This window comes from Hemiscyllium ocellatum, chromosome 16 (assembly GCF_020745735.1).
Source record: "Hemiscyllium ocellatum isolate sHemOce1 chromosome 16, sHemOce1.pat.X.cur, whole genome shotgun sequence".
In the NCBI taxonomy this organism is placed as follows: Eukaryota; Metazoa; Chordata; class Chondrichthyes; order Orectolobiformes; family Hemiscylliidae; genus Hemiscyllium; species Hemiscyllium ocellatum.
The window spans coordinates 74,022,707-74,083,654 of NC_083416.1; the positions used below are offsets into that span (position 1 = coordinate 74,022,707).

The following is a 60,948-nucleotide window of genomic DNA, read 5'->3' on the forward strand; positions in this document are numbered from 1 at the left end:
GAGTTATTACCTTGAAGCCAACATTAGACAATGAATTATTCACGATTATTTATTTATTATTTATCCACTGAGGAATTTGCTAACCTGGAGAAAATGTAATACATCTCTTTGATAGTATCTGCAAAGAAATTCTATTAAAAAAGCAATACTCTAAAGAATTTCTGACAAGAATTTTAATAATATCCACTGATAAATGAAAAGAACATTTTGAGGAACAGTCAATCCTAATGTGATTCTGTTTTTAATTTATTCCCTAATACCAGATTTCAGTTTGCATTTCAAATTCTTAATTTAAGATGTCCATCTAGTCTAGTCCATTGAATTACAAATGATAAAATCCTGGACAGGTTCCACAGTGACTGCCACTGAGGGCAGAATATTCCTTTTGAGGAGACAACGGTGACTCCATTGGCCTGGAATCCAGCAACTCAGGGTGAATGCTCTGGGAATATGAGCTTGAATCCCACAGTAGCAAATGATGAAACTTTAATTCAATGAAAAGAAGAAAGTCGGGAATTAAAAGTTGATCCAATGTCGTCATAAAACCCCATTTCTCAAAGGAAGGAAATCTGCCATCCTTACTTGGCATGGCCTAAGTGTGACTCCGTAGTCATCATTGAAGAACTACATTGTGGAAGCAGAACATTCTGTGTGGCCTATCACATCCATACCAACCTTCCAAAGAGCATCCCCTCTACCCTAGTCCTGTAACCCTGCATTTCCGATGACCAATCCACCTAACCTTGGACTGTAGGAGGGAACCGGAGCACCTGGGGGAAATCAACACAGACACGGGGAGAATGTGCAAACTCCACACAGAGAGTCACCCGAGGTTAGAATCGAACCCAGGTGCCTGGTGCTGTGAAGTGGCAATGCTAACCACTGAGCCACCGTGCCACCTCCAGTGTGACTTACTCAGAAATGAGAACAAATCAGTTCAAGGCCAACTAGGGATGGCCTACAAATGCTGGGTTTTTTTTATGCTCCCAGTTATGATAAAAATAGAAACTGTGGGTCTCCTTACTGGCTGGGAGCTGCTGAGGGATCTACCAACATCGTGGAGGTTACCATCGACCAGAAACTGAACTGGACAGACACACACATGCTGCTACTTCCACAGTAGGCCAGAGCTCAGAATGCTGCTTCTGGGAATGCCACACAATGACAGGTTTACTTGCTGGATTATCCCAGGCATTAAATGGTGATTCAAGGGCCTCAAATGGTGGCAGAGGAGGAACATTGACCACAGGCCTTATGCCCTAAACCTAATTCTAGTGGCACTGGGAGGGCGGTGGGAAATGATCCACATCAGGACTCAATGACTGCATCTCGGGGCTCCAGGGGACAACTATTCTCTGGCTGAGGGCAGGGCTCAGGCCAGGACCAGCATCAGGCTCCATGATTTCTGTCCCTGCCCTGTGCCACACACAGACATGCACACATACACACACATATGCACACAGACATGCATATAGAGATGCGCACACACGCAGACACGTGCACATATACACAGAGACACATGCTTCTTCAGAAGGTAGTGGTGAGCCTGCTTGAGCTGCAGCAGTCCATGTGCTGTAGGTAGACCTACAATGTCCTTAGGGAGGGAATTCCAGGTTTTTGACCCAGTGACACTGGACAAACAGCGATACATTTCCAAGTCAGGATGGTGACTGACTTGCAGATGGTGGTGTTCCCATGTATCCGCTGCCTTTGTCCTTCTAGATGGAAGTGGTTGTAGATTTGGAAGGCGCTGTCTGAGGATCTTTGGTGAATTTCTGCAGTTGGGAAAGAACTCCCAAACCTCCAATATCTGCAGACTGCCCGAAACACAGCTTTCTTAAAGGTACCTTTATCAGTCCACAACCTGTGAAACAGAAATCCCTAAGAAGAAGACAATCTACAGAGGAAGATACAAAGGGAAGATTCGACAGCTGCCTGGGTTTGAAATCTGAATTTTTGGTAAATCTTAACCAGGGGTTTTATCGGACTAGAAGGGAAAGTAAAAGACAGGTTAGAGGAAGGAGTTGTAAATAGTTGTAAATAATTATTCTCTGCTAAACTTTAAAAAATAAAGCTGTTAATTATTACTTAAACTAGTTCCAGGCACTTGAATTTTCACAGATGATCGCAGAGGATAAATCTTTTCCATGTCGCTGGTTTAAAATTAACAGAGGGGGTTTACCCTGTATTGTAACAACATCAAGGGGCAGTGGTTAGATTGTCTCTTATCTGAGATGGCCCTTTGCCCAGCACTTGTGTGGTACAAATGTTATTTTATACTTTTCAGCCCAAGCCTGGATATTATGTCTGCATTTGAACTTGGTCTGCTTCAGTAACTGAGAATTTGCAAACGATGCTGAACTTTGTACAAGCTTTGGTGAACATCCCCACTCTATAATAATGTATGGGACATTGCCTACACAGTAATGGTGCTGTGAGTTTGACTATGTTAAACTGTCCATTGACTAGTCTGTCAGACAGCTCTCCCAAGTGTGACATAGCCCCCACCTCTTCGTAAGGAGAGTTGATGGGCCTGTGTTTGCAGCTGTCCTTTCTAGTGCCTACGTTGATGCCAGGCAATCTGTCTGGTTTCACTTATTTGCTGAGACTTTGTAACAATTGACACAACTCAGTGGCTTTCAGAGGGCAATTGAGACTCAACTACATTGCTATGGGATGTAGTGCCAATTCAGCAGGCTGCTTTGTCCTGGACGGTGTCAAGATTTGAGTGAGTCACATATAGGCCAGACCAGGCCTCTCATGGTCAATCTTACTGATACTGAGAGCCAAGAATGATAGCAGGTTCCCTTCCCTGAGGACACTAATGAACCAGTTGGGTGTGTCCAACAATGGTTTCATTATTAGATTCTTAATTCCAGATATTTTTCAATTATGAAATTCAAATTCCAGCATCTGGCATGATGGGATTCGAACCTGGGTCCCCGGAACATTGGCTGAGCATCTTTTTGCTTTTGAATTGTCTAGTGATAAAACCACGAGGCCATTACCTGCCCTTTTGCAGCACAAATAAACACAATCAATTGTGGGAGATAAAGGGAGTGATTTTCAAAGGAGCAGATTTCCAAAGTAATCCAGTGCCAGGATCACTCACCATTTGTGATTCCAAACCCTTCAACATGAGCTTCATTCAGCTGCTCTCTCCCTTCACAAGGCAACACACTGGCAGGATTTAACACGAACCTTAAACTAGCAATTACCTCAGTTACTCACATAGAGTCATAGAGATGTACAGCATGGAAACAGACCCTTCGGTCCAACCCGTCCGTGCCGACCAGATATCCCAACCCAATCTAGTCCCACCTGCCAGCACCCGGCCCATATCCCTCCAAACCCTTCCTATTCATACACCCATCCAAATGCCTCTTAAATGTTGCAATTGTACCAGCCTCCACCATTTCCTCTAGCAGCTTATTCCATACACGTACCACCCTCTGCGTGAAAAAGTTGCCCCTTAGGTCTCTTTTATATCTTCCCCCTCTCACCCTAAACCTATGCCTTCTAGTTCTGGACTCCCCTACCCCAGGGAAAAGACTTTGCCTATTTATCCTATCCATGCCCCTCATAATTTTGTAAACCTCTATAAGGTCACCCCTCAGCCTCCGATGCTGCAGGGAAAACAACTCCAGCCTGTTCAGCCTCTCCCTATAGCTCAGATCCTCCAACCCTGGCAACATCCTTGTAAATCTTTTCTGAACCCTTTCAAGTTTCACAACATCTTTCCGATAGGAAGGAGACCAGAATTGCACACAATATTCCAACAGTGGCCTAACCAATATACAGCCACAACATGACCTCCCAACTCCTGTACTCAATACTCTGACCAATAAAGGAAAGCATACCAAACGCCTTCTTCACTATACTATCTACCTGCGACTCCACTTTCAAGGAGCTATGAACCTGCACTCCAAGGTCTCTTTGTTCAGCAACGCTCCCTAGGACCTTACCATTAAGTGTATAAGTTCTGCTAAGGTTTGCTTTCCCAAAATGCAACATCTCGCATTTATCTGAATTAAACTCCATCTGCCACTTCTCAGCTCATTGGCCCATCTGGTCAAGATCCTGTTGTAATCTGAGGTAACCATCTTCGCTGTCCACTACACCTCCAATTTTGGTGTCATCTGCAAACTTACTAATTGTATCTCTTATGCTCGTATCCAAATCATTCAGGTAAATGACAAAAAGTAGGGGACCCAGCACCGATCCTTGTGGTACATCTATCTCGGATATCAGATTTGTTTCAAATCTTGGTTCACATTAAATTCAACTCTCAGCCCAGTGACTGGACAGTTAGCACCCACTAACTAGGACAGATGTAACAGTTATCATTCACTAACCAGGAAAGAATAGACAGTTATTACTCAATAACTCAGACAGAATGAAGAACTCTCATTCACAAAATAGAATAGGATGGACAGTAATCACTCACTCACTGGGACAGATGGGTCAGTAATCACTCATTAACCAGGGCGGGATGGACAGTAGTCACTCACTAACCAGGATGGGATGGATAGTAAAAAGTGAGGTCTGCAGATGCTGGAGATCAGAGCTGAAAATGTGTTGCTGGTTAAAGCACAGCAGGTCAGGCAGCATCCAAGGGACAGGAAATTCGACGTTTCGAGCCAGAACCCTTCATCAGGAATGAGGAGAATGTGCCAGGCAGGCTGAGATAAAAGGTAGGGAGGAGGGACTTGGGGGAGGGGCGATGGAGATGTGATAGGTGGAAGGAGGTCAAGGTGAGGGTGATAGGCCGGAGTGGGGTGGGGGTGGAGAGGTCAGGAAGGAGATTGCAGGTTAGGAGGGCGGTGCTGAGTTGAGGGAACCGACTGAGACAAGGTGGGGGGAGGGGAAATGAGGAAACTGGAGAAATCTGAGTTCATTCCTTGTGGTTGGAGGGTTCCCAGGCGGAAGATGAGGCGCTCCTCCTCCAGCCGTCGTGTTGTTATGTTCTGCCAGTGGAGGAGTCCAAGGACCTGCATGTCCTCGGTGGAATGGGAGGGGGAGTTGAAGTGTTGAGCCACGGGGTGGTTGGGTTGGTTGGTCCGGGCGTCCCAGAGGTGTTCTCTGAAGCGTTCCGCAAGTAGGCGGTCCGTCTCCCCAATATAGAGGAGGCCACATCGGGTGCAGCGGATGCAATAGATGATGTGTGTGGAGGTGCAGGTGAACTTGTGGCGGATATGGAAGGATCCCTTGGGGCCTTGGAGAGAAGTAAGGGAGGAGGTGTGGGCGCAAGTTTTAACACTCACTAACCAGGATAGATGGGACAGTAATCACTCACGAACCAGAACAGTAATCCCTCTAAATCGATTGCAGACAGATTATAAAGTGGGGAAGTTTGTGGTTACTTGTTTAAATAGGAACAGAAAAGCAGAATATTTTTTAAAGGGTGTGAATTTGTAAATGTTGGTGTTTACGGGACTTGGACTTTCATTGAAGGACACAAAGACTGTAGATCCAGAGAAGACATTCAGGTTGTAGGAGGGAGCAGAATTGGGGGCTATTAAATCTAGCCAATGAATGACAGAACAGGCTAGGAGGCAGAATGGTCTACTCCTGCTCCAAATTTATATATTTGCATAAATGTATATTCATCAGATTGTCACTGATACATCAAATAGAGAACTTAGAAGAAGCTGCCTTTGCACAGAGAACGATGGGCAGCACATAAGGATGAAAAGAATAGAGCCAGGAAGGGTAAGCAAAGTAAGGCAAGAGCTTGAATGAGTATAATCACCAACAGAGATCAGTCTGACTGAATGCTCAGCTCCAAGTGCTGTAAATGTTTTGTGAGGGGACAAGCAAGCCGGAAACCAGAGCCCAGCAGAATCAGGTCATCAGCTCAGTGTGTAAAAGCACTGAGGCTTGCAGTGCTGCTATAAACTGTAGCACACAGCCCTGAGAGGGAGTGTAACTGACCACAGGAGAACGAGGCTGTACACACATCACAAGGATGTATTCTACATCGATGTTAACCCTGTGCTCCCTGCCTGCCTTAGCTCTCAGCCTGATATTGCTGGAAAGGCCAATAGACTGTCAGCCAAAGTCTCTCCGCTCCTCCAGAATTCTCACTTCCTTGCCATTTTTTTTAAAATCCAGACCTACCTTTATAAAATTCTTTTTGGCTTTAGCCACACTGAACTCCAGCTGCTATAGGCTCACACATAATGTCCCTTTCTTTGTAACATCCCATTCACTTCTGCAGCACTTACTGCACCCCCGGACTCGGTGTTAGCTGCAAATCTGAATCTTTCCCCTCCAACTCACTAATAAGCACAGGGGAAAATTATCACTCCAACCTCACCAGCAATATATAGGAGCTCACATATACAGCAAGCCAGGGAAATGGTGTAAAGGAGGAGGGTGGGTGAACATGAAAACATGAGAACTCGAAGCATGAGTAAGGCCATTCAGCCCTTTCAATCAATACTGCCACTCCGTGAGGTCACAACGGAGACAGGGAATTCCAAAGATTCATCATTCTTTGAGTCAAGTAATTCCTCCTAATTTCAATGCCAAGTGTCATTTCCCTTGTTCTGAGATTCCTCCTCCTTATTCTAGTCACCCCCCTATCCCCTTCGTGAATCCATTCTGTTGAGTCTCTGAGTAAGGATTCTGAATGATTGACTGGAGGAGCTCACCTCAGCTTGAAGGCCCTGTGTTTGATTTAGAGGTTCTAATTTCACAATATGAATATGTGGTGTTGGCATTTACAGCTCGGACCGTGTATGCTGCAGTGGGATCCTCAGTGAATTTCTCAGTACACCTGACATACCCCGCCTGCCTCGAGGGGACCTGGCTCTGGAAACCGCAGTGGAATTGTTCAGGAAAGGGAACAGGATTTCAAATGGCACTGACGGCACAAAACTTCAGTGGGACGCCTCTCGATTCTAGTCTTTCCTTCTTCCAGAGCCGACTGCACTTCCTGTCTGGCTGCAGGCTGCATATTGATGGGGTCGAGTTTACTGACGCTGGGAATTTCACCTTTCAACAAGAGATAAATGAAAGCCTCGTGGAGACTGTGTTCCAGCTCATCACAGTAAAAGGTGAGTCATTCTCTCACCTCTACCGTGGGGGTGGCAACGGCCTTGTGCTAGTATCCAGAGACCACGGTCATGTTCTGGGGGACTTGGGTTCAAACCCCACCACAGCAGATTAGTGACAATAGCAGAATTGGAACTAAAAGTCTGATCATAGTCAAGGAAACATTGTGGAGAAAGTGGGGGCAGGAGATCAGAGTCGGAATGTGTGGCACTGGGAGAGCGCAGCCGGTCAGGCAGCATCTGAGGAGCAGGAGAGTTAATAATTCCAGCATAAGGCCTTCACCAAGAATGCTTATAGTTGAAACGTCGACTCTCCTTGGATGTTGCCTGTCCAGTTGCACTTTTTCCAGCACCTCACTATTCAACAAGAAACAATGTGTTTGCCTCTTACCCACCCTCTGGGCAATTAAGAATGGACAGTAGCAGCTCTCGAATCCTGTGAGTGAATTAACAAAAAAAAAATCAGTTGTGGTTTGGCCAGAGGTACAACCATCTCACAGTCCCACTCCAGGGCCTTAGCAGGTGGATCAAGGGTGATGTTCCACTGCAGCACTAGGGGAGTACTGTATGATGGAAGGAAGTTAGTATTGTCAGGAAATTAGCACTGAGAATATGCAGGGAGAGAGGAGCAGAGCTGAGGGTGTGCTGCATTGTCGGACAGCCAGTACTGAACAAATGGTTAGACCAGGTAAAAACAATGGCTGCAGATGCTGGAAACCAGATTCTGGATCAGTGGTGCTGGAAGAGCACAGCAGTTCAGGCAGCATCCACAGTGCAGCGAAATCCACGTTTCAGGCAAAAGCCCTTCATCAGGAATAAAGGCAGTGAGCCTGAAGCGTGGACAGTTAAGCTTATCTCTCCATGCTTCAGACTCACTGCCTTTATTCCTGATGAAGGGCTTTCTGCTCATTGGATGCTGCCTGAACTGCTGTGCTCTTCCAGCACCACTGATCCAGTATCTGGTTAGACCAGAGTGGTGCTGGAAAAGCACAGCAGGTCAGGCAGCATCCGAGGAGCAGGAAAGTCGACGTTTCGGGCAAAAGCCCTTCATCAGGAATAGAGGCAAAAAGCCTCCAATGTGGAGAGATAAATGGCGGAGTGGGACTGGGGAAAAGAGTACAATAGGTGAATGGGGATGGGGATGGTGGTGATAGGTCAGAGAGGAGGGTGGAGTGGATAGGTGGGAAGCGAGATTGGCAGGTAGGACAGGTCATGAGGATGGTGCTGAGCTGGAAGGTTGGAACTGGGGTAAGGTGGGGGGAGGGGAAATGAGGAAACTGGTGAAGTCCACATTGATGCCCTGGGGTTGAAGTGTTCCGAGGCGGAAGATGAGGCGTTCTTCCTCCAGGCGTCTGGTGGTGAGGGAGCGGCGGTGAAGGAGGCCCAGGATCTCCATGTCCTCGGCAGAGTGGGAGTGGGAGTTGAAATGTTGGGCCACAGGACGGTGTGGTTGATTGGTGCGGGTGTCCTGGAGATGTTCCCTAAAGTGCTCTGCAAGGAGGCGCCCAGTCTCCCCAATGTAGAGGAGACCACATCGGGAGCAACGGATACAATAAATGATATTGTTGGATGTGCAGGTGAAACTTTGATGGATGTGGAAGGGTCCTTTAGGGCCTTAGATGGAGGTGAGGGAGGAGGTGTGGGCGCAGGTTTTGCAATTCCTGCAGTGGCAGGGGCAAGTGCCAGGACGGGAGGGTGGATTGTTGGGGGGCATGGACCTGACCAGGTAGTCATGGAAGGAATGGTCTTTGCAGAAAGCAGAAAGGAGTGGGGAGGGAAATATATCCCTGGTGGTGGGGTCCGTTTGGAGGTGGCAGAAATGTCGGTGGATGATGCGGTTTATGTGAAGGTTGGTAGGGTGGAAGGTGAGCACTGGGGGTTCTGGTACTAAACAAGTAACTGGCAAACAAGGAAAATGTTGTAGAGTCTAGCAAGATCAGCAGTCATTCGGTTTGGAACAGTATTGGTGAGTAAAGATTTAAACAGCAGCAGATTTAAAACATCATCAAAAAGATACAGACCCTAATAAAATTGTTACAGCAATATGATTAATCAGCACATTGAAAAGAAATGGAAAATTATCTAATACTTTGTAGCCAATTCAAATTCGGAGAAGGAAAATCCAAAGCACAGGATTAGAATTCACATAGATAATATTTTTACAATTCAGCATCATTTAAATACAAGACTGAAGCTAAGTAAGTTAACACATTCTTATATTCAGTGGGTCCAATTTAAATGAGGTTATTAGCAGCTAATATATCGAAGAGTGTACTGACACTTTTAAAGATGTGCCAAAGACTTTTGAACAATATTGAGAACAAATAAACAACTTGAAAACGCAAGATTGAATGAGGAGAATCCGACAACCAGAAGAATCTCGTGATTCAGTTTCATTTCAGTGCTGTGGAGAATTGTAAACATGGAGTTTTGAAATCAGAATTCATTAAATCGTTGTTGGAATTCTTGACGAAATTTTGTCAAATTTCTTAGAGTAGAAGGAAGTTCTTGGAGTTTGCACATTCTCCCCGTGTCTGCGTGGATTTCCTTCGGGTGCATCCAAAGATGTGCCGGTCAGGTGAATTGGCCATGCTAAACTGCCCATAGTGATAGGTGCACTTGTCAGAGGGAAATGGGTCGGGGTGGGTTACTCTTCGGAGGGTCGGTGTGGATTTGTTAGGCCGAAGGTCCTGTTTCCACAATGTAGGGAATCTGATCTAATCTAAATTTGGAGAATGCTATTCAAACAGTGTTGGAAGCAGAAAGCAGAAAGACATTCCAACAGATCCTGAGGGGAAAAGACCAACACTAGCTCGAGGGCAACAGAGTCTACTAACTTTATACAGTAAAAATAACCCAGTAACAACTCAACACAGAAAACAAAGTAAACGCCTGAACATCAGCATTACAGGACAGCAAGGGCTCACAGACACAATCACATCATCACTTACAAACTGCACATTTTCAAAATGATAGGTCACTTCCAGATGATGTAAGACACAGTTTCAAAGCAGCAGAGGTACAGGTGGTGACAGAAATAAAATGGCCGACACAGTTGAACACCCAAGACCATTAGAAAAGGTACCGTCACGAGATACCTCCATTGGAAAAGAAAGCCAAGGCATTCCGATGGGAAATAACTAATCCAAACAAGTTAAGCGAGACAGAATTTATCTACATCAATAGGCAGCCTTATTTTTACATGATACAGGAGCGAGTGTTACTGTCCTCTCAGACCTGATCTCATGCCTGACCAGTTGACGTTCCCACCTACAGAGGCACGTCTACATATGTCTAACTGTCGGAAGCAACAGGGCTCCACAAGTTACACTACAGTGCAATACAAATAAGAGATTTGATGATCTGTATGTTGGTTGCAGTCAATCAACTTCACTTCTAAGCATGCCTGTATTTCTCAACCTTCACTTCAACAGAAGAGTTTCAGGAGATTGAGACCCTCCCAGAGAACAACAGGTCAGTCAACAAACAACAGCCTAGAAACAGATCATTACTGATTAATTGGGGAAGAGGTGAGCAGTAGAAGGCATTATCGAGTTTCCAAGATTCATGGCAGAATGCAAACAGAGGAAAGAATCTGCAGACATTAGCTGTGACAGAAAGTGTTTCACATGGTCAAAAAGAAACATGAGCCAGTAAGCCAAAATACAGCAGGAACAAAACAGTGACCAGGCTGGTCCAGAAGATTAAGTCACATGGGATCCATTGTGTCTTGGTATGTTGGATACAAAATTGGCTTGGTCATAGAAGACAGAGGGTAGTTGTGGAGGGGTGTTTCTGACTGGAGATCTGTGACCAGTGGTGTACCACAAGGGTCAATGCTGGGATTGCTGTTATTTGTAATTTATATAAATCATTTGGATGAAAATGCAGGTGGTGTGATTAGTAAGTTTGCAGACAGCATGAAAATTGGTGGAGTTGTGGATAGTGAAGAAAGTTATCAAAGGATAGAGTAGGGTACCGAAACGTTGGGCAGAGAAATGGCAGAAGGCATTTCATCCAGGGAAGTTTGAGGTGATGCATTCTGGGAAGTCAAATGCAAAAGGAGAGTAAATGGCAGGACCCTGAGGAAGATTGATGTAGAGAGGGATCTTGGGAACATGCCCATAGCTCCCTAAAAGAGGCAGGTAAAGAGGGCATACAGCATGCTGCCTTCATCGATCCAAACTCTGAGCACAGAATTTTGCAAATTCTGTTATAGCTGCATGAAACCGTAGTTCGGCCAAATGTGGAATATTGTACACAGTTCTGGTCACCACACTATTGGAAGGATGTGGACGCTTTGGGGTGGGTATAAAAGAAGGTTACGACAATGTTGCCTGGATTGGAGTGTATAAACCCAAAGGAGAGGTTGGAAAAACTTAGATTGTTTTTGCTAGAGCGTCAGAGGCTGAGGAGCCACCTCCTAGAAGTAGATAAAATAACGAGAGGCAGGGAGAGAGTGGAGAGTTGTAGTTTCCATCCTCAGGTGGAAATATCAAATGCCAGGGAGCAGAGCGTTACGGTGAGAGAAGAAAACTTTAAAGGAGGGGGTGTGAGGGAAGTTTTTATTACACAGGTGGCAGAAACAGATACGTTAGCAATGCTTAAGAGGCATTTTGACAGACACATGAATAGGCAGGGAGTAGAGGGATAAGGACCATGTGCAGGCAGATGGGATTGGTTTAGAATGGCACCATAGTTGGCACAGATCTGGTGGGCTGAAGGGCCTGTTCCTTTGCCGTACTGCTTTATGCTCCCCCACAACATTTAAGACGTATCTGGATGAGTACTCAAAATGCCAGGGCATCCCTAGACTCTGGACCATGTACAGGTAAATGGGATTAGCATAGTTTGGTGTTTGTTGGTCAGCATAGACATGGTGGGCCGAAGGGCCTGCTTCAATTCTCCAAAAACTGCATCACCGTTTGCCAGAATAGTGCTGAAGGACGGCCAACAATTCAGCAATCTGGCCAAAAGGGTCAACCACTAGCCACAATCGGGGACGAGTTACTTGTGTACGACAAAAGATTAATTATTCCAGAATTTGGAACATGGACTGAAAAGGGTCACATTGGGGACACTTATGCATTGCCAGGGCTCACTCAGCAAAGTGATGGCCAGATCTCAATAAAGATTCAAGATCTCATATCTCACCCTGACATCTGCAATTATACAGGATTGTCAAGTCAGACGGATCAGCAAGTAAAACTCCCAGCAAACGCTGTGAGGACAAACAAAAAAACTGTGAACAGGAATGAGCAAGGTCAACCCACCCACTCGGGAATCTTTCACTTCAGACAGCCGAACGGTAGTGGCAGTGAGAGAGAGTGAGACATTGCAGGATGAGCAGCAGTCCTTCTGTAACATGACTGAGAGTCTGAAGAAATATTTCACCAGTCAAACAACCAGAAAGGGAACTGAAGATTTCTAATCAGATCAACAACTTGTGGGAGTTATGTTGCATACAATTCTATGGGAGACAGACCAATGTCTACAGATCCAGGGCACAACTAAGAGGGAAAAACTGCCTGGTCATACTGGAAAGAAGCAAACTACCTCACATAGAAGGTGACGGGATAATCCAGAAATCCAGAGTAGTATAAGGAAGAAAATATAGAGCAAGTGCCTTGTAGGAAGGGATTTCAGGAGATTCAGAGTCCTTCAGATAAGGAAATGGGCCTAGAACATTAAAAACAAAAACAAAAGTTATTGGAGAAAATCAGCAGGTCAGGCAGTACCTGTGAAGAGAAATCAGTTATCGTTTCAGGTTTAGTGACCCTTTCACAGAACTATTCCTCACTGAACCCAAAATGTTAACTCTGATTTCTCTGCAGAGATGCTACCAGACCTGCTGAGCTTCTCCAGCAACTTTGCTTTGTTTTTGATTGACAGCATCTGCAGTTCTTTTGCTTTTTATCTCAAAGAACAATGTTGTTCTTGAAGGGTATTTGAGAGAGAAAACAGAGAAATGATCCCTAGATCAGAAGCAGGGCCATTGGTCCTCATGCAAGAGACTCACCATTCTTCCAAGTCAGGTGTTGAAGGTAATGGTTCTGAAGAGGTTAATGTTCATGTTACATTGGCTCCACCTCTTTTACTGCTGTCACACAGTCTGACAATGGTTCTGCTCTGGTTTTGCAGATGGAGCAGATATATCTTAGCCAACTCTCTGATAAAAATGTATTTATAATTATTGATACTATAATAAACCTTCTTGTGATCTGGGAACAGTGGAAATGTACAATGGTGGTCTGTCACTCATCACTGGAGAAAGCCACAACAAGGCAAAGAGGATTAGTGACAGCAAACTAAGCTAACGCTAACCCTAACCCTAACCCTAGCTCTAACCCAGTACCATACACTGGTAGAGGTGCGAAATGCCCCAAAATGTCAGCAATAGGTGCCTGGGGAAATATGAAAGCTAGTGTGCTTCCAATTAAACCTGTTGGACTATAACCTGGTATTGTGTGATTTTTAACCTGGGGAAATACAATAGTATTGACAGTAGCTTGGCTGTTTGCCAAGACTGAGAGTGGGTCATCGAATTGGTCATCACTGCAAAAACTTAGATCGAGTAAATGAGTCCAACACAAACCAGGTTGGAAATGGCAGGCGTTCCCATTGAAAATGATTGCCATGTTTTCCTTTGTGACAATTACTGCACACCAAAGTAACTATGCCTATTATACACACGCTGGAAGAAGGCAGCCCCATCCCCTGCACAGGTTGATCAGCTCCTAAATGTAACACACTGCGAGCTGTTCTCAAACTGTGATTAAAGCATCTGTCTGTTTCCTTCTAGTTGGAGTTGAACCTCCTGGTCCCACTCGGGAAGGCCGCACTGTGACTCTGTTCTGTCAAGTGTCTTTAACCCTTTCAGCACCATCTATAATGTTGGGAAACTCTGGGAATGTCAGCAGCACCATGAACACAAACCACAGCCAGACAACCACACGCCTGACAGTCAGGAACTTGAGGTCGGGTGAGGTAGCATGGAAATGTGTTATTGAGGATGGGAAGTACACTGTTGATTACCAGCTCATGGTTATTGGTAAGTGTTGAATATTCAAAGTTTGGGAGAAGATTTGTAGCTCGGGTGCTCTTTGTTGTGGTTCTGTTCTCCGAGCTGGGAGTTTGTGTTGCAGACGTTTCGTCCCCTGTCTAGGTGACATCCTCAGTGCTTGGGAGCCTCCTGTGAAATGCCAGAGGAAACATCACAGAAGCGCTTCCCAGGAGGCTCCCAAGCACTGAGGATGTCACCTAGGCAGGGGACGAAACATCTGCAACACAAATTCCCAGCTCGGCGAACAGAACCACAACAGTGTTGAATATATTGAACTGATAGTTTTTCCATTTAATATTATTGTGATCCTAATTGATGGTAATACTGGGAAAGCATTAAACCCGGCTTGATAGATCTTTTGTTTTTGTTCAGCATGATGTGGAGGTGCCGGTGTTGGACTCGGGTGGACAAGGTCAGAAGTCACATGACACCAGGTTACAGTCCAACAGGTTTTTTTCGAAATCACAAATTTTCGGAGCGTTGTTCAGGTCACTTGATGAAGGAGCTACACTCCGAAAGCTTGTGATTTCAAATAAACCTGTTGGACTGTAACCTGGTGTCGTGTTGAGGTGGTGATTAATGACTGAGACACACTCACATGAGGCTACATATATGTTCAGTCACCAGAAAATAAGCTTATATCACAAAAGAACAAATTTTAAAAACTAGCCAACTAAATATTTATCATTAGAATAATCTCAAAACGAACAGGAAAACATAGTTTCAATTCGTTTCCTGACACAATTTGTTTGAGTGAATCAAGTTCACAGGAAATACACCCTAAACCTCAACTATTTAACAGGCTCCTGGAATACTGACTTAATGAGTCTTTCCCAAATTTGCCAACGTGAACTTTACACAAATCTGAGAGCCAAAACGTTCTTAACTCTAATAGCATGCAGATTTCTCACAAAACTCTCCTGGTTTGGGAATTCCACTTTCCATTAGCACCTCAGGGATTTGCAGTCCCCTGCTATCTGGTGTATAATAGTTGAGGTCACAGGTTCCAAAGTGCTCTCTGATTATTTTTTTCTGTAAAGAAAACAGCCATATGCCACTACTTTGAAATCCAAACTCCAAAAATGATATTAAGATGCAAATAAACCACATGCCTTTCAACACAGTATAATTTTACATGCACCAGGCCCTTTAGCATGCCAATATGGGGTAAAGGAATTCAGCCCATCACTGTTCACAGTGGCATTGCCCACCTCGGTTGGTCTACCTCCAGTCCACATGTTCTATAAGCCAAAATATTGCAGCAACTCATTCCCCACCTGTTTATATTCCTATTTTGAATTGGCAAACCCCAGGTTGGGGGTGATTCAGCAGAGTTCTAGGAGAGTCCCAGCAATGTTCCCAGTATCTCAGCAGAGATGGAGCATGCTCCCAGCATGTTCCCAGCAGTTTCATGAGATTTTTAGTAGAGCCCTGCAAGTTTGCAACAGAGTTCCAGCAGGGTCCCAGCAGATTTCAATTCGTTCCAACACAGTCCCAACAGGATCTCAGAATAATCCAGTAGAGGTCCAGCAGAGTCTCAGCAGATTTCGATTAGTTTCAGCACAGTCCCAGCATACAGTACAGAGCCAGCAGAGACAGGTGGCAGCCAGCAGAATCTCAGTGAAGAATGCTAGAATGATGAAATGATTTTGGTTCCAGGTTGAGTAAACAAACTAAACAAATTTAATTAGCTTGTGCCAATTATTATCCAAATTTCTTTCAGCAATGAAAAGGTTAATCAAACACAGAAGCAGAGTGTGTCTGCTTTAATTAAGAAACAATTCAAATGTAAATGAAATCAAGTTTCTTGATATTCTTGGTGAGTTCACATCATGGTATCTTCTATAAATGCTTCTGAGAGACAATGAAAAAGATTGAAAAGAGAGTGAACCATCGCAGTATGAACCATCACAGGAAGAGGACATTCAACCCCTCTACATTGCATGTAGGAACCTCCCTCTCAAGCCAGGAATAAGAAAGAGAAGGAGGTCAATCAGTTCCACTGAAGCAGGAAGTGACCACTACACCCCCTTCAGTCTGTGGGACAAAACAGGACAAAGCCATGTGGTGCCCTGAGCTGATCCTGACATTCGTTGAGATCTATGACCCTACAGAACAATGGAAATGCTAAAAGGAATAAGTAATGCTATCCCATTAACACTGCAATCCTCCCTCAGGATGATAACAACTAATTACTATCCTCCAGTAGTGCGGCACTCCTTCAATACTGACCCTCTGACACTGCAGCATCCCTCATTACTGGCTCTGACAGTGCAGCACTCCGACAATACACAATATCTGACAGTGCAGCACTCCTTCAGTACAAACCCTCTGACAGTGCAGTATTCCCTCAGTACTGACCCTTGAAACATTGTGGCACTCCATCGGCACTGTCCCTCTGTCAGTGCAGCACTCCCTCAGTACTGACCCTCTGTCAGTGTAGCACTCCCTCAGTACTGACCCTCTGTCAGTGCAGCACTCCCTCAGTACTGATCCTCTGACAGTGCGGCACTCCCTCAGTACTGACCCTCTGACAGTGCGGCACTCCCTCAGTACTGACCCTCTGACAGTGCAGCACTCCCTCAGTACTGACCCTCTGACAGTGCGGCACTAACTCAGCACTGACCCTCTAACAGTGCGGCACTCCATCAGTACTGACCCTCTGACAGTGCAACACTCCCTCAGTACTGACCCTCTGACAGTGCGGCACTAACTCAGTACTGACCCTCTAACAGTGCAGCACACCCTCAGTACTGACCCTCTGACAGTGCAGCACTCCCTCAGTACTGACCGTCTGACAGTGCGGCACTAACTCAGTACTGACCCTCAGACAGTGCAGCACGCCCTGAGTGCTGCCACTAAGTTGGAGAGGGGTGTGATTCGATGTTTGCTGACACTTCGTCTGCTATTTACATTACAGCTTCACATTCCAGTGTGGGAAATATGGTTATCTTCAGGATTTCCTGCCTGCTGTTCGTTTTATGCCTTCTCCTCACAGGTTACGTTGGATATCACAAGTGCAAATGTGAGTAGTTACCAGGTGGAAGCTCCTCCTGTGAAAAACAATCAAATGCTTTGCAGCCTCACACCTCTTCATTCAAAAACTTCTCTTCCCAAATGTTTTAGTCTGGATGACTCTATAACTCAGAGAACAGAATAGAGCACCACGTGCAGAATTCCAGGGACAGCCCAGATCTGATTCCTAGCTCTGTGTCATTAGCTTGTCATAGCCAAGGGTTCATCAAGTCATTCTCATTGCCCTGTGATGGGAGGGGGATATTGAACCCGGTTTGCACTCCTGATTGATTCAACCCTGAGCCCTCCTGCTAAATGTCCGCACTTCCAGCAAAGGCAAAGTCAAGATCATCATCACAGCTTTGTGTAGTCGAATTGTCTCATTATTTGGGGGAACCTGATGTCTGCAGAATGGATGCAGGGGATAGACTGGGGTCTGTGAAACATGTCGGTTAATTGGACTCAGTGCCTTCAGGAGAAAGAGTGGATGTTGACCGTGAGTTAACTGATTCCACATTGTCCTAAAGATGATTATTCCCATTACAAAGCAACCAAAACCAGAAAATACTGGAGGAACTCAGCAAGTCTGGCAGCGTCTGTGGAGAGAAAACAGTTAACAAAAAAACCCTTCTGAAGAAGGGTCCCTGGACTCAATGTTAACTCTGTTTTCTCTCTAAAGATGCTGTCAGAACTGCAGCATTTCTCCAGCAATTTCTGTTTTTTTGTTTCGAATTTCCAGCATCCCTGTTTCTTTGTTTGACATTAAGCAACCACCTTGTTTTTGAAAATTTGATGTTTTTTTTCTTCCCCCGCTGGTTTCATACGCTCCTCAGATTCTAGCCCCAGTGCTCAACTAACTAAATTGTTAATGTGGAAAGTACATACTGGAATCAATCTATCCAAACTGCACTGGGTTTATTTTACAGTTCAAAGATGATAGACAATTATCCAATTTCTCTTCCCTGGTCAGTTTTCAGAAGTGTGAAGACAGGTAGCATGCTTTTAATCATCATTGTACTTACCAGCATTTTACAACATCACATGCATAGATCCTACAGCTTAAATCAGCCTCTCAGTCCTATGTAGGAACTTGGTAACAGAAAATAGCGATTTAACCCCATGAGATCACAGGGAATCTGTGACCTAACTCTTCATTCCTACCCTTGCACCAAATCCTTTCATTTCTTTGGTTGTAATTTCTCTCCTCCAACCCGACCCTACCAGTTCCCCTTAACATAGAGTCCTGGAGTCAGACAGCACAGAAACAGATCCTTCGGTCCAACCAGTCCGTGCTGAACATAATCCCAACTAAACTAGTCCCACCTGGCCCATATCCCTCCAAACCTTCTCTATTCTGTCCTTATCCAAATGGCTTTTAAACGTTGTAATTGTACCCACATCAATCCCTTCCACAGGAAGTTCATTCCTCATGCGAACCACTCTCTGTCTAAAAACATTTGCCCCTCGTGTCTTTTTAAAATCTCTCTCCTCTCACCTTATCCTCTCATCCTTATTCCTGACCTGCTGCGCTTTTCCAGCTACACTTTTCGACTCTGATCTCCAGCATCTGCAGTCCTCACTTTTTCCATAAGAATGTGCCCCCTAGTCTTGAAATAGCCCATCCTATGGAAAAGACAACTACCATTAACACTATCTGTACCCCTCATTATTTTATAAACCTCTACAAGGTCACCTCTCAATGTCCTGTGCTCCAGTGAAAGAAGTCCCAGCCTTTCTTTATCACTGCAAATGTGTTGCTGGTCAAAGCACAGCAGGTTAGGCAGCATCTCAGGAATAGAGAATTCGACGTTTCGAGCATAAGCCCTTCATCAGGAATGAGAGAGAGTAGCCAAGCAGGCTAAGATAAAAGGTAGGGAGGAGGGACTAGGGGGAGGGGCGATGGAGGTGGGATAGGTGGAAGGAGGTCAAGGTGAGGGTGATAGGCCGGAGTGGGGTGGGGGCGGAGAGGTCAGGAAGAGGATTGCAGGTTAGGAGGGCGGTGCTGAGTTGAGGGAACCGACTGAGACAAGGTGGGGGGAGGGGAAATGAGGAAACTGGAGAAATCTGAGTTCATTCCTTATGGTTGGAGGGTTCCCAGGCGGAAGATGAGGTGCTCCTCCTCCAGCCGTCGTGTTGTTAAGTTCTGCCGGTGGAGGAGTCCAAGGACCTGCATGTCCTCAGTGGAGTGGGAGGGAGAGTTAAAGTGTTGAGCCACGGGGTGATTGGGTTGGTTGGTTCGGGCGGCCCGGAGGTGTTCTCTGAAGCGTTCCGCAAGTAAGCAGCCTGTCTCACCAATATAGAGGAGGCCACATCGGGTGCAGCGGATGCAATAGATGATGTGTGTGGAGGTACAGGTGAACTTGTGGCGGATATGGAAGGATCCCTTGGGGCCTTGGAGGGAATTTGGAGGTGGCGGAAATGGCGGAAATTCACCTACCACCCCACCAACCTCCGCATACAACGTATCATCCGCCGCCATTTCCGCCACCTCCAAACGGACCCCACCACCAAGGATATATTTCCCTCCCCTCCCCTATCAGCGTTCCGCAAGGACCACTCCCTTCGTGACTCCCTCGTCAGATCCACACCCCCCACCAACCCAACCTCTACCCCCGGCACCTTCCCCTGCAACCGCAGGAAATGTAAAACTTGCGCCCACACCTCCACACTCACTTCCCTCCAAGGCCCTAAACTTTTAATTCTTGCTGCACAGCAACACCGTCCTTACCTCGAAGCCAGAAAGTCCAAGTTTAAATCCCACACTCCCTGAAGGTGTATCATAACAAATCGATTAAAAATAACTTAAACCTAATAGGTTATTATATCAACAAAACCAAAAACCCCATTTGCCTTTGACAAACCTGTATTGGCCTTCTTTAAGTAGGTGGCAAGGTGGATCAGTGGTTAGCACTGCTGCCTCACAGCACCAGGGACCTGGGTTCAATTACTGCCTCAGCCAACTGTGGGAAGTTTGCACATTTTCCCCATGTCTGCGTGGGTCCCCTCTAGGTGCTCCGGTTTCTTCCCACAATCCAAAGATGTGCAGGTTAGGTGAATTGGCCATGCTAAACTGCCTGTAGTGTTAGATGTATTTGTCAGAGGTAAATGTGGGGGAATGGGTCTGGGTGGGTTACTCTTCAGAGGGTCGGTGTGGACTGGTTGGGCTGAAGGGCCTGTTTCCACACTGTAGGGAATCTAATCTAATTGCACTATGACTTAATCAGTTCATATCCTTCCAGGTGACTGTTAATTGTATCCCAGGTTAAAGCTTCAAAAGGGTTTCCAACCATCAAAGTTAAACTGATTGAACTGCAACGTTGGATTTATCCTCACAGTGTAGACTAATAAAATGTTGTTATGTAAAGTCACTATAGTCCTACCAGACCACAATGCTACTCTTTTATTAGAGAGCCATCTGGTGGTGGAGAAAGTGAGTATTGCAGATGCTGGCGATCAGAGTCGAAGAGTGTGGTGCTGGAAAAGCGCAGCAGGTCAGGCAGCATCCGAGGAGCAGAAGAATAAATGTTTCGGGCATAAGCCTTTCATCAGGAATTCTGATGAAGGGCATAAGCTCAAAACATAGAGTCTCGTGCTACTTGAATGTTGCCTCACCATCTTGTGGTGGTATAATCCAGCTGGCCAAAGCGAAATGTTGAGGAGGAGAGTCCTTTATGCGAACTTTAGCAGGTGCAGGAATTGCACCCACAGTGTTTGTGTTGCTCTGCATCACAAACCAGCAGTCCAGCCATCTGAGCCCTGCATGTGAAGAGAACTGCAAAATTATGGCCAGCATCACTCCAATTCCCACTCTCCGTTCCCTCACCATTCTCAGATTCATCCATTATGGTCACTTGCTAGGCAGCCTATGTCTCTTCTATCAACTTGTTACCTTACCCAGTACCTTAACCACCTACACACCCAGGTAAAAAGTTTTGGATTTCCTTCTTAAGATAACCTGCACATTTTTCTGAAGTGTGCAGGTTAAGTGAATTGTCTATGCTAAATTGCCCGTAGTGTTAGGTGAAGGGGTAAATGTAGAGGAATGGGTCTGGGTGGGTTGCTCTTCGGAGGATCGGTGTGGACTTGTCAGTTTCCACACTAAGTAATCTAAATCCACTATTTCTTTAGCACTACCCTTCTGAACATGCTATTTCAGCCTGGTTCTCACTGTACTATCAATCAGACATGTCACTCATTCTTACCTTCTACCCCTCTCTTCATCCAGAGACCTGTTAACTTTTTTCCTTAAGCTTTCCCCTTTCTTGCGAGTGCACTACAAACCAAACCATAATCGCTTTAAATGCAGTCCCTTGTTTTGTTACAATGTTGCCCATCAGCCTTTTGATTCCAATTTACCTGCAAGATTTGTTCTCCCTCCATTGAGAACAAGATGCAACAATGAATTCTTCCTCAGAAATGTCAAGTCCAAAATATTTTCCTGAACTCACTTCAGAACTTCTCTCCACCATTACCAGCACCTCACTCAACCCTGAACAATGTTTATTTGTCTGTTAGGATAATCAGGGATCCCATTATAATCACTCATATTTTTGACTCTTTATGTAACTCCTCTGCACTGTACCTTTATTTGGGGTGACATGATGGCTGTGGTTAGCATTGTTCCCTCGCAGCACCAGGGACCCAGTTTTGACTCCAGCCTCGTGTAACTGTGTGGAGTTTGCACATTCAATCTGTGTCTGTGTGGGTTTCCTCCCACAGTCCAAAGATTTGCAGGTCAGGTAGATTGGCCATGCTAAATTGCCCCTAGTGTCCAGGGATGTACAGGGTAGGTGGATTTGCCTTGGGAGATGCAGGGTTACAGGGATAGGGTAGTGGGTGGGATAGGGGCAATGTGGACTGGTGGAAAGGTTTGCTTCCACACTGTAGAGATTCTTTGCTCACTATTTGATTTGATAAATTGAAATACATGGTTCTTACCAAATACTGTATACTTTGAGAATAAAAAAAAACACAAACTGGTCTATAGAAGTTTTATTAATAAATGGTCTACATCATATGTCTCTACAGGACGGAATGTGAAAAGCATTATTCCTTTGAGTTGCACATTTACAAGATTGCAGGTATTTGTTCACAAGTTTAGTTTACAGATACAAAGAAAGACTTCAGTTTCCACAGATGTGTATTGGCTGTAACGACCAGAATTGTTTGAGCAGTGTCACAATTTGCACAAACACATTTTCACTGTGAAGGTTTATAGATACGTGTACTAGAGCTGAGCCACATCAGACTGTCCTCTGCTAATCACCAGTGCAGTCCTGTGGAAGGTAAATCTCTCACTGAGGAATAATGCACCTGACACAAGGTCCTGGCTGCAGCACTTTTTGTGCAGAGATGTGAACAAATGGGAGAACTTTGATCAGGTGAAAAAACAGTGATGCCTTAGTAGTTGAGCAGCCTGCGAGCACACATGGTAAACATATCAGCAATGCGATTGGACTCACAGGACAGATCTGCAGCAAGAATTAACACCTCCAGGATAAAGCAGGCCGGGCCAGAATTCATGCAATCGGAAAAAAACGATCAGGCTGGAGATCTGAAATAAAAACAACGTGCTGGGAAAACTCAGAAGGCAGCATTTGAGGGGAGTGAGAGTGAGAGTGAGAGTGAGAGTGAGAGTGAGAGAGAGGACTGTAAACAAAAAAGAAGCTTTCAGCCATGAGGGCCTTTGTCCATGTTTAAAAGATTGAGTGCGAGAAACTACATCTTTCACAGGTTTACTGTACATCTGAGGACAGTGGTTAATTCAAAGACACCGAAATAGGATGCTTCAAGAAAATTCATATCCCTTTGCTCAGCTCTACTCAGACACAGACTGGGAATAATCACTTAGAGTCTCTCGAGAATGCACATTTGTGACAACAATCCCAGATCACAATGACTCTCAGTCGGATGGCATGAGACTCTCAAGTAAATATTACAGAAAACCATTTTTTAAAATCCTTAGACAGTAAGGGGGAAGTGTACAGATAGCTGGCAGTGATAGTAAATATATTTGGCTGTATGAGACAGGCAGCTCCCAGCTAGACATTCAGGACTGTCCTGACATTCACAAATTAGCCACATTAATTGGCAAGGGGTGTTTTCAATTTGTAACCAATAGACTGGAAACCATAAAACTCACTCTAGTATATATTACAAAAATAAAATCCACCCTACATAGCCCCTCAAACAATGTACAGCTTAGATATGGAACAAAGCTTCCTCTACACTGACACTCAGGGAAATGAAACACAGTGCACCTTAGATTTTTAAAAAAATCATTTCCTGCTGCAGTGGTGTATGTATCCATGAAATATCCAAACTGGGCTTGCCAACCCTAAAACTTCCAGGCAATTCATCCCCTTCAGCATTAACTCCCAGCAGCAGGATAGGAGAGGAAAGAGGAAATGTAGACAGCAAGGCACGGGCTCAATGACTGACTTCGTGGCAACAAACCAATTTGGAGTGCAATTGGTGAATTCAATGCTGAACTCATTCCTATTTGGTTTCCACATAATCACAACCCGAGACTGTGGCCTGTCCCTTTCCACTGCTCTTTGTTAACATCTAAAAGAAACAGCATGAGTCATTTTAAACCTATAGATGGCATTAAGTCTCATATGAACTGCTAGGTGAAGCTTTATATCCAGGGAAGCATCACAGAATAAATCATTCAGAAAGCAACACAGTGCTGACTTCAATGAACAGGAAGCACTGAAAGTCACAATAGAGAGATAAAGAACACAGACTGCATTTCTGGAGCTTCTGCTGTTTGAAACTATTGAAATATTGGAAGATATGCAACGATTTGAAGCTTACCTGCTGAAAATATGGTTCATAAACACATTTCATCTTGAACAAAAATTACATTCAAAACTTCAAAACTCCTTTCTCAAAGATTCTAGTTTTGAGATACAATCCCGTAATCTTTGAATTTGTTTCAAAACTCAAATAATTGCAACAGTGAAAACCTAAAGCATCAATTTTTAAAATCAAATTTAAAATAATCCCTGCTCAATGAAGATTCTAAAACTTTGTTTTTTTGAAAACTGCCAAATAACACTGATTTATTTTACCCTTAGATGTCCCGCAGCAACCATGCAGTGTGGGGACAAGAGTCACAGAGACCAGACCAGGTAAGGATGGCAGGTTCCCTTTCCTGAAGGGTCGTTGTGAATCAGATGGGTTTTTAATGACAATCTGACAACTACATGGTCACCAGTCCATAAATTACCTGATTTCTCTGAAATTAGTTTCTCACCTTTCCCAGGCAGGAATTGAATTCACAACCACTTGGTTGTTCATTCAGTATCAGAACCCCAAGGCTAGCCAAACTCGGATGATGGCATCTGGATGGGAGGTAAATTGGTTTGTTGGATCTTGATGAGGTGATGGGTGTTAAAGGCAAAAGGACAAGAGTGCTCATAATAAAAGAGGGTTTGCATTCCTACTTACTACCCAGGAGCAAAATACAGGATTGGCCTCAGCTGTGAAGCCCCTGCAGTTACATAGCCTCAACCCTCGAAAGGCAAGATGCGGGTGGCCAGGCAGTGTCCAGACAACTACACTTCTGAGGAAGATTGACATTAAACAGAGACACCTCATGGAAGAAATTCAGTGCATGGGCCATGCACTGGGAGAGGGAGTGGTTTTTCTTTGGAAAGACAGAGAGAACAGACAATAAGTCAATTTCCATCACTCTTCCATTCTACGGGAACCTGACACTATCTGGTTGTACACAGTATTAAGTGGGAGCTGTGGAGTGTTTTGGCAGGACTGGCAAATTTCAAACACCCTTTTATCACACAGAACAAAATATCTGGCAGCCTTGACTCCCATTCATCCCACACCAGGGTGGAGTGTTTTCAAACAAATTCAGAACAGGTACTAACTCCCAACCACGTGAAAACAAAATTACAAAGCAAAGCAGAAAGAGAAGCTTGAAAGGTGCATATATTTTTGTGAAGTGTACCCACCGAAAGATACATGGAGTGAGTAAACCAGCATTGTACAAGGTTACGCAACAGCAGAGAGTTTAGACAGTGATAATCTCAAAAATAATTCTCTGGGGCGGAGTGAGGGGTTGCCTATAGCTCTGACATTTTTGTGCTTTTCCATCGGATTTCCCTTTTTGCTGCTGTCCCTCTTCCACACCGAATTTCACAGTCTCAGTGAAACACCGTTTGTCGCCACTGCTTGTCCAGGAGGTAAGGCCAGAGACAGCGTTGCACTCCGACTCGGAATGGGGTCCGCTGCCCAATCCCCATCCTCTCCAGGCGCGAGCAGTTGAGCTGGACATCCTGGGGTCGGGCGGCACCGACAGCAGGACGACCTGTGACCTTGGAGCGGATGGAGGATAACAAGTGACCATCTCAATAAAACACTGTGCAAAATTATTATTACAGTACCATTCTCCACAACAAAACCCGAATTTACAAAGCACCTTGAACTTAGGAAAATGCCTGAGATGCCTCGCGGGAGCATAAGATCAGACAAAACAAAAGGCAGCAAGACATGAGGAGGGATGATCAACACTTGGTTAAGGAGGCAGGCTATGGGTGGGCAAGGGTCTAGGAGCTTGGGGCTGGAAGGGCAAGCCATTATTACTTGGGTGACATATCTTGACATGAAGGACAAGGGAAAACCTGGAAATTTTTGTCTTCACCCACACCCCACCAAAGCTGTCTCAGCTCGGCATGTAAGTGGCTCTTGCCCGGGCATGTTCTGGAGCACCAGTGGAGATTGGGAGGTAGCAGCTTCAGGAGCAGTGATGACATTGGTGACCAGATATGAGAAGAACGAGCAGTGAGGGAAGCAGCCCAATATATGCGGCAGTGTTGAGAACAGTCAGCCGAGCTCTCCCGGAGAGCAAGATAAGTGGAGGACTCATCAAAAATCTTTGAACTTTTAACTTAATTCCTTTATTTTCCACTTTAAATCAAGACAGACTTTAAATGTTAACTTGTACCTTATTTTTCCATTTATTTTTATTGTTTAACCTTTTAAATTATTTCTCTTACTACTTTGTGCCAACATTTTTTTGTACCCAAGATGGCGCTGTACTCCTGCACTTGAGTACAAGTAAATAAAATCTAAAATCAAACATCTGCTGAGGAATGCAGGTTAATTGATAATTTCAAAACAGAGATTGTTAGATTTTATTGCAGGGCAAAACTGTTAAATAAAGGAACCAGAACGAAAAAAAAAGTGAAAAATTATGAATCATTCACAATCTTACTAAATGACAGAACAAACATGAGGGGCTGAATGGCTGCACACTCTGAGAATGAATCACAAGACATCAAGCAGGGCTGGGCCCAGCAGCCTTGCTGCACTATTCAATGACATTGTGGAAAATCCACTTCCAACATAATCTAAATCGATTGGGGTGGCACGGTGGTTCAGTGGTTAGCACTGCTGCCTCACAGCGCCAGGGTGTCAGGTTCGATTCCAGCCTGTCTGTGTGGAGTTTGCACATCCTCCCAGTGTCTGCGTGGGTTTTGTCCAGGTGCTCCGGTTTCCTCCCACAGTCCAAAGATATGCAGGTCAGGTGAATTGGCCATGCTAAATAGTGTTAGACGCATCATTCAGAGTGAAATGGGTCTGGGTGGGTTACTCTTCAGAGGATCGGTGTGGACCTGTTGGGCTGAAGGGCCTAGTTCCACACTGTAGGGAATCTAATCTAATCTTCCAGCCTATCTGCTGATCCCTCAATTCCGTCAGTGCCAAAACATGATCAATATCAAACTGGAATACTTGGGACTTAAGAATTGGGGTGTGCGTATGCATAGAAAATCCTGAAGTTGCATTGCTCTGAATGAAGGTATTCCTCAATTTTAACATGCCCTGAGACTCTAGCAAAAAACATGCCTGAGCAACTTTCAACTCATCCAACAATCTGCAACTACGCAGTGGCATATTCCACCAACAGGATGCTGCCTGCCATGGAATTCCAATGCTTGTGCAATGCAGGGATTGTACATCCCACAACTGGCCAATCAAATTAAACATGTTCGTCTGGCAGCTCACAATAAGCAGTCACGATTTGGAGATGCTGGTGTTGGACTGGGGTGTACAAAGTTAAAAATCGGGACCTTGGGTTCATGTTACATTACAGGTGACCACCACTGCACTATACACACACACAGACACAGGCACTCCTATACACACGGACACACAAATACAGATGCGCACACAGACACCCACACACACCCTTACAGAGACACACACTCCCACACTCTCACATTTGATAAGGTTCCCCATGGTAGGCTTATTCAGAAGGTCAGGAGGAATGGGATAGAGAAATTTAGCTGTCTGGATACAGAGTTGGTTGGTCGACAGAAGACAGCGAGTAGTAGTGGAAGGAAAGTATTCTGCCTGGAAGTCAGTGGTGAGTGGTGTTCCACAGGGCTCTGTTCTTAGGCCTCTACTCTTTGTAATTTTTATTAATGACTTGGATGAGGAGATTGAAGGATGGGTCAGCAAGTTTGCAGACGACACAAAGGTTGGAGGTGTCGTTGACAGTATAGAGGGCTGTTGTAGGCTGCAGCAGGACATTGACAGGATGCAGAGATGGGCTGAGAGGTGGCAGATGGAGTTCAACCTGGATAAATGCGAGGTGATGCATTTTGGAAGGTCAAACTTGAAAGTTGAGTACAGGAATAAAGACAGGAATCTTGGCAGTGTGGAATAACAGCGGGAACTTGGTGTGCAGGTACATAGATCCCTTAAAATTGCCACCCAAGTGGACAGGGTTGTTAAGAAAGCATATGGTGTTTTGGCTTTCAGTTCTGATTGCCCTTTTGGAGGAGGTTTACCAGGATGCTACCTGGAATAGAGGGCTTATCTTACGAAGAGAGGTTGACTGAGCTCGGATGTTTACATTGGAAAAAAGGAAGAGAGGGGACCTAACTGAGGGGTACAAGATAATGAGAGGCATAGATAGAGTTGATAGCCAGAGACGTTTTCCCAGGGCAGAAATTAACACAAGGGGTCATAGTTTAAAGCTGTTTGGTGGAAAATATAGAGGGGATGTCAGAGGAGGGTTCTTTACGCAGAGAGTTGAGAGAGTATGGGATGTGCTGCCAGCAGCAGTTGTGGAAGTGAGGTCATTGGGGATATTTAAGAGACTGCTGGACATGCATATAGTCACAGAAATTTGAGGGTTCGTACATTAGGTTTACCTTACATGAAAATCAATGGTCAGCACAACATCGTGGGCTGAAGGGTCTGTTCTGTGCAGTACTGTTCTAAGGTGTACTTTCTACATGCACCCCCTCACAGACTTAAGAACTCTACACTCACTACACACATACATACACTTTCTCACACTCAAAATCCCCAACCCAGACAGACACATACACAGACAAAGACCCACATGCACACATTTTGGGGGAGTGAATTTGTACTTGCAGAGTTACATTGTACTTTGCTCAAAAACTGCATGAATTCATGTAAAACTCCGTTATCTCACTTTTAAGATTAGAATCAATCTAATCTTGGCACAGACAGAGAACACAGGTGGCTAACACCTTCAACATATTGTCTAGCTATCACCCACTAACCCGAAAATGCAACTTTTTTTAAAAAGGTTTTGTGATTTACTCATGAAAGAAGTGAAACTACCATGGTATTCAAACAGATGAAAGACTTAACAGACAATCAATTTTTCAATGTATCATTTCAGTTACATCTCACTGTAAATTTGTGCTAGAAATTCTGTGTGTTAGGATTGAGCCCTCCACTACCACCTGATGAAGGAGCGTCGCTCCGAAAGCTAGTGTGCTTCCAATTAAACCTGTTGGACTATGACCTGGTGTTGTGAGATTTTTAACTTTGTACACAATAAGCAGAGTACAGGTTTTGCTCAATCTGTATCTACAAGAGTAAACATCGATTGTTAAATCTGGTTCTACGACTGGGCAGCATTTGATCAAAAATCCCAAGTTCGCTAACAGCTACAGTATAAGTCAATTTAAGATAAGCAGTCAAATTCATAACGCTAAACACCATAGGAGCTGGGGATGCTGCAAATCAGAAGCAAAAACAAATTGTAGGAAACGCTCAACAAGTCTGGCAGCATCTGTGGAGACTAATAACAGTTATTTGAAGTTGAGTGACCTTTCCTTAGAATACGTCCATCAATGCTCAGTGGAAGTAAAATCTTGAATGTATAATGTCAAGTGTTCCTGCGAGGGGTGCAGAGCAAATTGGCCAGAATGGTCCCAGGGATGGAGAGTTTTAGTTGTAAAGTTAATGTGGTGAAGCTGGGTCATTCTCCTTGGAACAAAGCAGATTGAAGAGAGAGTTAATACAATGTACAACGTAACAGGCTTTGACAACAGCTTTTGATTGTTTCCTATTACAGGATTGAACCAGGATGAATAGACAGTTCCCAGTTTTTGGCAAAAGACACAGGGATATTTGAGGAAATCCTTTTGTTTTTAAAAGGAGCAAGTGGTAGTAAGCTAGAACTGGCTGCCCCGGGGGGCAATGGATTGTAGAAATAAGCAATGATTTCAAAACAAAATTGGATGGACAGAAAAAGGAAATAAGCCTGGAGCCAGGTGGGAAAGTGTAACTGACTGAACGGCTCTGTGGGGAGTCAGCACGGACTCAGTAGCCCCTTTCCGTGCTGTTACATAAATACAGCGGCTTGAAAATCAGGAAGAAGTTGACGAATAATTAGAAGACAAGAGATGTGTTGGAGGCTGGTACAATCACAGCATTTAAAAGGCACGTGGCAGGAACTATGAATAGGAAGGGTTTAGACAGATATGGGCCAAATGGGACTGGATTAATTTAGGATATTTGGTTGGCATGGACGAGTGGGACCCAACGGTCTGTTGTCTTGCTGTACATCTCTATGACTCTATAACAGACCACATCCAGAGGCAAAAGTATCAATAGCAACAGGAGACAGATTGGTGGTAATTAATAACAAAAAGCCACAAGAGAAATGACCATTTTTCAAAAGAAACTTCAGGAAGCTGTTGCTATGATGGAGAATAAATTGCCCGGAAGAATGGTATCAGCAAGTTCAACATAGAGATAAATGGGGAAGGGAAAAATTGCAAAAGCAATGGAACTAATTAGATAACTTTTGTGAACCACGATGGACCGTTTTTAAAATGTTAAAAAAAAAGGTAATATCGCCATAGACCAACTGGACCACAAAGCTGCTCTCCCACTACAGAGAGGTGACTGAAGGTAGTTTAACCTGAGGGTCAACATGCCTCAGCCAGTGCAGGATCTGACTCGCAAACCAGCTGTCCAGCCAACTGAGATAGCTAACTCCCATTTTGCAGGATAGTATCAAAATGACAAGGAAGGAGGGAGGATATTAAACAGCCACCTTCATGTGTGAACATTGAGACAGTCAAATCCTGCATCATAGTAATGCAAATTCAGCAGCTATGAGCTAACATCAGTAAACACTCAATAGAATTTATGAACCACTCTGGAATATTAAAGAGAATTAGATAAAAGGTGGTTTGTAAATGCATTAGGTCATGAGGGAAATTCCTCCTCAGTTACCAGGCATGTGCTCCACTGACTTCCTCCTCAGTGACAATTCAGCAAATCAGAGATTTTGCTGTTGAAATCAGCAGACTTTGCAGCATAGTGTGTGGTTCCTAGAGGTGTAAAACATAACCATGCATCTCATGTTCAGATGAGCGATGACCTCAGTACTTCCTATTGACAGAACTCAGAAGCAGATGGTGTAACATTTAACACACTCCTAACCGTTGTTGATTAAACTTGATCAGCAACTGTGTGAACTTTCTGCTACGGGAGCAAACATGAACACTTTAAATTTCTTTTTACAACAACTCACTTGGACATGTTATGACACGCCTCCAGGCCGGGTGGGAATTGAACCTGGACCTTCTGGCCCAGAGCTGGGGAATAACACCAGTGTACCACAACACCCATATCAGTATTTTAAGGCTGGAGCTAAAAAAGATTTAGAAGCCGGAGACTTAACTCCTGCAGACTTCACCTGTCCTGTCGTCTGAAAAATGCACACCAATTATAAACAAGCAATTCTGTAGGGATTAGAAGAGTGGTGTCAACTGACATAATCTGTTCCAAAACAATGACAGCAGAGGAGCCAGGAGCAAGAATGAGTAGCTGCTAACAGTTGGACAGTAAATGAATTAAGAGTTCAGGGATGCATTCTTATCCTGCAGCTCAATTGCACTAAATCCACCAAAAATAGAGATGGGAAATTTCTGGAGTGATATCTAGCCAAGTAAAGTTCTACTTAATCTCTAAATATTCTCATAGAACTAGCTAAAAAGGGGGGGGGGGGGGGGGGTGGAGGGAGAGACTGGTATTGGTAGCTGATGAAACCACCACTTATGGCTAAAAAAATAACTTGTGTAAAGCAAACAGTTGGCAGAATACAAAGATGAGGGAAAGTAATCAGATATCAACTTGTTTAAGACCACATGTGGTGCATCCAGACCATCATCCCTAAATCTTCTCACTCCCATACGTCACTCACAGCCACTGTAACCCATTCAGTTCATGTACCTGCACCTAACGAAATTATCCACTGCAGCTCTGTATATAAGCTTGCATTGCTTCCAGTTCAGATTTTAATGTAATCGCCCCTTATTTTATTTACATGCGTTCGGGACGGTCAATCAAATGAAGAAGTGGCGATAATGATAGGCAGCAGCTGCATCAGGAAGTGAGCTATTGTCATGTGTGTGAAGGTAAAAAGCACAATAACGACATTGGGACACACTACCAACCGAAACAACTTTCAAAATCCTGCTCAACCTAGCTATAACCTCTCCCCACCCCTGCTCCAATTTTCTCTCCTGTTGGTTTGAAAATGTCATGTTACATTATTGCATAGCTACAAAGTTGGGATGCATGACCTCACCCATTCTTCACCTGCGAACCTATACTTCAAGGACTGCCAATCTATCAAGGGGAACATCACAGACAAGCCCCTGTATGCACATCCCACGTCAGCCTCAAGCTAGGATTTCGGATTGTCCCGAACACATGAGGTAGTAAACATCAATCTGGATACTACTTCAAGAAGTTGGGAGGAAATCAATTTCTCAAATTCATTTTCATTGCACTTCCGCGTTTGCTAGCTACAAGCGTGTATTTTGGAGTTGGGGCACTCCTTGGCCGACAACCATGCAGACATCTAAGGCCAAGCAGGGAAAGGGGGACAGATGATTCAGATAGTGGAGATAAACAGTATATGGCCTCCTTAGTCTTCCAACATAAAACCTTGTACTGTATCTACAGAATGGTCCAAGTGAAGACAGCATGTCTCCTCCACTAAAGGAATTTTTTTAAGATTAGATTCCTTATAGTGTGGAAACAGGCCCTTCGGCCCAACTAGTCCAAACCGACCCTCAGAAGAGTAACCCACCCAGACCCATTCCCCATATTTACCACTGACTAATGCACCAAACACTATGGGCAATTTAGCATGGCCAATTCATCTAACCTACCCATATTTGGACTGTGGGAGGAAACCAGAGTATCCGGAGGAAACCCAAGCAGACACGGAGAATGTGCAAACTCCACACAGACAATCGCCCAAGGCTGGAATCGAACCCAGGTCCCTGGCGCTGAGGGGCAGCAATGCTAACCACTGAGTCACTGTGCCACCCTAACTGGAACAGTTGGCTTTTTGCCGCAATCCAATTGCTTGATGGTCACTTTAACTATTTTTAATTCCAGGTGACTCTTCTTTTAAAATTGCATTCTCAGAGCAACAGCACTGCTGGCAAGGATCTCATTAACTTCCCACCTCAAGCTGCCCTGGAGAAGGCAGTTTGAGCCACCTTCTTGAACCACTGCAGTCCACGTGATGAAGATCGTTCTCACAATGTCATTAGGGAGGGAAATGACCCAATGACAATGAAAGCACGTTGATAGAATGGCACTGGGATTTGACCTCACATTCAGTGGATCACTTATCCAGTTACATTACCACGGCTCTCCCACACCTATCCTGTAAGCTACTGGATGACCAAAAATATTACTTTGTTTTAGTCAAATTGGACAAAGCCCGAAGTGTGCGTAATCAATGAAAGTGTCAGACAGTTAAGAGGGCTGCAGCAGGGCGATGTCTCATTCCTGCCAGAGATTCACTGGTCCATTTGTCACTATGTTGGAAACTCTGCAATAACACTGTCACCTTGGTTACTCAATAGGGATGGTGGTCAGAGAACAAACAAACTTTGGTCACAGACACTGCTAAACCAGAAAAGATTTCCCTGCAACATCTATTCACACACCAGGGCTATAGGACTTTAACAACAAACAGAAAATGCTGTAAAACGACAGTTGGTCAACTAGCACCCGTAGAGAGGAAAAGTTAGATAATCATTTATTAGGCAGTAGCTGCATTTTTTTAAAAAATGTCAATGATGTATTTGAAATGCTACTTGCTGTCCATACAAGTACGTGTCCCAACACAGACCCCTGGATCATAATCTCTGCTGTCATCCCTTACACTCACATAGGGACATGGACCTTTCAAAATTTCACCCATCCTCTCGATCCAGTGGAGATTGAGATCTGGGGAGGGTGCTTTTGGGGACGGCTGTGGAACACGTGTGTTGGGTGGTCAGACCTGAGACCACTCCTCACCGGTAACCAGACAGGACTATACAGGGAGCGGTGTACAGATTAAGCATTAAGCTCCACAGCGACAGTACAAGTGAAGGATAAAGCACCGGGCAGAAGCTTCAGTACTTACTGGCCGCAAGTGGTTACTAGGAAGATTGAAAACATCTGCCATTGTACATGCCATCTCATACTTAGTCATTCGCTCGTTCCCAGACCAGTGGAAAACTCCATGGATCGCTGGGTCCTATTGAGAGTCAGAAAACAGAAAAAGAAATTGTGAAGATGACGCATGTTAAAAACAAATCAAGAAAAATTCAAACCATTTGAAACAGCATCATTGAAGATAATAATTCAGTAAAATCAATTTATATTAAGCTGCATTAAGGATGGTGCTGTAAAAGAGATACAAAGTGATGGTCAACTCTTCTGTTAAGAGTGATCCCAGTCTGTGGGGGGAGTGGGGGGGTGGCATGAGCACACGAACACAGTCACATAGCAATAATGTTGCTGAACTAATAGCCCACAGACATGGTCAAATCCCACCACAGCAGCTGGCAATTTTAAATCCCTTTATATAATCTGGAATTAAAAACTACTGTCATTAATGGAACCGCAAAAGAACTGGGCTGCCACAAAATGTGAGCTTAGTAACATCCTTCTGGATAGGAAATCGACTATCTTCATCTACTCCAGCCCTCAAAATAATATGGTCAACTCTCAAATGTCCACACATTTTTGTTTTAGATTCATTAAAGGCATAGCAAGTTCAGGATTCCCTCTAGGAAGGGTCAGTGTCATACAGCACAGAAACAGACCCTTCGGTCCAACCAATCCATGCGAAACACAATCTCAAGCTAAAGTACTCCCATCTGCCAGTTCCTGGCCCACACCCCTCCAAACTTTTCCTATTCAAGTAGTCATGATTTGGAGATGCCGGTGTTGGACTGGGGTGTACAAAGTTAAAAATCACACAACATCAGGTTATAGTCCAACATGTTTAATTGAAATAGTGTGCTTCCAATTAAACCTATTGGACTATAACCTGGTGTTGTGTGATTTTTAACCCTATTCAAGCACTTATCTAAATGCCTTTTAAATGTTGTAATTTTTCCCACATCCACCATTTCCTCAGGAAGTTCATTCCACATAGCAACCATCCTGTGTAAAACATTTGCCCCTCATCTTTTTCAAATCTCCCTCCTCTCACCTTAAATATATATCCCTAGTCTTGAAATCCCTTGCCCTCAGAAAAAGACACATACCATTAACCGAATCTATACTCATGATTTTATAAACCTCTATAAGGTAACCTCTCAATCTCCTATGAAACAAGTCCCAGCCTTTCCATATATGTTTTTATGCATCAAATTGTCCACTAGCAAGAATATCCAACTGGACAGGATGAACTATCAATACCAGATCAGTGGCCCATGTGTTCATTATTTAGTCTGGTTATCAGCTTTTACACACATCTAACATGGTCCAACCTAAAACCCAAACAATTTACATTATACCCACAAGTTAGGAATATGTATTCATTCAGCACCTTCACATTCCCGCTTCACCTCCAATTACTTTCTTTTGAATTGCAGACAATTACGGAAACCAATGACCAGCTAGACACCCCAAAAAGCAAACAAGCTGGATTATAATTCATTGAAGCATATTCAAGTGCTTTAAGCAGGACAACAGACGTATTTTGTTGCTACAACAGGGCAGTGCCGATTAAACCTACCTGTATTCTGCGCTCTGACAACTGCCTGCACACTCTGGCCACATCAGCAACGTGTGTGGGATATTGCTGCTGCCAATGGTCTATGCAGGCAACTGCGCTGTGACACTGGACTTTTCCAAACAGAGAAGTGGCTGAACTTTCCTCCAGCTTCTCTACATTGCCATAAAGAAGTGGAACACGGAGCACTGCAGCACCTGAAATCCAGAGAAAAGAGACAGTCAATGTCTCCCTGCATTTTAAATGGCATGAATGCTGTTAAGACACCCTCCTCCAACCAACTCTGAACAGAGTGGGGATTTAGCCTCTTACAGCTGCACCACTCACATACAGTGAACCCCATTCCACAGCCTCTGCCCACGATATGCAGTGAGCAAGCACCCTGTGCATCTCACATGCCCCAGATCATACAGAAACAGCGAGCATGCCCCACAGCATACAGGGAGACAGTAAACATGACCCCTATATCATAGACACAGTGAACACTTCCCTGTCCCATTAAGAAAGACTGATAGTGAACATGTACCTTACTTCATTGACATAGTGAACTAAGAAAAGATGTAAAGAGGTATAATAAAGGTCAACACAAAGCCAGAATAACTTACAGCTATCTATACCTCAACTTTTATCACTTATCACAGTGCTTTCGATCAGAGAGAGGACTCTGCCCGTTCTTTGAAAGTCATTGATTTAGTCCCATGTTCTTATTGACTCTCATTCCCTGTTGGAATCAGAGACAGAGGATATAAAAAATACAAAGAATACAGTGAAAAAAAATCAGGTGGTTTTCGAAGGAGTGGAGAGTGCGAAGGAAAAGTAAGGGTGTAACAACTGAAGGATGCTCTCTGCCTTACAAGGATGAGGAAGTAGAAGTGACAGGAATAAGTATTTTGAGCAGATGATGTAATGGAAATCTGTGATGTACAACTGATCGTGCTGGCATGTCTAGAGAACACTGATCAAATGATCTTCACAGTCCAAGCCAAGAAACTGCCAGGAGTCTGTTAAATAAAATCCTGCCGAGTTGAGATACAGGTTTCTCTGGATTGTAGTCTCAGCGACAGATAGTTGCAGGAAACAGGTCATAACTTTGGTTTGCTGGAAGCTGACATAATTTTCACAGCCATATATAGTTAAATAGATTTTTTAAAAGTTCCTTCTTTAACTATAAATTTATTATATCAAATGGATCTTTAAAGATATTTCTTCTTTGATATAATAAGTTTATATCCATTGTTAAAGAAAATCTGCAGCCTTGTGTGAATGAGAGAGAGTATGGTGACAAATTGCCACATTAACTAATGGAGCAAAAATAAACAAACATGCCCTCTATCAAACTAGGTTTCACAGTGGGCTCTAACTTGCCCAGTAGTACCATCAGCTGGGAGCATAACAGTATATCCTTCTTTAAATCTAAAAATCAAAATTGTACGTGGTATTCCAGTTATGGTCTCACCAAAGCTTTGTAAGGGAAACTTTCTCGCTCCTCTACTCCAGCCTGCGAGCTGGAACCAATACACCATCTGCTTTCCTAATTGCTTGATGTACCCACTTGCTAATTTTGTGCTCCTGTGCAAATACACCCAAGTCTCACTGAACATCAATCTCAACAAGTTTTTTTTTAAAGAAGCATTCTGCTTTTCTGTTCCTAATACCAAATGCATCATACTTCCCCACAATATTCCATCAGTCACCCTTTATTCAACTTGTCCATACGCCTTTGCAACCTATGTCCTTTTCACAGCTCACATGCCAATCTAGCTTTGCATTGTTAGGAAATTATAGAATCATAGAATCCTTACAGTGTGGAAGCAGGCCATTCAGCCCATCGAGTCCAGACTGGTCCTCTAAAGAGAATCCCACTCAGACCCACCCCTCTACCCAATTCCCATAGCCAATTCACCTAGCCTGCACATTCCTGGATACAATGAGCAATTTACATGACCAATTCATCTAACCTGCATCACTTTGGACTGTCGGAGGAAACCCACACAGACACGGGGATAATGCACAAACTCCACACAGGGCAGTTACCCGAGGCTAGAATCAAACCCGAGTCACTGGGAGCTGAGAGGTAGAGAGAATTCAGTACCTCTAATTTATTAATATGGATTGTAAATAGCTGAATCCCTGACACTGATCCCTGTAGCAACTCAAAGGTTTGAAATAAGGTTGACCCACTAAGCCACTGGGACTGAACAAAGGTCCATGCGTGTTAAGAATGTTAGCGAGACAGGTCTCAGACTAAGTACTGGACAGCATGCAGGAACACTGGTGGAGAGACAGCACAAAGGAAATGGACGACCGAAGTGTTTTAGATTATAGTTTATTGTGTGAAAGAGATGCATGTTTCAGAATGGCATCACTCAGATTGGGCACTGCACAGGGGAGCAATTTTGGAAACAGTTAGCATAATTGGGCACAAGAGACAACCTAAGACATACCTGGAGAAAGAATAAGAGTGAGAGACATACCGAGAAGGTTTTATGTTGTGCGTACACGCTACTGAAAATGGAACATACTTACTGGCCTTAAACAACTGAAGTAGTCAATCCCACAAAAAACATTCCTTCCAACTGGACCACTCCTACATTCCAGTTAACACCAATCTTACAATCAGAGAGTCACAAACACACCAAGGGGGGTCAAACTTCTGTCTCACCTGGGTGATTTTGCAAAACTACTCTCTCCCCTTCGAGCTTGGTTTTCCCATACACGTTGAGGGGATTTGGAGTATCATTTTCCCGATAAGGAGGATGCGATCCATCGAAGACGTAATTTGTGCTCACATAGATCAGGAAAGCTCCAATTTCAGCTGCAAAGTAGGAAGGAGACAACTTTTAAAAAGAAATTCAAGAAGTCTTAAAACAAGTTAAATCATGCTCACTTTACTTTAATGCAATTGTTCTTGGGCTGGAGTAGACAACACTTCTCCCATTTCCTCATTCATTCCTCTCCTGAAGACAGTCCTGTTGGGGTACAGCTTCCCCAGCACTGTCCTGCATCTTTTATTGAGAATTATTCATTTTTTGGGTGCATGTGTTGCTGGGAAAGGAAGCAATCACTGACCATTCATTCACAGCTACTCTGCAAACTGGTGTTGCAATTAAGTAACTGGCTTGGCCACTTCAGTGAGCAGTTAAAAGTCGCTGATTGACCAAAGTGGGGAGGGAGAGCAGAGTGGCGAGTTCAAGCCCCATCACAGCAGTTTCAGAACCACAGCTCATTAAAAAAAACAAATAAAAAGCTAGCCTCAGTAGGAATAACAACATGGTTGTCAGATCATCACAAAAATCTGGCTGCTTAACCTACACAGGTGTGGCCCCTATTTGAATGTAGGTTTGGTCACTGAGCTGGAAGGTCCACTTCTAGACGTTTCGTCACCCTACTAGGTAACATCTTCAGTAGGCCTCCAGGTGAAGCAGTGTTGATAATTCCTGCTTTCTATTTATATGTCACTGAAGATGTTACCTAGTAGGGTGACGAAACATCTGGAAATGAACCTTCCAGTTCTGCGAGCAAACCTACATCCAGAACCTCAACCTGCGCTACAAATCTTATCAAGACTCGCTAGCCCCTATCTGAATTCAGCCTAACGTGGATGTAAATGACTTTCAACTATCCCTCTAAGTGGCCCTAGCAATGCAATAGTACACGTGCTACCAGTAGTTCAAGGACAGCAGTTCACCACTACCTAGTCAGGGTCATTTCAAATGGACAATAAATGCCAACCCAAAGTCCAGTACCCAAGACTGAATCTAGAACTTAGTCGAGGACTCCAATCCTGGTTGCATGATGGTCCTGCAGACACTACTTTATGAATGAATCATTGATGATTATGTTTTAAACATGTAAACTCACAGGAGCGTTTTAATACCTGACTCCTTGGCTATGCATCCTGAGGTGGTTACATTCAACTGGCTGGTATATTCAGGCTGATTTTCCGCAACATCAGGTCTCCGCTCTGCGGCACAGTGTATAACAGCATGGGGCTGGAACAGGATTAACACAAAACCAGCAATCAGTTTCAACCAATTTCCAGCAGCATTCATGATGCCATCTCTACAGATTGCAACAGCACAGCTTTATGACATTCTTCAGGGAAGACAGGGAAAGGAACGCGCTACTAAAGCAGGTGATCCAGCAGTTTGGGACAAAGAGGGGAGAATAATTTGTGACAGAATGGGAAATGGAGAAGGCTGGCTCAGCATAAGTTGACAAGATAGGAGGATAAATCAAAAAGGTTCATCTGTATCACCTGATACAACGTATAAACCTAACAGACACAAAACCTGTCTTCTTCCTTCAGTGCCTAACTTGTCATGTTCTCCTGAGGTGAGGAATAACTGAAGCACTCCCCCACTGCAGGCAGTGTCAGCAAGCATTCCCTCGGGAGGTAGAATGTCGGGCAAGAAGCAGAGTAATGCTCCCTTCACAATGTTCCATCAAAATTCCCATGACAGGTACAGAGCAACACGAAAAATACACACCAATGAATTCGCCCCAAATGTGTCCAAATTGCCCAGGAAAATGCACTTACTGAGGCAAGAACAGACAAATGTCATCCCAATGAGTACAAAAGAAGGAAATGATAGGGGACCTTCTCCTCCAATCACAGGCTGGATCTCTCTACCTTGCTTGCTCCGCACCTGTGATTGGACAAACAGCTAAGAGCCAGCAGCGAGGGAGCCAGTGGGGAAGCCTTTTACTGAGGTCTAGGTTAGGATCGAGGAGTCAATAAAGAGTAGTTTCTTGTTAAGCGCGAAAACCTGGTCAGTGTTTTGTTATCAGACTGGAAATTGGGAACTATTGAGGAATCTGATTAAATCTTTAACTGATATGCAAACCATGGGAAGAGGGGAGCTCATCAAGCAACACAATTCCTCAATTGAATTGTGACAGATATCAATGTGGAGTATCCAGTTTAAGGCTACATAGGTTCAGAAATCTGTTAAAAAAAAACCATAGTGGATCATACTGTCGTGAACTCTGCTAAATGGATCTCAAGCTAGAATTAAATTTACCAACCTGCAGTGAATAAGGCAGAAACTGCTGGTTAAAATGTTTCAGTTTCATCCATATATGATAGAAACTAATTAGCTGGGACCTCATCAGTCTGCAGTCGGTGTTTTTAGGGTGCAGGCTTTTCATGTGTAGAGATGTGCCCCAGTTATTTTGTTCATTAATGCCTGTTGCCTTGCACCAATTTAGATTCTGCTGGCTCTGAGAAATTAATGCCAGCACATTGTGGCTCCAGGTTTAATAGAAAATGAATTTGATGTTAATTAATTTTCCATTAATTTGTGTGTTAATTTTGAAAAAAATGAGTGAATTATTTCTAATTCTAATTGTGAAAGAGTCGAAATACCCCATATGTCAATACAATTACAGAAGGAGACAGCAGCATCTAGTAAATTAATGAGAATGAGAAAATAGGCCCAACAACCAGAAATTAACCCCTGGGAGAGGAAAATAAAAATTAACCACTGATACTGAGGAAAGCTCCTTTCATACTCTCCAGTTAAACACTCCCATGGCAGATGTAATCCCCAGGGTAGGTGTAATCCCCAGGGTTAGATAGAGAGTAAAGCTTCTCCATAAATTCCATCAAACACAAAAATCAAACAAAAGAATTGCAGATATTGAAATCGGAAACAAAAAAACAGAAATTACTGGAGAAACTCAACAGGTCTGGTAGTATCTGTGGACAGAAAGGAGAAGCAACATTGCAGTTCCAGTGATGAGGGGTCACTGGGTGTAACATTCTGATGAAGGATTGTCTTCTCCAGTACAGTCTTTGTCCCATTAAACAATTTACATTCCACGAGTAATCCATTAGATCATTAATTAAACATACATTGTTAAGTCAAAATTAAAACATGAAGTAAATACACAAATCATAAAATTGTAAATCCTGGAGTACTAGGAAAGAGAAATGATACTTGACAAGGTTACTGTAGATCAGTAAATCAAATCTAAACTAACATTTGCCCAGATCTTCCAATTACTGTCAGGAAAGATTCAGCTGACAGTAAACCTATTAAAATGTATCCACTTACCTGTCAGTGACTTTTACAGCTAGATTTCAGAAAGTGATGGATCTCAGATACCTCCATCATATGAAACCAATTTGGACTTTGTACAGATCAGCACATATACCCTTTTAAAATATTTAAAGTAGGTTTGGCAGTTTTAAAGTAGGAGAGGGAGCAGGGTAGGGTGAGTCATGGGACGGGACAGCAATGTGAATTTAATCTGTTGAATATTTCCTAATTATGAACTCAGAATCCCTACAGTATGGAAACGGGCCCTTCCGCCCAAAAAGTCCACACCGACCCTCTGAAGAGTAATCCATCTAGACCCATTCCCCCTATCCTATATTTACCCCTGACTAATACACCTAACCTACACATCCCTGAACACTATGGGCAATTTAGCATGGCCAATTCACCTGGCCTGTACCTCTTTGGACTGCGGGAGGAAACTGGAGCCTCCAGAGGAAACCGGAGCCTCCAGAGGAAACCTACACAGATGCAGGGAGAATGTGCAAACTCCACACAGACAGGTTGGAATCAAACCCGGGTTCCTGGTGCTGTGAGGCAGCAGTGCTAACCACTGAGCCACTGTGCCACCCAGGCAAGACAAGGAACTCTCCGAATACTCTGACTCAGACCTGGGAATTTATTGGAAGGTTGCAATTACTAAGTAATTTCCCAAAGATTTAAACTTCCCAGTCAGTTATCATTTCAGAGAGGTGCCAACACACCTTTCAAGATACGCCTGGTCTCCAACAATACAGAGGCTGGAATATCGGGGTCCAGGTGTACCAAGTGTCTCATGTCTAGCAAGAATACCTATAAATTATTAGAAACATAGGAACAAGAGAAAACCATTTCGTCCCTCTGGTCTGTTCCACACCATTCAAGGACACCATATCTGCATGATCTTATGACAAGTACTCAAACTTTGCCATATTCCACAATATCTTAGTTCAACAAAACATTTATCAGTTTCATATTTAACGCTTGCATTCAATTGAACAACTCATGTTTGCGGAAAGATTTCTAAGATTATAATTTCTGTGCTAGTGCTTCTCTAACCCAGACTTCTGAAATCTCCAGCTCTATTGTTTCAGCCATGACCCTGTCCCTAGTATACTCAACCAGAGGAAACAGTTTCTCTCTATCTATTCAAATTGCTCCTCTCAATATCTTGAAAACTCCAATCAAGTCACCTCTTAATCTTGTAAATTTTAAATGCAACAGTAATTTACATAATCTCCCCTGACAAATGAACCCTGTGAGAGCGGGGTGCTGGAATCATTGCTGTAAGTTTATGCTGTACTCCCTCCCAGACATATCCAGAGGTGTAGAACTAGAACTGAAAGGAGTACTCAAGAATCTGGATGGGATTGGAACAGGTGAGGGTGGAGGTGGCAATAATGGGATTGAATAAAATTATAAAAAACCCGGTATTCATTCTCCGTGTTATTTGGACAGAGAAAGTTACATGATGACTTGGTAAAAATATTTCATGTTATTACAAGGTGGGACAAAGTGGATGGAAACATCCTATTATCAGTGTTTGGGAGTCAAGAGTGAGGACAAGACCAGCAAAACATGTTTTACACCAAGGGATGGGGAACATTCTACTGGAGTTTGTGACAGCTAGATAAACAGAGAACATTTCAGATTGAATGAAACAAGGAGTCACACACAATTAGGATGTTGTTTGAGGAAGGAGAGGTGACACCAGCTGGGCTAATTTCTACAAAATAAGGGATCAGTAGGTAGCACTCTCACTTGCCCCTTTAATCAGAGCACTGTCCGTTAAAACCCACTCAGACACTTGAATAGAATATAAATTCCAGACTTGGCATACATTTACAATACTCCACTCTCAGATTTGCTGTTTTGTGTTTGAAACAACACAGCAGGGGTTGGGTCCACCTTCTCAGCTGCACATATAAGATCCCATGGTGTTTTGTAAACAGCAGCAGGCAAAATTTATTCATTAAAATAACTCTTACACAAATTATCTCATCATCATTTTGTAGATGGTCGTGGGATTCTGGGTACAAAAGTGACCACTGTACTTCCTAAATTATGGAAGTTACTATACTTTAATGGCTACATAGTAATCTGGAAGGTCTTAATAGGCTCAATAGAAGCTCACATTCTTTAATTCCATGCAGTTCCTCTTGCCAACTTATCTATGTCAACTTCACGATCCCTGTTACTTGCTAGTTCCCAACTGAAGACCCAATCATTAACCAATGTTTCTGCTAGTATGAGGAGATTTTTAGATGTTATGTGAAGACAACATGGGCCTTTCTTGTGATGTCTACACAGCCAAATAAGTCAACCCATAGTCAGTGCAATTTTAAACTCAGACATGAAGAGTAATACAATGTCCAAGAAATTAAGATTAATCAACACTGTATATGGCAAGTTCCTCAATAAAAGGGATCAAGCCAATAAAGCGAGCACCAGAAAGAATAATCCCGACCAGCAGCCCTGTTCCAGTGAGAATGGATGCCCAAAACTTGTTCATAACTATTTCACAAGGAAACAAAATCTCCGCAGAACATGCTCACATTCAATACCTTAAAATCCTGAATAATTTGTCGCACTGCCCCATGATCCATCAAGTTCACTTTTTCAAATTTAGGTCGTGCTCTCTTGTAACCACAGCCCACTGTGTCCCAGTCATTTTCCAGAAACTCCTTATATACAGCACGGCCAAGCAGTCCTGTTGCACCAGTGATCAGGGCACGTCGGTCCGGTACGGACGTTTCCACCTGCAACAAAAGATGCAACAACCACTCAATAGCTAACCATACTCTCTTTGGTAGTATCACTGTCTTTAAACACACCTACCCATTCCAGGTATTAACCCAGTAACCCTCTAAACTGCTCACAATGCATTTTCATCCTTCTGTAAATAAAGAGACGGATACAGTACATAGTACTCCAGACGTGGTCTCACCAGGACCCTATATGGTTGAAGTATAATCTCCCTACTTTAGTATTCAATCTCCTTACAATGAATGTTAATATTGTAATTATTAATTACTTGCTGTAACTGCATTCTGTCCTTCTGGGATTTGCACACTAGGATATCCTGATTCCTCTACATCGCATAGATGTAGAATCTCTCTTCACGTAGATAAAATGCTTCATTATGTTCTTCCCTCCAAAGAGCATAGTTTCACATTTTCTCACATTACACTCCATTTGCCAGATCTCTGCCAACTCACTTAACCTACCTATATCCCTTTACAAGCTCATCACCCCTTCACAACTTAATTTTCCACCCACTATACCGCTGTCTCAACAGAATTAGCAACTTTACCTTCATTCAAGTCATTTATGTAATCTATAAAAAGGTGAGGTCTCAGTACTGATTCCAGTGGTAGATTGCACATTGTATCTTGCCAAGCAGAAGTCAGCCCATTGATTTTGACTGTGTTTCCTGCATTTTCCTTGATTCATTTGCTTAATGTTGGTTTTGAATGCAAGTACCAGATTCAGGAGGATAGTGTTCAGGCATATGGTCAATATTCAACCTTCAATCAGATCTGTTATTTACCCCATTGCTGAGAATTATCAGATTGCGCATTATTCACTGACCAGACTGTGTACATTTGCTTCCTTTTTGATTTACATGGCACTTCTAACACAGCACAACATATCTTTTCCTCATGAGCAGAATTGAAGATAAGGTAAAGTCACCATGGTCTTATCAGGTCAAAAGACATTACAGAGGAATGACTGATGGTGGCTTAACCTGAGGTTCACCAGGCGTCAGGTGAGGGGATATGTTCAAAAGAGAATCCTTCATGGTAGCCCCAGCTAGTGCACTGTGAACTCATACTGTTGGCATCACGCTGCATCACAAACCAGCCATCCAGCCAGTGGAGCTAAATTTCCAATACAATGTGCAACCTCATGGTCTGGTGTATTCCTGACTCTACCGTTATCAATAAGGCAGAGGGTCAACACTGGTTCTCTGAAGCATTCAGGAGGCCATGCCAGAAGCAGCACCAGCACTAATAACAAAAGTATGAAGGAGAAAATTACCACAAATGCTGGAATCTGTACTGAAAACAAAACATGCTGGGTATCACAGGAGTAAAAAATGAGGTCTGCAGATGCTGGAGATCACAGCTGAAAATGTGTTGCTGGTCAAAGCACAGCAGGCCAGGCAGCATCTCAGGAATAGGGAATTCGACGTTTCGAGCATAAGCCCTTCATCAGGATGATGAAGGGCTTATGCTCGAAACGTCGAATTCCCTATTCTTGAGATGCTGCCTGGCCTGCTGTGCTTTGACCAGCAACACATTTTCAGCGGGTATCACAGGAGGTCAGGCAGCATCCAAGCAAGCTAATGTTTCGAGTCTAGATGACTTTTCATCTAACATTTTTTGTCTTCAATGATGAAAAATTCGACATGAACCTGATGCTGTCAAACAGCAAAAGCAGCAGGTGATATAGTTAAGCAATTCCACAACCTGCCTGATCAGATGTCAGTTTTGCACTCCATTAGATGTAACAGCATTCAACTCAAACGTCAATGAGATCATGGTCAACCTGATAATTCTCAACTCCACTTTCCTGCTTTTTCCCATGATGCTGAATGATCAAAAATCTCTCACCATTGAATAAATCCGACAACCCAGCCTCAACAATCCTCTACATTAAAGAGTATTACAGATTGACCACTTCTGAGGGACGAAATTACTCATCTGTCTTAAACGAGTGACTCTCTACACGGAGATCACGCCCTCTGATCCTACATTCTTCCACAAGGGAAACAATCTTTCCCACACGTTGCAGTCACGAATGGTGGTGGACAATTAAACAATTCACTGGAGGAGGTGATTCCACAAATATCAGAGGAATCAGCGGAAAGTTTCGATGTTGCTCAGTGTCATACTGGGCGGAAAGGATGATGGTTGTGGTTGTTGGAGGTCAGTCATTTCAACTCCAGATCACCTGCGCAGGAGCTTCTCTGGGTAGTGCCCTCAGCTCAACCATCTTCATTTGCTTCACCAAGCTTTCCTCCATCATAAGGTCAGAAGTTGGGGTGTTCACTGATGCACAATATTCAGCACCATTTGTGATTCTTCAGATACTGAAGCAGTCCATTTTCAAAAGCAACAAGGCCTGAACAATATCCATGTGTGGGCTGACCAACGTTAAGTAACATTCAAACCACACAAATGAAGATGCAATGAACATTTTCAAGAAGAGAGAATCTAACCATCACCCCATGGCAATCAAAGGTATTACTATCATCAAATCCCTGAATATCAACATCCTGGAGGTTACCATTGATCGTAAACTGAACTGTTACTAGCCAAATAATGTGGCTTTAAGAGCAAGTCAGAAGTTAGCAGCCTGCCCAGAGTACTTCACCTCCTGACTCCCCAAAGCCTGTTTGCCATCAGCAGTGTAATTGAATAGCCTCCACTTGCCTGGATAAATGCAGTACCAACACACTCAAAAAGCTCAGCACCATCTAAGACAAAACAGCTCACCTGATTGCTTTTCAGTGGTGTGCCATTCACTCCCCATACCCCATCCCCCTTTAATCCCACCAACATTCAGCAGTAGCACTGTGTACCATCGACAAGAGGCACTGCAGAAATTCACCGAGGCAACACCTTCCAAACCTATGATCATGACCATCTAGAAGGACAATGGCAGCAAATACATCAGAACATCACCACTGGCAAGTTTCTCTCCAAGTCACTCACCACAATGACTTGAAAATGTATTGCCATTCCTTCAGTGTCTGCTGGGTCAAAATCCAGGTATTCCTTCCCCTATGGCATTGTGGGCCGACTTACACTTGCATTGGTTTAACTAGGAAGCTCACCACCACCACCACATTCTCAAGGACAACTAGGAACAGGAAACTAATGCTGGCACAGCCAACAACCTCTACTTCCCATGACTCCGTGCTGTACATCTCTATGACTCTATGAATATGAACGAGAAAACAAAAAGGTCTGACAGTCTGACTCATAGCTGGTGATTCAGGCTGAAGGATGGGTCACTTTGGTCTGAGCGGAATGGAGATTTCTTGTCCAAGCCGCAGAAAATGAGGGAGATACTAAATGACTATTTTGCATCAGTATTTACTGTGGAAAAAGATATGGACGATATAGACTTTAGGGAAATAGATAGTGACATCTTGCAAGATACCCAGATTACAGAGGAGGAAGTGCTGGATGTCTTGAAACGGGTAAAGGTCGATAAATCCTCAGAACCCGATCAGGTGTACCCTAGAACTATGTGGGAAGCTAGAGGAGTGATAGCTGGGCCTCTTGCTGAGATATTTGTATCATCGATAGTCACAGGTGAGGTGCCGGAAAACTGGAGGTTGGCAAATGTGGTGCCACTGTTTAAGAAGGGTGGTAAAGACAAGCCAGGGAACTACAGACCAGTGAGCCTGACCTCGGTGGTGGGCAAGTTGTTGGAGGGAATCCTGAGGAACAGGATGTATGTGTATTTGGAAAGGCAAGGACTGATTAGGGATAGTCAACATGGCTTTGTGTGAGGGAAATCATGCCTTACAAACTTGATTGAGTTTTTTGAAGAAGTAACAAAGAGGATTGATGAGGGCAGAGCAGTAGATGTGATCTATATAGACTTCAGTAAGGTATTTGACAAGGTTCCCCATGGGAGACTGATTACCAAGGTTAGATCTCATGGAATACAGGGAGAATTAGCCATTTGGATACAGAACTGGCTCAAAGGAAGAAGACAGAGGGTGGTGGTGGAGGGTTGTTTTTCAGATTGGAGGCCTGTGACCAGTGGAGTGCCTCAAGGATCGGTGATGGGTCCTCTGCTTTTTGTCATTTACATAAAGATTTGGATGCGAGCATAAAAGGGACAGTTATTAAGTTTGCAGATGACGACACCTACATTGGAGGTGTAGTGGACAGCGAAGAGGGTTACCTCAGATTACAACAGGATCTTGACCAGATGGGCCAATGGGCTGAGAAGTGGCAGATGGAGTTTAATTCAGATAAATGTGAGGTGCTGCATTTTGGGAAAGCAAGTCTTAGCAGACCTTATACACTTAATGGTAAGGTCCTAGGGAGTGTTGCTGAACAAAAAGACCTTGGAGTGCAGGTTCATAGCTCCTTGAAAGTGGAGTCACAGGTAGATAGGATAATGAAGACGACTTCTGATGCTTTCTTTTATTGGTCAGAATATTGTGTACAGGAGTTGGGAGGTCATGTTGCAGCTGTACAGGCCATTGGTTAAGCCACTGGTGGAATATTGCGTGCAATTCTGGTCTCCTTCCTATCGGAAAGATATTGTGAAATGTGAAAGGGTTCAGAAAAGATTTACAAGGATATTGCCAGGGTTGGAGGATTTGAGCTACAGGGAGAGGCTGAACAGGCTGGGGCTGTTTTACCTGGAGCACGGATACTGAGGCGTGACCTTATAGAGGTTTACAAAATTATGAGAGGCATGGATAGGGTAAATAAGCAAATTGTTTTCCCTGGGTCAGTGAGTCCAGAAGTAGAGGGCATAGGTTTAGGGTGAGAGGGGAAAGATAAAGAAGAGACCCAAGTGGCAACTTTTTTTTAAAACGCAGAGGGCGGTATGTGTATGGAATGAGCTGCCAGAGGAATTGGTAGAGGCTGGTGCAATTGCAACTCTTAAGAGGCATTTGGATGGGCATACGAATAGGAAGCGTTTGGAGGGATATGGGCCGGGTGCTGGCAGGTGGGATTAGATTGGGTTGGGATATCTGGTCGGCATGGACGGGTTGGACCAAAGGGTCTGTTTCCATGCTGTACATCTCTATGACTCCTAGAGAACATAGAACATTACAGCGCAGTACAGGCCCTTCAGCCCTCGATGTTGTGCCGACCAGTCATACCAATCTGAAGCCCATCTAACTTACTCTATTCCATGTACGTCCATATGCTTGCCCAATGTTGACTTAAATGCACTTAAAGTTGGCAAATCAACTACTGTTGTAGGCAAAGCATTCCGTACCCCTACTACTCTCCGAGTAAAGCAACTACCTCTGACATCCGTTCTATATCTATCACCCCTCAATTTAAAGCTATGCCCCCTCGTGCTCGCCATCACCATACTTGGAGAAAGGCGCTCCCTGTCCACCCTATCTAACCCTCTGATTATCTTATCTGTCTCTATTATTATCTTGTATGTCTCTATAGAGAGTTACGTAACTTTGGAATTCTCCACTCCAAACTGCTATGGACGGATTCTCAGACAGAGTGTGTTCAAGTCTGAGATCAACATACTTTTGAGCTTTGAAGCAAAGGTATCAAGACAATGAAGTGACAATAAGAGATCATAATGAATGCTGTAGCAGGCCTACTCCTTTTGGTTATGTTCCCTAGTCACTTGTTTTCATTCAAGGTTCCTGACTCTAGGCATTACTACAAATCATTGTTTTCCCAAATGAGATTAAGATACCCTATTGACCTCTCCAATTGCTCAAGACTTTGGCCTGAATGTACCACTTCTGGTCAGTCACACTGAGTGATGTAGACAGCTGCATACCTTCTGCACAATGATCTATCATATATACTGTGCAGACACTAACAGTCATCTTCAAGTAACTGCTTTCAAACTATTTTAAAGATGCTATTAGGGAAACCTGATACTGTTTTATGCAGAATTTCAGTCCACTCATCATACTCTTTACCCAGTATCAGCTTATCACAAATTCTGTAAAAGTTAACTAAATACTGTTTGAGGGAGGAACATAAGAGAATGCTGTGAGCAGATTGGCTGTTTATGAACAGATATAAGCATTAGCTGATTATTAGTCAGGATGGTTGAGAGATCAGTACAGGCCTCAGACTACATGAGAGAACTCCCAGGTAATGGAGACAGAGAAAAGACAGCAAGAAATCAGCTGTCCATTATCCAACAGGAAAGCCCAGGGTTCAATGATCTCATACATCCTGTATATTAGATTAAAGCAGAGTTTTTAAAACTATCAATTCTGGCCAACTTGGCTGATGTATCTGATACATGCCAAATCATCCATCGCTGACCTACACCAGCTCTCAGTTGGTAACGCTTCAATTATAAAATTGTCGCTCAACTCTTTCCCACCTTTACTAACTCCTTCAGAAATTCAACTCTCCATTTTTCTAATTCTGGCATGTCCCCTGTGGTCTTGGCTCTATTATCGGAGGCTGTGTCTTCATGGCTTAGTCCCACAGCTCAAAAATTTATCTAAACCTCTCCACCTCTTCCACCCCACCTTAAGAACTTCCCCAAAATGTTGATCAAGTCTGATATCAGTGTTAGGGTTAATATTTCCATACCTTCTGGCATTCATGTATATTAAAGGCTTTAGATAAATGAAAGTTGTATCATTGTATGTTCAGGCACTCCAGAAAAAAGCTAAAGCTCTCATCTTCAGGTCCCAGAGATATCCTGAAGATTCTGGTATTGACGTGAAAGCGAACAGAAGGTTCAACATTGAGACTGTTTTGCATGGATTGGTTGGCTTCCATGCTGTATGACTCTATGATTGGAGAGGTTTTAAAGACAATTATTTATTAAAATAAAGCGAAATGTTGTAGATTACCACAGATGATTGAATGGAAGGCAGAGGCCCAAGGTTAAAAGATAAAAGCTCCTCAGATTATACAGGTAAAACGTTATCACACTGAAGTTGTATGGAATACGTGGAATTGTCCCCAAAGAGACAGCATAACAGAAAGTGTTGTAGAACATAAGGCAGGATGAACAGGTATTTCAGGGAAAGGCCAGAACAAATTCCAGAGTTCTGAAAGAATGTATGTATTCCGCATGCTCCAAGACCTCCGGCCACTTCTAAGCAGTTCAGTCAATGAACAGTCACTGTTCCAATGCAAGAAATACAGCTGCCAGTGCACACTTCAGGTTCCTAAAATCTACAATTACTTAAAGAACCACTTAATCTATGTTAACACCACAAGGCAGAGAAGCAGAAGTGGGCCATTTGGTCCACTGAATCTGCTTTGCCATTTAACAAGATTAGATTAGATTACCTACAGTGTGGAAACAGGCCCTTTGGCCCAATGAGTTCACACCAACCCCTCAAGGAGTAACCCACCCAGACCCATTTCCTTACACTTACTCCTGAGCCCTAATGCACCTAACATTTTAGCATGGCGAATCCACCTAACCTGCACATCTTTGGATTGTAGGACGAAACCAGAGCATCTGGAGGAAACCCACGCAGACACGGGGAGAATGTGTCAACTTGAGATTGTGCCAATCGCCGAGGCTGGAATTGAACCCAGGTCCCTGACGCTGAGAGGCAGCAGCATGAACCAATGAGCCAACTTGTTGCCCCAGATTACAGCTAATTTGATGGTTCTTTACTTCACTTTTCTGCCTTATCCTCATAACTCTGGATTCACTAACTGATTAAAAGTCTTTATCAATTTCAGCCTTAAACATTCTCAACAATATAGTCCAAAGTACTCTGCAATAAAGAATTCCACAGGTTCATGACAGACTGGAAACAAAATCCCTCCTCATTCGTCTGAGGTGAGCAACCCCTGATTGAGTTTGCGCCTCTGGTGCTAAATTCTCCCAGAAGAGGAAACAACCTTTCTGCATCTAACCTGTTACATTTCCTAAAAACCTCGCAGGTTTCAATAATGTCTTCTCTCATTCTTCAAAACTTCACTGAACTCAAGATTAATCTAGTCAAACTCTCCTAAGAAAACGCACCCTGACCCAGGATCAGAAGAGTGAATCTTCCCTGGACTGCCTCCAACACCAATTCATCTTTCATCAGATAAGGGGTCCAAAAGAGGGGTCACAGTATTCCAGATGTGGTCTGACTAATGCCTTCTCGATTTTGATGCTCCATTACCATTGAAATGTAGGCTAATACTCCATTTCCTTGGTCATGACCACTGATCATAGATGATAAACAATTCATGATTGATACACAACTAATCACTGTGCTGCAACTATAATATTCAGATTTTCTATTCTTCCTGCTAAAGTACATAGCCTTACATTTTCCCACACTATACTGCATGTGCCAAATTTGCGTCCACTCATTAACCTGCCTTTAGCCCTCTGTAGACTATCACTCAGAGTCATAGCTAGTTACAGCACTGAAACAGACCCTTCAGTCCAACTCATGCACGCCGACCAGATATCCCAACCCAACCTAGTCCCACCTGCCAGCATTTGGCCTAAATCTCCTCGAACCCTTCCTATTCATATACCCATCCAGATGCTTTTTAAATGTTGCAATTGTACCAGCTTCCACCAGTTTCTCTGGCAACTCATTCCATACACGTGAAAAAGTTGCCCCCGAGGTCTCTTTTATATCTTTCCCCTCTCACCCTAAACCTATACCCTCTAGTTCTGGACTCCCCGACCGCAGGGAAAAGATCTTGTCTAATTACTCGATCCATGCCACTCATGATTTTGTAAATCTCTATGAGGTCACCCCTCAGCCTCCGGCTCTCCAGGGAAAACAGCTCCAGCCTATTTAACCTTTCCCTCTAGCTCCAGCGGCGCGGCACCCCCTCGGCACCGACCCTCCGGCAGCGCGGCGCTCCCTCGGCACCAACCCTCCGGCAGCGCGGCGCTTCCTCGGCACTGACCCTCTGACAATACAGCACTCCCCCAGTATTGACCCTCTGACAGTGCGGCGCTCCCTCGGCACTGACCCTCTGACAATACGGCGCTCCCTCAGTACTGACAGTGCGGCGCTCCCTCAGCACTGACAGTGCGGCGCTCCCTCAGCACTGACAGTGCGGCGCTCCCTCAGCACTGACAGTGCAGCGCTCCCTCAGCACTGACAGTGCAGCGCTCCCTCAGCACTGACCCTCTGACAATACGGCACTCCCTCAGTACTGACAGTGCGGCGCTCCCTCAGCACTGACCCTCCCACAGTGCGGCGCTCCCTCAGCACTGACCCTCCGACAGTGCGGCGCTCCCTCGGCACTGACCCTCCGACAGCGCGGCGCTTCCTCGGCACTGACCCTCTGACAATACAGCACTCCCTCAGTATTGACCCTCTGACAGTGCGGCGCTCCCTCAGTACTGACAGTGCGGCGCTCCCTCGGCACTGACCCTCCGACAGTGCGGCGCTCCCTCGGCACTGACCCTCCGACAGTGCGGCGCTCCCTCGGCACTGACCCTCCGACAGTGCGGCGCTCCCTCGGCACTGACCCTCCGACAGTGCGGCGCTCCCTCGGCACTGACCCTCCGACAGTGCGGCGCTCCCTCGGCACTGACCCTCCGACAGTGCGGCGCTCCCTCGGCACTGACCCTCCGACAGTGCGGCGCTCCCTCGGCACTGACCCTCCGACAGTGCGGCGCTCCCTCAGTACTGACAGTGCGGTGCTCCCTCGGCATTGACCCTCTGACAGTGCGGCGCTCCCTCAGTACTGACAGTGCGGTGCTCCCTCGGCACTGACCCTCTGACAGTGCGGCGCTCCCTCAGTACTGACAGTGCGGTGCTCCCTCGGCACTGACCCTCTGACAATACAGCACTCCCTCAGTACTGACAGTGCGGCGCTCCCTCAGCACTGACCCTCCGACAGTGCGGCGCTCCCTCAGCACTGACCCTCCGACAGTGCGGCGCTCCCTCAGCACTGACCCTCCGACAGTGCGGCGCTCCCTCAGCACTGACCCTCCGACAGTGCGGCGCTCCCTCAGCACTGACCCTCCGACAGTGCGGCGCTCCCTCAGCACTGACCCTCCGACAGTGCGGCGCTCCCTCAGCACTGACCCTCCGACAGTGCGGCGCTCCCTCAGCACTGACCCTCCGACAGTGCGGCGCTCCCTCAGCACTGACCCTCCGACAGTGCGGCGCTCCCTCAGCACTGACCCTCTGACAATACAGCACTCCCTCAGTATTGACCCTCTGACAGTGCGGCGCTCCCTCAGTACTGACAGTGCGGTGCTCCCTCGGCACTGACCCTCTGACAATACGGCACTCCCTCAGTATTGACCCTCTGACAGTGCGGCGCTCCCTCAGTACTGACAGTGCGGTGCTCCCTCGGCACTGACCCTCTGACAATACGGCGCTCCCTCAGTACTGACAGTGCGGTGCTCCCTCAGCACTGACCCTCCGACAGTGCCGCGCTCCCTCAGCACTGACCCTCCGACAGTGCGGCGCTCCCTCAGCACTGACAGTGCGGCGCTCCCTCAGCACTGACCCTCCGACAGTGCGGCGCTCCCTCAGCACTGACAGTGCGGCGCTCCCTCGGCACTGACCCTCCGACAGTGCGGCGCTCCCTCAGCACTGACCCTCTGACAGTGCGGTGCTCCCTCGGCACTGACCCTCTGACAGTGCGGCACTCCCTCAGTATTGACCCTCTGACAGTGCGGCGCTCCCTCAGTACTGACAGTGCGGTGCTCCCTCGGCACTGACCCTCTGACAATACGGCGCTCCCTCAGTACTGACAGTGCGGTGCTCCCTCAGCACTGACCCTCCGACAGTGCGGCGCTCCCTCAGCACTGACCCTCTGACAGTGCGGCGCTCCCTCAGCACTGACCCTCTGACAGTGCGGCGCTCCCTCAGCACTGACAGTGCGGCGCTCCCTCAGCACTGACCCTCCGACAGTGCGGCGCTCCCTCAGCACTGACCCTCTGACAGTGCGGCGCTCCCTCAGCACTGACCCTCCGACAGTGCGGCGCTCCCTCAGCACTGACCCTCCGACAGTGCGGCGCTCCCTCAGCACTGACAGTGCGGTGCTCCCTCAGCACTGACCCTCCGACAGTGCGGCGCTCCTTCAGCACTGACCCTCTGACAGTGCGGCGCTCCCTCAGTACTGACAGTGCGGTGCTCCCTCAGCACTGACCCCCCGACAGTGCGGCGCTCCCTCAGCACTGACCCTCTGACAGTGCGGCGCTCCCTCAGTACTGACAGTGCGGCGCTCCCTCGGCACTGACCCTCTGACAATACGGCGCTCCCTCAGTACTGACCCTCTGACAGTGCGGCGCTCCCTCAGCACTGACCCTCCGACAGTGCGGCGCTCCCTCAGCACTGACCCTCCGACAGTGCGGCGCTCCCTCAGTACTGACAGTGCGGCGCTCCCTCGGCACTGACCCTCCGACAGTGCGGCGCTCCCTCAGTACTGACAGTGCGGCGCTCCCTCGGCACTGACCCTCCGACAGTGCGGCGCTCCCTCAGTACTGACAGTGCGGCGCTCCCTCGGCACTGACCCTCCGACAGTGCGGCGCTCCCTCAGTACTGACAGTGCGGCGCTCCCTCGGCACTGACCCTCCGACAGTGCGGCGCTCCCTCAGTACTGACAGTGCTGCGCTCCCTCGGCACTGACCCTCCGACAGTGCGGCGCTCCCTCAGTACTGACAGTGCGGCGCTCCCTCGGCACTGACCCTCCGACAGTGCGGCGCTCCCTCAGTACTGACAGTGCTGCGCTCCCTCGGCACTGACCCTCTGACAGTGCGGCGCTCCCTCAGTACTGACAGTGCGGCGCTCCCTCGGCGCTGACCCTCTGACAGTGCGGCGCTCCCTCAGTACTGACAGTGCGGCGCTCCCTCGGCGCTGACCCTCCGACAGTGCGGCGCTCCCTCGGCGCTGACCCTCCGACAGTGCGGCGCTCCCTCGGCGCTGACCCTCCGACAGTGCGGCGCTCCCTCGGCGCTGACCCTCCGACAGTGCGGCGCTCCCTCGGCGCTGACCCTCCGACAGTGCGGCGCTCCCTCAGTACTGACAGTGCGGCGCTCCCTCGGCGCTGACCCTCCGACAGTGCGGCGCTCCCTCGGCGCTGACCCTCCGACAGTGCGGCGCTCCCTCGGCGCTGACCCTCCGACAGTGCGGCGCTCCCTCGGCGCTGACCCTCCGACAGTGCGGCGCTCCCTCGGCGCTGACCCTCCGACAGTGCGGCGCTCCCTCGGCGCTGACCCTCCGACAGTGCGGCGCTCCCTCGGCGCTGACCCTCCGACAGTGCGGCGCTCCCTCGGCGCTGACCCTCCGACAGTGCGGCGCTCCCTCGGCGCTGACCCTCCGACAGTGCGGCGCTCCCTCGGCGCTGACCCTCCGACAGTGCGGCGCTCCCTCGGCGCTGACCCTCCGACAGTGCGGCGCTCCCTCGGCGCTGACCCTCCGACAGTGCGGCGCTCCCTCGGCGCTGACCCTCCGACAGTGCGGCGCTCCCTCGGCGCTGACCCTCCGACAGTGCGGCGCTCCCTCGGCGCTGACCCTCCGACAGTGCGGCGCTCCCTCGGCGCTGACCCTCCGACAGTGCGGCGCTCCCTCGGCGCTGACCCTCCGACAGTGCGGCGCTCCCTCGGCGCTGACCCTCCGACAGTGCGGCGCTCCCTCGGCGCTGACCCTCCGACAGTGCGGCGCTCCCTCGGCGCTGACCCTCCGACAGTGCGGCGCTCCCTCGGCGCTGACCCTCCGACAGTGCGGCGCTCCCTCGGCGCTGACCCTCCGACAGTGCGGCGCTCCCTCGGCGCTGACCCTCCGACAGTGCGGCGCTCCCTCGGCGCTGACCCTCCGACAGTGCGGCGCTCCCTCGGCGCTGACCCTCCGACAGTGCGGCGCTCCCTCGGCGCTGACCCTCCGACAGTGCGGCGCTCCCTCGGCGCTGACCCTCCGACAGTGCGGCGCTCCCTCGGCGCTGACCCTCCGACAGTGCGGCGCTCCCTCGGCGCTGACCCTCCGACAGTGCGGCGCTCCCTCGGCGCTGACCCTCCGACAGTGCGGCGCTCCCTCGGCGCTGACCCTCCGACAGTGCGGCGCTCCCTCGGCGCTGACCCTCCGACAGTGCGGCGCTCCCTCGGCGCTGACCCTCCGACAGTGCGGCGCTCCCTCGGCGCTGACCCTCCGACAGTGCGGCGCTCCCTCAGCGCTGACCCCCCGACAGTGCGGCGCTCCCTCAGCGCTGACCCTCCGACAGTGCGGCGCTCCCTCAGCGCTGACCCTCCGACAGTGCGGCGCTCCCTCAGCGCTGACCCTCCGACAGTGCGGCGCTCCCTCAGCGCTGACCCTCCGACAGTGCGGCGCTCCCTCAGCGCTGACCCTCCGACAGTGCGGCGCTCCCTCAGCGCTGACCCTCCGACAGTGCGGCGCTCCCTCAGCGCTGACCCTCCGACAGTGCGGCGCTCCCTCAGCACTGACCCTCCGACAGTGCGGCGCTCCCTCAGTACTGACAGTGCGGCGCTCCCTCAGCACTGACCCTCCGACAGTGCGGCGCTCCCTCAGCACTGACCCTCCGACAGTGCGGCGCTCCCTCGGCACTGACCCTCCGACAGTGCGGCGCTCCCTCGGCACTGACCCTCTGACAGTGCGGCGCTCCCTCAGCACTGACCCTCCGACAGTGCGGCGCTCCCTCAGCACTGACAGTGCGGCGCTCCCTCAGCACTGACCCTCCGACAGTGCGGCGCTCCCTCAGCACTGACCCTCCGACAGTGCGGCGCTCCCTCAGCACTGACCCTCCGACAGTGCGGCGCTCCCTCAGCACTGACCCTCCGACAGTGCGGCGCTCCCTCAGCACTGACCCTCCGACAGTGCGGCGCTCCCTCAGCACTGACAGTGCGGTGCTCCCTCAGCACTGACCCTCCGACAGTGCGGCGCTCCTTCAGCACTGACCCTCCGACAGTGCGGCGCTCCCTCAGTACTGACAGTGCGGTGCTCCCTCAGCACTGACCCCCCGACAGTGCGGCGCTCCCTCGGCACTGACAGTGCGGCGCTCCCTCGGCACTGACAGTGCGGCGTTCCCTCGGCACTGACCCTCTGACAATACGGCGCTCCCTCAGTACTGACCCTCCGACAGTGCGGCGCTCCCTCAGCACTGACCCTCCGACAGTGCGGCGCTCCCTCAGTACTGACAGTGCGGTGCTCCCTCAGCACTGACCCTCCGACAGTGCGGCGCTCCCTCAGCACTGACCCTCTGACAGTGCGGCGCTCCCTCAGTACTGACCCTCCGACAGTGCGGCGCTCCCTCAGCACTGACCCTCTGACAGTGCGGTGCTCCCTCAGCACTGACCCTCTGACAGTGCGGCGCTCCCTCAGCACTGACCCTCTGACAGTGCGGCGCTCCCTCAGCACTGACAGTGCGGCGCTCCCTCGGCACTGACCCTCTGACAGTGCGGCGCTCCCTCAGTACTGACAGTGCGGCGCTCCCTCGGCACTGACCCTCTGACAGTGCGGCGCTCCCTCAGTACTGACAGTGCTGCGCTCCCTCGGCACTGACCTTCTGACAGTGCGGCGCTCCCTCGGCACTGACCCTCTGACAGTGCGGCGCTCCCTCAGTACTGACAGTGCTGCGCTCCCTCGGCACTGACCCTCTGACAGTGCGGCGCTCCCTCAGTACTGACAGTGCGGCGCTCCCTCAGCACTGACCCTCCGACAGTGCGGCGCTCCCTCAGCACTGACCCTCCGACAGTGCGGCGCTCCCTCAGCACTGACCCTCCGACAGTGCGGCGCTCCATCAGCACTGACCCTCCGACAGTGCGGCGCTCCCTCAGCACTGACCCTCCGACAGTGCGGCGCTCCCTCAGCACTGACCCTCCGACAGTGCGGCGCTCCCTCAGCGCTGACAGTGCGGCGCTCCCTCAGCGCTGACAGTGCGGCGCTCCCTCAGCGCTGACCCTCCGACAGTGCGGCGCTCCCTCAGCGCTGACCCTCCGACAGTGCGGCGCTCCCTCAGCGCTGACCCTCCGACAGTGCGGCGCTCCCTCAGCGCTGACCCTCCGACAGTGCGGCGCTCCCTCAGCGCTGACCCTCCGACAGTGCGGCGCTCCCTCAGCGCTGACCCTCCGACAGTGCGGCGCTCCCTCAGCGCTGACCCTCCGACAGTGCGGCGCTCCCTCAGCGCTGACCCTCCGACAGTGCGGCGCTCCCTCAGCGCTGACCCTCCGACAGTGCGGCGCTCCCTCAGCGCTGACCCTCCGACAGTGCGGCGCTCCCTCAGCGCTGACCCTCCGACAGTGCGGCGCTCCCTCAGCGCTGACCCTCCGACAGTGCGGCGCTCCCTCAGCGCTGACCCTCCGACAGTGCGGCGCTCCCTCAGCGCTGACCCTCCGACAGTGCGGCGCTCCCTCAGCGCTGACCCTCCGACAGTGCGGCGCTCCCTCAGTACTGACAGTGCGGCGCTCCCTCGGCACTGACCCTCTGACAGTGCGGCGCTCCCTCAGCGCTGACCCTCCGACAGTGCGGCGCTCCCTCAGCGCTGACCCTCCGACAGTGCGGCGCTCCCTCAGCGCTGACCCTCCGACAGTGCGGCGCTCCCTCAGCGCTGACCCTCCGACAGTGCGGCGCTCCCTCAGCACTGACCCTCCGACAGTGCGGCGCTCCCTCAGCACTGACCCTCCGACAGTGCGGCGCTCCCTCAGCACTGACCCTCCGACAGTGCGGCGCTCCCTCAGCACTGACCCTCCGACAGTGCGGCGCTCCCTCAGCACTGACCCTCCGACAGTGCGGCGCTCCCTCAGCACTGACCCTCCGACAGTGCGGCGCTCCCTCAGCACTGACCCTCCGACAGTGCGGCGCTCCCTCAGCACTGACCCTCCGACAGTGCGGTGCTCCCTCAGCACTGACCCTCCGACAGTGCGGCGCTCCCTCAGCACTGACCCTCTGACAGTGCGGCGCTCCCTCAGTACTGACAGTGCGGCGCTCCCTCAGCACTGACCCTCCGACAGTGCGGCGCTCCCTCAGCACTGACCCTCCGACAGTGCGGCGCTCCCTCAGCACTGACCCTCCGACAGTGCGGCGCTCCCTCAGCACTGACCCTCCGACAGTGCGGCGCTCCCTCGGCACTGACCCTCTGACCCTCCGACAGTGCGGCGCTCCCTCAGCACTGACCCTCCGACAGTGCGGCGCTCCCTCAGCACTGACCCTCTGGCAGTGCGGCACTCCCTCGGACTGTGCTGTGGTGACTGGGGCCTGGAGGGGCTCGGGGCCTGGGCCTGATCCGGGATTGTTTACCCACTCGCGGTGGAGATAGCGCCCGATCCAGGCCGCCGCCCGGGTAGGGGTAGGGAAGGGAACGGCGGTGTACCTCTTACCTCCAGCAGCCGGACACACCCCGGGCTGAAGTGGATCTTGAGCTCCTTGCCTTGACCCACCATGACCGAGCGACTCCAACTCGAGCGAAAGACTCAGACTAACAACGGTATGAGCCAATCACAAGCCTCCAACACAGGAACCGTCCTCTCACCATGGCAACCGCCCTGACGGACACTCTGACTGACCAATCGGCGCATTACCTCGTGTGCTCGCCCATATTACCTTTCGTCACCGGCTAATTGACCAATCAGTATGTACCCTTTCTGATGGACATAGCCTTCACCAATCATCGCTTTGGCTGGAATCGCTCCGAACCACTAATACCCGAAAATAGTTTAGTACCGCCCCATGCACCATGATTGACATCCACTTTACCCAGTAACAATTACCTCCTCTGTAAATTATGCAGCTACCGAGGTAAACATCTGTATCAACCAATGACAATTAGTCCTGCG

General features: G+C 46.9%; 1 protein-coding gene across 2 annotated transcripts; it reads right to left on the reverse strand.

Moving 5' to 3' along the window:
* Nucleotides 1-22,120: 22,120 nt before the first annotated feature.
* mat2b (methionine adenosyltransferase 2 non-catalytic beta subunit methionine) lies at nt 22,121-60,582 on the reverse strand. Of its 2 annotated transcripts, none has more exons than XM_060837379.1 (7): nt 60,493-60,582; nt 44,085-44,279; nt 39,357-39,471; nt 38,142-38,294; nt 35,483-35,676; nt 33,878-33,991; nt 22,121-25,475 (listed from the first exon to the last, which is right to left on the reverse strand). In XM_060837379.1, exons 1-7 carry the CDS (start codon nt 60,553-60,555, stop codon nt 25,305-25,307), a joined length of 1,005 nt encoding a protein of 334 aa, XP_060693362.1. In that variant the 5' UTR covers nt 60,556-60,582; the 3' UTR covers nt 22,121-25,304. The 2 variants fall into 2 exon arrangements, with proteins under 2 accessions (XP_060693362.1, XP_060693363.1); XM_060837380.1 differs by lacking the exon at nt 22,121-25,475 and adding an exon at nt 29,277-29,415.
* Nucleotides 60,583-60,948: the final 366 nt, after the last annotated feature.

Bases quoted from the DNA above. Each gene is read 5' to 3' on its own strand.
- mat2b (XM_060837379.1), bottom strand. From the start codon at position 60,555: ATGGTGGGTCAAGGCAAGGAGCTCAAGATCCACTTCAGCCCGGGGTGT. The intron at 44,280-60,492 runs GTAAGAGGTACA...CTTTTGTTGCAG, and splicing joins GGTGTGTCCGGCTGCTGGAG to GTGGAAACGTCCGTACCGGA. The intron at 25,476-33,877 runs GTAAGTACTGAA...ATCCGCTCCAAG, and splicing joins CTAGTAACCACTTGCGGCCA to GTCACAGGTCGTCCTGCTGT.